The 60948-nt window shown below is 45.8% G+C and overlaps 1 protein-coding gene, 1 long non-coding RNA gene and 1 other non-coding gene across 8 annotated transcripts; 1 reads left to right on the plus strand and 2 right to left on the minus strand.

The window, feature by feature from the left end:
• Positions 1-14863: 14863 nt before the first annotated feature.
• On the minus strand, positions 14864-29121 carry LOC118669255. Its single transcript, XR_004971929.1, has 3 exons — positions 28550-29121; positions 17560-17677; positions 14864-15291 (listed from the first exon to the last, which is right to left on the minus strand). It is a non-coding gene; the product is annotated as an uncharacterized LOC118669255 (long non-coding RNA).
• A 1379-nt stretch (positions 29122-30500) lies between these two features.
• On the minus strand, positions 30501-58391 carry KCNS3 (potassium voltage-gated channel modifier subfamily S member 3). Of its 6 annotated transcripts, none has more exons than XM_036335281.1 (4): positions 57509-57659; positions 37408-37594; positions 32875-33119; positions 30501-32635 (listed from the first exon to the last, which is right to left on the minus strand). In XM_036335281.1, the coding sequence occupies exon 4, from the start codon at positions 32574-32576 to the stop codon at positions 31101-31103; it is 1476 nt and encodes a 491-aa protein (XP_036191174.1). In that variant the 5' UTR covers positions 32577-32635; positions 32875-33119; positions 37408-37594; positions 57509-57659; the 3' UTR covers positions 30501-31100. The 6 variants fall into 6 exon arrangements, with proteins under 6 accessions (XP_036191174.1, XP_036191173.1, XP_036191169.1 ...); XM_036335280.1 differs by having other exon boundaries at positions 32875-33146; XM_036335276.1 differs by lacking the exons at positions 32875-33119; positions 57509-57659 and adding an exon at positions 58192-58391 and having other exon boundaries at positions 30502-32635.
• On the plus strand, positions 54409-54515 carry LOC118669596. The gene has a single exon (XR_004972048.1). It is a non-coding gene; the product is annotated as a U6 spliceosomal RNA (small nuclear RNA).
• Positions 58392-60948: the final 2557 nt, after the last annotated feature.

Consider the following 60948-nt stretch of genomic DNA (forward strand, 5'->3'; position numbering starts at 1 on the left):
TTTTATCTCACAAGTCTATGCATCAACCTCAATCTGAAATTGTTAGAAACTGCCCAACACCACACAGATAGGAAATGACAGAGAGCTAAGAACCGAGTGAGACATAAAACAACAAGCAGAACTATCACAAGCTTTTCCTTTTCGGCGCCAACATTGAGCCTGGCTTCAGTCTTTGCTCATTTTGACTGCAGCCCATCCCAAGGGCAGTAGAGAGAGTAACAGACACGGTGCTTCCCTGTAATTTTCCAATTTTAGTATATGTGCTGCCGAAGCGAGCACCCCTGTAATTTTCTTAGAGCTCTTCCACTCACCTTCCACCCCGTTTTCCACACGCCCTTCAACAGGAAGAATGAACACTCTCTATCCATTATTCTGGCCACGGAAGCAGTTTCCTCAGCCTATTGCCATATCGAACTCTAACGAATGGAAGTCCTCCCACGTTGAAATCACCTATGCAGATTTTCATTTTTCACTTGCCTGATGGTACCTTGATGACAAATGGATGGGACCCTGGAGATCATGTGGTCCAGACTCAACCCCCACATTTAATGTACATAGAAACTAGAGCCCAGAGAAGGCAAGAAATTACCCGAGGCACTCACAGAACTAAACCGGATTGCCTTATCCAACGTTCTTTATTTTATCAGCATCTGTTTTGTGAAAGCTTTTTGCATCATCATTCAGATTCTAAAACAGTGACTGACACACAGTAGGTATTTAATAAGTATTTTCTGATTGAATGAAGTGCTCATCAATTAAGTCTACTCAGAACTCTCTAGCCAACTACATCATAACCATCCTCAACCCTTCCTCTTTCCCTAGCCTCCAGAGCTAAACTGGTCCCTCCTCCCTGCAGCTCACAGAGCAAATCATATTACAGGACTCCCCCGCTATCTGAAAGTAGAGCATTACTATGAAAGCTTTCATAAGCCAAAATGGGGTAAAAAAAATTTTCCATTAATTTGTATGGGGAAAAAAATTAGCTTTTCTGGACCCAAAAAATAGCCTATCAAATATTACCAAATATTACCAAATACACTTAGTTGTGTCCAGTTTTACACTCAGTGTAACAACCTATGAGCTTTCTCAGCTGTTTCTGACACTTTAGGGCACACATTGCTAACAGATGCACAACATAAATGGCAATAAAGCACGGATGCTCACAGACAGCTCGAAGCTGTGGAGGCTTGCAGCTGGGATGCTGAGTGTGTTCCAGGAAGGAGCTTGGCGGGGCCCCGTCACTGCTCAGGGTGAGCCTGCCTCTGTAGGGGCTCCCTGCAAAACAAACACCGAACACTATTTCTAATTTTTGCCTCTTTTTTTGGTAAAAACTAAAATCCTGCTTAGATTTCTTTTAGTTAACAAAAACCAGGTAGAGTACATCCCCAGTTAACGTCATCGCTAGGTTCTGTGACTTTAGGTGAAACAGTGTCTGATAAAACCAATGTTACCATAGCATAATTGATATAAACAAGAGTTAAGTTCCTACAGCATCTCATCAGAATGATAAGGAAACAACATGATTCAAGGCCCTCCCGTACTAATGTAGGTCTTTTGTAAAGAGGTGGCCTAGCCTAACTGGTTTGGCTCAGTGGATAGAGCGTCGGCCTGCGGACTGAAAGGTCCCAGGTTTGATTCTGGTGAAGGGCAGGTACCTTGGTTGCGGGCACATCCCCAGTAGCGGGTGTGCAGGAGGCAGCTGATCGATGTTTCTAACTCTCTATCCCTCTCCCTTCCTCTCTGTAAAAAATCAATAAAAAAAAAAAAATATATATATATATATATATTTTTTTTTTTTTTTTAAAGAGGTGGCCTAACATAGATTTTCAAAAAGAGGGGATAACCATACCTGCTCTTTAAATGATTTTACACTGAAGAATTTCATTCTTCAAATTAACAAAAACCTCATAAACGTATTTCTATATGGAAAAAAACTATCTCTACTTTGAATAACCACAGGAAATGTGCAAACATTTCTATATTTTTTTTGAAGACAAGCAATTTATTAATTACAAGTGCCTATAGCAAAATCTGACACGCTATGATACATTCATGCCCTGAGAGTGGGGATTGTACATTGAGAAATACACGCTACATTTATAAACTTGATTACTTGTAAATGGATGTTTCTAAAGGGCCTAAAAACTAAGCCCCCCTCGGGGAGACTGAGCATCTTTATTGGCAGCCGTTTAAACACTTGTTTACGCAACTACATTATTTGACCTCCCAACACTCCTCACGTTAACCCATTGACTGGAATGTTCAGAAAAACATTCTCATTCCTCCTATTTTCTGGGGACACTAACAAGTAAATCCTTCTCAGATTAGAAGTCTCTTCTACTCAAAAAGCCTGGACATGGGTTGGGAGGTTGCAGAGTGATTGGAATCTAAAAAGCAATTAGTTAAGTGACACTTTCTTGGATTCATGACCTGTGGGGACTCTGCATCCTCATTCTGAATACTCTTTCGCTTCTTCCTTCCTTGTTCCTTTATGTCAGCCACTCACACACTATTTCTGAGCAGCGACTATTTGCCAGGCCCTGGCTAGAGACTCATTTGCAGAAGCAGCCTGGGCTTCCTTCACCCCCGCAACCCACACGGGCATTACTTAGGTTCCCAATGGTGGGACTGTCAACATAGAACACACAGGAAGTCACCACCCTGACCTCAGTCTAAACCAAGCATGCAAACTCGTGGCCCACAGGCTGCCTGCAGCCCACAATGAATATTTTTGCAGCCCAGCCAATATAATGGTATGTAAGAAACATCTTAATAAAAATTTCATAACTTTTCAATATCCTGTTATACATACCGTAATTATTAATAACAAGCTACAACATTCACTAAGGACTGGTTACCATAATCGTGTTGCCTTCATTTCCCTTATGTGCTTTACGCATAGGCGCACCATTTCTCTCCACTAATACTAGCAGCGAATATTTTAGCAGCCGATTACCAAGTCATTAGTCTTGTATTGAATTGTTTGGTGTGCACAACAGGAAGTATTTTGCTTTCAGAGAACAAGAAAAATAGGTTTATGTGCATTACGCTTATTAATTTGTGCAGTTATTCAGTGTCTGGTAAGTTAATGTCCAAGAAAAAATATTATTTTCTATTAAAATGTTCTATTATTTTATGTTAACGATTACTCATTTATTTCAGCCCTTTGTATTCAGCATGTCTCTATCAAAAGAAACCTACTGTTTCTATGAAAATTGAAGCTTTTGTTTTTTTGTGGCCCACATAAACTTGAACCTTGTTTATTTGGCCCGTGTTAGCCTTTGAGTTTGAATGCTTGGTCTAAACTGAAACCAAAATCAAATCAAAAGGGTGGGATGTCCACTATTTGAAGAGTGGTCAGTTTAGATCAGCTCAGCACATAACAGGTATTTCCTGCGGGCCCAATATGGGCCAGACCCTGGGCTAAACCCCAAAGATAAAGAAGACTAAACTTGTCCTCAAGGGGTTTAGTGGGGAATGCAGATAAGTAAGTAAATGATTAACCCCAAGATTAATATGTGGTCACTAAGGAGAGGTGCCTAATCTAGACTGGAGAAGCGTGAAGGCTGCTGGTGTGGGAGGAGGTCAGAGAAGTCTTCCCAGCTGAAGTGGCAGGGAGAAGTCAGCAAGGTGAGAAGGGGTGAGGGAGGCACTTAGACAAAACAACCTGTAGGAACAAAGACCTGAACTCTATGCAGGGCATTCTACGTGGCCTTGAAAAGCGATGTTAAAGGCAGCAGTTGCAGTCAGGTAGCCATCTCAGGTATTCCCAACAAGGACTACCTCCCTCCATCATGGGCTTGTTCTGTGAGAGCAGGTGGGATGAGAGGCAACCTCACCAACAGTGCCAACAGTACTCAGACTATTTTTTGCTTCTTGAAAAGCGTACAGCTGCTACTACAGCAGGGGTTCATTTTTCATTTTATGGATGTTTGTTAATGCAGATTTTCTCACAGTGTAGTCTGAAGCCCACATTCATCATCATTACATGGGCTATCTTTTTAAAAATTCGGTTTCCACTGACCATCATGTATCCTTGCTGTGTGTAAGACTATGCATCTTTCAAAAGCGTCCAGATCAGCATTTGCACACAAGTTTAGGAATCCCTTGCAATAGGTAAGAGCAGAAATTCTCAATCTTGGGCGAACTCACCTTGGGAAACTATGAAAACAAAACAATGCCCAGGTCCTACTCTCATATTTTCTGACTCACGTGGCGTTGGGCAGAGTAAACATCGGCATTTTTCAGAACTCCGCAGGTGATTCTAATGTTTGGCTAGAGGCTCTCAGATGAATAGTTTGAGAGTAAAAATAGAGACACAACATAAAATTGTGGGATGTACTAAAAGCAGTGCTTTGAGTGAAATTTATGGCAGAAAAGGGGCCTCAGATCAGTAATCTAAACTTTTACCTGAAGAAACTAGAAAAGAAAGCAAAACAAATCCAAAACAACCAGAAGAAAGGAAATAAAAGTAGAACTTAGCGCCATTAAGAATAGATAAGTAGACAAAAACAATGAAACCAATAGCCTGTGGTTTGACAAACCAGGAAAATTGATAACCATTAGCCAGACTGGCCAAGAAAAAAAGAGAGAAGACAAAAATTACAAACTTTAGCCCTAGCTGTTTTGGCTTAGTAGATAAAGCGTCGGCCTGTGGACTGAAGGGTCCCGGGTTCGATTCCAGTCAGGGGCACATGCCAGGTTGTGGGCTCGATCCCCAGTAGGGGGTGTGCAGGAGGCAGCCAATCAATGATTCTCTCTCACCATTGATGTTTCTATTTCTCTCGCCCTTTCCCTTCCTCTCTGAAATCAATAAAAATATTTTTTTTAAAAATTACAAATTCTAGGAATAAAAGAGAAAGCATTATTACAGACTGTACAAACATTAGCAATCCTATATAATAAAAGCCTAATATGCTAAGTGTCCAACCATTCAACCACTCGACCAGTTGCTATGATGCGCACTGACCACCAGGGGGCAGATGCTCTGACAGGTAGGTTAGCTTGCTGCTGGGGTTCGGCAGATCAGGACTGGGGGAGACGAACCGGACACGCCCTAGAGCCCTTCTGCGGTCCCTCCCCAGACTCAATCGTGTACTGGTGGGGGCCTTTGGCCTGGCTTGCACCCTCTTACAATCCTGGACCCCTTGGGGGATGTCAGAGAGCCGGTTTTGGCCCAATCCCCACAGGCAAGGCCAAGGGAGCCCACTGGTGCATGAATCTGTGCAGCAGGCCTCTAGTAACAATATAAGAGAATAGTATAAATAACTCTTTGCCCATAATGTCAAAAATTTTGATGATGTAGACAAATTCCTTGAAATATTTGCCAAAGCTCACTCAAAGAAAAAGAGAGAGAGCAAGAGAAGCTAATTAGTATTATACTTCTTAAGGAAATTGAATTTATTTTTTTGAAGGAAAGAAGAAATATCTCCTGGCTCACATGGCTTCATTGTGAATTATACTAAATATTTAAGGAAAAAATAATACCAATATCTTTATTAACATCTTACACTAGTAAAGTAAATTTTTATAGTTAATGAATCAATGCTGATATAGTATTATCAATTAAAGTCCATAATTTATTCAGATTTCTTCAATTTTCTCCTAATGTCTTTTTCTGTTCCAGATCCCACTAAGGACACCCATTACCTATGGTCATCATGCCTCCTAATGCTCTTCTTGGATTTGACAGTTTCTCAGACTTGCCTTGTTTTTATGACCTTGACAGTTTTGAATGCAGGTCAAGTATTTTGCATGATGCCTCTCCATTGGAATTTGTCTGGTGTTCTCATAGGGTTATGTGTTTGGGCAAGGGAGGGACAATCACCGACATAAAGTGTCATTTTCATCACATTCCATTGAGAGTATACAATCCACATGATTTCTGACTATTGATGTTGACCCTGATTACCTGGTTGAGATAGTGTTTGTCAGGTTTCTCAACATAGAAGTTGCTCTTTTTTGCCTTCCCTTCCCCTTCCAAACAGTACACTTTGGAACAGCCATTTCTCCAAAGAGCCCTGCTTCCTTTTATTGGAGAATGGTATTAGAACTCAATATCTGGATGGTGGGTGGGTAGGGTTTTTTATAGAGCTAAATATTCACTTTCCATAGAATACAGCAATCCACTCTGAGGTATTCACTCAAGTGAAATGAAAACCTATGTTCATACAAAAACCTGCATGTGGATCCTTAGAGTGGCTTTTTTTGTAATCACCAAAATCTGATTGGATTTATACAAAACCCAAATATACCTCAACTAGGGAAATGATCTACCTCCTATATGATTCTCTTCATATAAAATTCTTGCAAAAGCAAAACTTTAGGAACAGACAACAGATCAGTGGTTGCCAGGATCTGGGAGTTGGACTGATTGATGACAAAGGGGCACAGGAAAAATTGGGGGGATGATGAAACTGTTCTATACCTTACTGCGGTTACATGATTCCATACATTCATCAAACTCACAAGAGCAATGAACTAAAGAAGTGAATATTACTGTATGTAAATTATACTTTAATATTTTTAATTGTAATGAAAGTAAAGTGACTATTAATGTGGGGAAATGCTTGTGTTTCAAAGGAGGTGACAGAGGACAACATATGCTATGTTCTCAAGTACTGAAAAGTACTCAGGCATAGATGAAGGAATGACAAATTTAATACAATCTTCAAAATTATCTGTGTGTAGAAAATATTATAATACATAAAATATTTTGTTTTATTGACATTTTATTATGTAAATTTATAATGATAGAACCAAATTAGCATAAAGGAAAACTCTAAAGTCATACATAAATGCGAGGGAGCTCTTTAAATGGTTGTCCGTGTTTCCTTGTGTCTCATTCACTGGTGTGCCCCACGGTGTCTGTGTGACATACAACATAAAGCAGGTGTGGATACAAGCAGTAGGAGCCTTTTGAATGCAGATAGTCTCACTCACAAATCCCTGTCAATTGAAAATTTCTTTAATGGGCTGAAAGCGATGCTGTTCCCTTTTATCGTGTTCCTGACCTTCAGCGATCTTCCCTCTGCTGACTGGGCACAGGCTAGTCTTCATTTTAACTGCTGATGAAGTCCAGCTGTCTCCTGGTTGTACCCATGAGCTCAGGGCAGCAGATGGAAGAGTGTGGTGTTCTCGTTCACAGCTCATTAAATCATGGAAACCTGGCCCAAGCTTAATATTTCACCGGCAGGCGTTAGTTGAGCATGAATTTGCATTTCTTCCTCTGGGATCAGTAGTTAATAGATTTTAATATGTAACCTGCAGGTGACCCACAGATATCTGTTAAGTGGAACTGAAAGAACACTTCATCTTCTCACCCCCAGCCAGGGCCAGGAGAGGAGGTCTGGGTCTTTCCCTGAAGCAACGCCCACCTGGAGCATCCTCCACTGTGCTCTGCTTCTGCATTATTCACCGCCAGCAAATATTAATTGGGCATCTACTATGGGAAGGAGTGGGGCTTGGTCCTAAAGAAGCTATAGGATGAACAAAAGAGGTGCATGCCTTAGGGAACTCACAGTCTAGTAAAGCTATAGACAGAGTCACACACACACACACACACACACACACACACACACACAGCACCAAAATATGACATACAGATGAGAACCAATGGACAAGTACTAGAGAAGGGCTGCAGGATCAACTCCTGAGTTGGGCACTCAGCATAAGAAACACAGTAAGGATAGCTCAGGGCATGGGAAAGTGGATTTTGAAGCGTCCTGATGCCAAGCTAAAAGTTCTGTCTTATCTTTTGGCTTTAGAAAGGCACTGAAGCTTTTCAGCAGACTCATGAGCAAAGTTGTACTTCAGGAATGTTATTCCAGCAGCCCAGGCTGGATGGAGTGGTTGGGCAGTAGAAATAAAAATTTCAGTAAAACAATTGGAAGATGAAGATGACAAGACCAGTTAGGATACTACTGAAATATTCTGGATGGGACACAGTGGAGCCTGAGCCATAGGCACAGGCAATCAGATATTGAGTATAACACAGGGGAGAGATATTCAGAAGACGTAATCATGAGGATATGATAACTGGTTAGATGTAGAGTTGAGATGTATTGGAGAGAAAGGGAATAATTTGCAGCTGGCCTTATCCCCTCTGTTTTCTATCAAGTGTAACTCAAGGTCTATGACATTATTTAAAAGTGAAAAACAAAGCCCACTTTCAATAGACAATCCTATACAAGAGCAGAAACTGGTAGGAAACATGAAGGCAGGTCACGATGTCCAACAAATCCCACCACAATGCCCAACTGGTTCTTGTTTTTCCTGGGGACTATAAGAATCTTTATATTCTCTCCACCAAATGCCTAGCAGAGCACTTACCCACTGAAGGCACAGAATATGTGATTCTAGAATGGTGCTTTAGCCACAAAGAGTGGTTAAAATGAAAGCACTCTTGTCCAGTAAAAGGAGACATCATTATACCCCAATCCAAGCTTTCCATATTTCCTTTCCTGGTAAAGCTGTGGGGCCCTTGCTGGTCTGCAAATGATTAATCTGCTTCAAATCCTGCCAAACTTTGGCCCTGCTTTATCCAGACACTAAACTATAAATGGCTGAAGGAATAACAGGAAAGGAGCAGAGTTGAAAGGCCACTGGGCAACTGTTTTTCTTTAGCTCTGTCTGAACTGAATAATCAGCCAACTGGGTTCGGCCCAGCCACGTCCACCCCACCTTTTATTACTCAGAGAGACAGCTCATGTGACCTCATCTCAGAGCAGTCACCGGGTCTGGCAAAGTTCTCAAGAGTCTAAAGCACCTCCGTATATATTTCCCAGACTGATACTACTGTTTATGTCTTGCTAAGCCACAAAGAAGAACATTCCACTCTGCAAAGTCAACTTATTATGTTTGGGCTTTTTTGCAAGAAAGGGGAAAAAATATATAAAAACTTCAGTGATGTCTCATTTACCTGATCCCATTCTGGTGGAGATCTTTATTGTTTACCAAAAGCTCTGTGCTTCCCTACATTCCCAATGCCTTGACAGCTAGAGAGGCCACGTGACTGGTTCTGGCCAACAGGCATTGAGCAGAAGCGAAGTGTGTCTTTTCCAAGCTTTGCATTTAAGAGCCAGTGCACAGCCCTCCAGCTCAGTCTTCCTCTGCCAGCTCACCCGGAAGCCATGTTTTCCACATGGTGTAGCTACAAGATGCAAGAAACTGAGATCTTTAAGTCACTGCTTGAAAGGGAACTGTCCCAGAGAGCTACCAGACTCATGAGTGAGAAATGAACCTTTATGTATTAAGCCACTGAGGTGTGGGGGGTTGTTTGTTACCGCTCTAAAGCCTGACTATCAGAAACACTAAGCAAAAAAACCACAACAGGGACTTAGGCCTGGTGTTGTCAAGAAATTGCTTCAATAGCTGATTCAAGATAGAGAAAGAACCCAGCAAGAATCCAAGCCAGGTCAGAGCAGGACTCAATCAGCTCGCGTGACTGCAGAGCTCCTGGGCTCCCCACCTTAATGCCACTTTGCGGCTGGGCTACTCCCATATCCTCGGATAGCTGTGAGCCAGGGATGGGACTGAGCAGCCTAGAGGCAGGTAACCTGGTGGAATTAGAACAGATGGGGTAACTGTCATCACACCAAATTTCATACTAAGCTTTCCCATGCTGCTAAGCTTCTTAAAACATAATAGCTTTCTCTATGACTGATGTTGCACAGCCAACATGCTCTGCAGGCCAGGCACTGCGCTGGGCCATAGGGAATTATAACTATATCGGTGGCGAAGATAGAGCCCCACTTTTCATTAAACTTACATTCCAGACCCAGTGCCCTGCATACCTGGGCTATAGTCTAGTTTTACCTTAAATGTGACCTTGGGCAAGAACCCTCCTCTATCTATATTTCATTTATTTGACTATAAGATGGAATATGTGGATTGGATAATATCTAAAACTCTCTATAACTTGGGCTACCTCTGAAAGAATTATTTGGAGGTCTACAAAAATATTGCAAGACTACCAGATGAGGGTGTCCACTCCAGAAAAGTACATAGAAAAGTCTGAATACCTAGAGCAGAGGGCTTCTGAACACCTTGGCTATACCTATTCACCAGGTTCTGGAAGGCCCAATAACACCATTGGTTCTTTAAAGATGTTATATTATAAAAATATTTTCTCCTTTTTTCTCTGGGTAGACGTAGACCATTCCCCCGATAAACTGGCTAACTTTGAAAATAATCATTCCTAAAACATACTCAAAGGAAGACACCTTGAGAAAGCATGAGCCCTTCTCTTCTTATATTAGATAACTAGCTTCAGATAACTGCTTATCTGCACTGAAGGAGAATTATGTCCTCAGGAGTCTCTATAACTCTCAACTACTAGGCTCATCTTCAGAGAGTTTGTAACTAAAATATGCATTGTCTCTGTAAATTGTTATGCTAGTACAGATTTTTTTTCTGACTATATAAAAGTTCCCAATTTCCATGGCACTTGCTGGTCAGCCTGGTCTTTTTTATATACCTATTATCAGACTAATTCAAAGCTCATGTTGAATTTTGTTTATGTCCCTCCAAAGGAACATGCTGCCTTTTATTAAAGTAAATACCTGTGAAACATAACCAGGATAGATTTTATAGATGATCTACCACCCAAATTCAATTTACATTCTTCCTGGTGCCTTATCTCCCCTAAAATCATTGTGTAGCACAGGATAGGGGAAAGGACATGGGTTTGTTGTTTGACAAATGTAGTTTTCAATTATCAGTCCAGAAAGTCATTGCCTGTATGACCCTCAGCATGACACGTATGCTCTCTCAGCCTCAAGAAAAGTGGCATGCCAATATCTTGCACACATTTTACAGAAATTACGTGTCCACCACACATGTGGTGTTCAAAACCGTATCTATTATGATAGAAGGTCAGAGCCAAAAGCATCTTAGAGCTCATCTAGCCTGGCTTCCAGCTTTCAGAGGTGGAAACAAGACCCAAGAGGAAAAGGGACTTGCCTGGTTCTCTTGATGGTTTGAGAGTCCCTTAAAAATCTGCTACGTGGTTGCATCTGCCCCACCACTTCCCTACCAAGACTCCACCAAAGATATCCTGATTGGCAGTTCCAGTGCAAACACTGTCAGCGACCTTTTACTGGCCCTCCCTGAAGCTTTTGTTGCCTCAGCACTTCTAAAACCTCTCTGCCCTCTCACTCTCCTGTAGCATCAGGTCCGTCTCATGAGATCTTCTTTGTCTCCCAGGGTTTCATCCCGGACCACTGGTTTTCGCATTCTGTAGAATTGCATTCCCATTTTCTATACCACCTATGATAATGACTCTCAGATTTGAACTTCCATCCCAGAGCTCTTTCCCCAGATCTAGGCAATTAGCTTCCACTGGCTGCTCATCATAGCTGCCTGGGTGTCTCTTGGCCACTTCACATTCAACAGCACTGAAAGTTGATTCTTTAAACTCCTCCCCTAAGTTCATGTACGGACTCTTCTTCGGTTGATGGCACCACCATCTACCCAGATACTTGATCTAAATGCTTAGAACTCTTTTAAAAAAAAATCTTTCTCTTTCTCACTGTTTATACCACACCTTGTTCCTATATACTGAATATTTCTGAAATCTATTCCATCTTGTACATCAGTGTCACCACTGCTCTTGTCTAAACAAGGCCTTCACCATCTTTCTCTAGAATTACTTCCCCATTTTTCCACCTGGTCTCCTTGTCCTGAATATACACCATTCAAACCCATGGTCCACAGCAAGCAGCATAATTTATCTAAGGCAGAGCCACTTAAAGTGCGGATTTCAGATGAGTGATCAGGTTTCTGGACATGATAAAATAAGGAAGTCGTGCCAGAATGTGAATCAACTACATCATTTGCTTGCTATTTAGTTCAGCTGACATTTTTTAATAGCAAGACATTCTCCACGAAAGAAGCATTATGATTTATATTCTGCCACAAGCTTCTTACATCATCACAGAACTTTGAATAGCACTGCTCTCAAAAAGTCCAGTCCCCACTGTGGCATGTAAGGGCATTCACCCAACCTGATTCACACACTAGAAAAACATCCACTGAGGATCATCCACATGACATCAGCAACAGCAGAGGGCTTTCAGTGGACACACTCTCCTAAAGGGAAGAGGACACCTGACCAGGAAACTGGGTTTAGGCCATTTCTCCTCTGTGATTCTGTCAAGAATCCTTTTGTCCTCTATCTCAATGGCACCAAGGACCTTTGCAAACATAAGTTTTTCTTTCAAGAAAAAGCCCTGCTCAGTCTTTACAAGAGAGAATTCCCAGGAGAAACAGAAGAGTGAGCAATGCCCCTACTGGATTCTCCTCAGAGGATTTACAAATAAATAACCCTCGTGGCTCCAATGGCCAGATGCAGCCCAGACCTACTACTCTAGCCTTTTACTCAACACTTAGAAGAGCTGGGGTTGTTTTAATAGGGAACAAAACGTACTACCTTCAAAAACTCACTTCGAGGTGTGTCAAATAGAGAACAGGCTGCTTTAAATATTTATTTATTTTTAATATATTTTTATTGATTTCAGAGAGGAAGGGAGAGGGAGAGAGAGAGAGAAAAACATCAATGAAGAGAATCACTGATTGGCTGCCTCCTCCACTCCCCCCCTTCACATTGGGGATCGAGCTCGCAACCTGGGCATGTGTCCCGACTGGGAATTGAACCATGACCTCCTGGTTCATAGTTCGACGTTCAAACACTGAGCCATACCAGCCAGGCTGCTTTAAATATTTAGAGCTGAGCTGGGACCCAATATTCATAAGACATTTGTCAAATGCATCGTCATTCGCTGGTGATGAGCAGCAGCCAACTCAGAACAGGAAGTAATTTTCAATTAACTGATCACACAACATGCCTGCGCCTTTTTAGCAATAATCACTCAAACATAAATACTCTTTTCCTTAATGAGCCAGATGTCTTTGGAGCCTATTTGGAACTAAAGTTAGTGTATATTCATGCAATTACATCCCCATTGGTGAAAGTGTCCCTGCTGCCAATGGCCTTGGGCACCTGGACCCTCAGCTGCTGATATCTGGGACCCATGACATCCTGGCTTGGAAGAGCAAGTTCTTGGGTAGCTCGCTAGCAGAGAGAGATGCTGGGGCAGAGAAAAGACAACATAAGGGGAAGGGGAAGTTGGGGAAAGAGGGTACATACTTTGATTCTAAGGAAGCCTCATTCCCCAAGCATCGCTCAGCAATGGATTAACAGAGGCAAAGGTGTGACAACAGGTTAGAAAGTCAAAGCCATACCTAGGGCACATACCTAGGTTGCAGGTCAATCCCCAGAGGCAACCAATCAATTTTCTCTCTCACATTGATGTCTCTCTCTCTCTCTCTCTCTCTCTCTCTCTCTCTCTCTCTCTTTCTCTCTCTCTCAAAAATCAATTGTTAAAAAAAAGAAGAAAGTCAGCCCCAAGTATAGCCAATTGTCAACACTGTACTCCCTCTGAGCTCCTCCTCTGTCTCAATTCCACAAGCAAAATAAAGTCTTCCAAACCACTGTCCACCGTTATCACTGTTTCATAAAGTATGTCAAACCAGGACCATCTTTAAAAAGAAAGATATATATACTAGAGGCCCAGTGAGCAAATTCGTGCACAGGTGGGGTCCCTTGGGCTGGCCAGTGATCGGGGCCAATGGGGGCTGTTTCGCCCAGTCCAGATCGGGGCCAAACGGGATCCACTGGTTGGGGACAGGGGCTGATCAGGGCTGGCCAGCCGGGGGGAGGGACCGCAGGAGGTTGGCCAGCCACAGGAAGTTGGCTGTGGGAGCACACTGACCACCAGGGGGCAGCTTCTGCATTGAGCATCTGCCCCCTGGTGTTCAGTACGCATCATAGCTACTGGCCGATTGGCCAGTCGTCTGGTCGTCCAGTCATATGGTCACTTTGGCTTTTATATATATAGATGCAAACTCCTTGGAGGGTGGTCATACCAAATAAACAACTCCGCCATGGGTATAGCCCATCACACCACTGCCAGTTTCCCATGGTGTGTCACGTTGAACCAAATACTGGTTTATGGACAGAACTAATCTGTGATTACTTTCATCTTCTTTGTTTAAATCTCATTTCTGATTTCTCCCTCTAGAATCAGGCCTGGCTCTTGCAAATAAGTGATACTATTGGAGCCTACCTACTAAGACTTTGTGAATTCCAATCCAGGCTCAGCCACCATCTCTCTGATCCTCAGTTTCCTCATCTATAAAATGGGATAATAATCTTGGTCATATCTATTCTTGAGGATTTTTTAGAGAATTACAGGAGATAACAAATATAAAAAATGCTTTGCAAGTTGTAAAGTGCTCCACACATTTGCATGTAGTTGTAACAAAAGGCAGAGCAAGGGATTGGGCAGGACACTCAGTTCAACCCCCCTTGGCCCTGACATGCTCCATCCCACCCTCCCCAGTACCACCAGTGGGTGGGCAGGGCTGGTGTTGCCCACTCCAGGATCTAGCTCAGCTGCAGGTCTCGGTGGGCTGGGATAACTCAGGGAGCAGCTGAAACATTTTCAAATGCACATCCAGCTCCAGATCCAATCTGAACCGGCCACCTAATTCTTGTTATCTTCCATTTGGAGCATGCTAGGAATGGCAATTATGAAATTTTAAAAGATTCACTGGCACCATTAGAATGAAATTCATCTTCAGAACAAAGAAGACTTGCTTGCTTTTGCATACAAATAAAACCCACACAAAAGCCTGGGATCCCTTCCATTTCCTCCTTGGCCCATTTTCTGTCCTCTAGAAATACAAGTAATTCTGAGAGGCAGCCTGCTTTGCAACTTCATTCTTCTGTGTTGATAATAGCCTGAGCGCTGTGGAGGGAAATAATGAGGGAAATGCTATATTGAGAATTAGTAGGGCTTGTCAAAATAATAACATTTATTCAATGCCTGCTACGTACAAGTGCTTTTTCTGTTATGTCATTAAATGTGGACAATAATTCTGTAGAAAGTAATGGCATCCCCACTTCACAGAAAATAAGACTGAGGTATGAAGAGGTGAGTTCATTTATCCAGGGAAACACAGTGCTGGGACAGAATGGACATGCTGGGAGACTGAGTCTGTGCTCTTTCCAAAACACAAATGGAACTTTCCCTCAAAAAAAAAAGAAAAAGAGGAGGGGAAGGAAGCCCTCCGCATTTCACAGCAGGTGTGTCAGGGGCATGAGTCCTAAAGGTCAGGGGGGTGAGGCCAAGTTTGTCCTGAGACCTCCTGCCAAGACCAATTGTCGCAGAACCGGCAAACCAGGGTTCCATCCACATGACTTCTGTGCACAGGAAAACATTATGGAGCCTGAGTGAGAACAACAGAGAGACACTGAATTTTAGAACAGAGATGAAGGGCCCACACTAACACAAAGGCACCCCATTATTTTTACGCATATGCTCCGGCACAGCCAGGCCGGCTCGGTGGCAGAGTTGTCCAAGTTGTCCCCTCTGCTGGATAGTGCGCTGAGTGAAAAAAGCTCTAGACTTGGGGTCAGACAGGCTGAAACCCCAGCTCCACTGTCTACTAGCGTTGTGACCTTCAGGAAAGTATTTAACCTCTATGAGCCTTAGCAGGGTTACTGGGGTGAGTAGATGACATTTTAGCTTCCACATGGTATCAGGCGCATACAGTTGCTCAAGGTAGGAAGCCCTGTGGAGGTGCACCCGGCACAGAAAGGAGGGACGCCATGATGGGCGGGGGCTGGGCCCTCCCTGCCTCTGGCAGCATCCTGAACACAAATTAGGCGACATTCCCCCCACACACATCAGTTTACTCCACCTCCACAGGAGTGAGGGTTTAATATTTTGATGGGGTATCACTGAAGCCCTAAGCCAAGCTCTGGCAACATAATTCAAAGCAGCAAATAAAAAGCAGCTAATCTCTATTTCACTATAAAGCATAAATTAGAAATGATTTTTAAAAAGATTAGGAGACACCCAAGTCATCTTAGGGATGCTGATTCATTTGTCACCTTTCCAATCTTTTAAAAGTAAAAGCGCTGCAATTTTGAGTAAGTCCTTCGGGAGAGAGAACTGAGTGCCCATCTTAAGCACTTCATAGCTTTTTTATTTGTAGCACTGAAAATGTCTCACAGGCAGAGGGTTGCATCTGCTCTTAATAGTTCCAGGTATTTGAATATACAATACAAATAACCCGATGCGGGGAAAGGACAGTAAGTCTCTCACACATATGAGAGGAGGCTTTAAAACAACGGAACTGTTCCCAAGAACATGCTCCACTCACTTAATTTGAACAGTAGACAGCAGCGGTCTGGGCAGGGGTGCTGTGCTCAGTTCTCCTTCCTCGGGACTGTAACTCTCCTCGCAGTCTCAGCGAGGATGTGACTGATGACAGTCTGCATCCCTCCACTCTCTTTTCTCGTGCGTGTGACCGGACCATCCACCTGTAAGATCATCTCCAGCCCCTTCTTCCAGGACCTGCGCAGGGGGCACGTGGACAGCTCCAGCCCCTCAGGGCTGGTCCAGCCCCAACCTCATGCCCCACAGAAGGTGCTGAGAAATTTGCTTCCTTGTTGTTGTTTTAACTTTTTATTTTGGTGCAATTTTAGACTTCACCCAGCTTGCCATACTGTTCACCTCTTATATAACCAGAGTAAAATTATAAAATGATCAACCCAGGAAATTAATATTGGTGCAATGCTAGTAGCTAAACCACAGACCTGTATTTTGCCATTGCAAACAATGCTGCTGTGCCTAGAATGCTGCGTGTGTGTTTGTGTTTTCATTTGGCTAAGATATGCCTTCAGGGTAGATTCCTGGAAGAGATTGTTGGATCAAAACCTACATGCACATGTGGTTCCATCAAGTGTTACCAGATTCCTCCCCAGGTGGGTTGTACCTATTTGCAGTCCCACCAGCAATGACAATAGTACCTCTTCTCCCACAGATTTGTCAACACGATGTGTTAAACTTTTTAATCTTTGCAAATCTGATGGAGAGATAGGGCACCTTGTGATCTTTTAATTTTGATCTCTCTCATTATGAGTCAGTTTGAGTGTCATTCATGTCTGAGGGTCATCTGCTTTGCTTCCATTACTATACCAAAAAAAAAAAAAAAGGCATGGAAGACTCACATGGTCAAAATATCCACCCACCCCAGCCAGGTGAGGACGGAGAGTAGAGGTCTCAGATTCTCTGGCCCAACGACTGTGAACATTGGCAGTCACTGTCCCTCTGCTGGCTCTTTGGCTCAGGATCCTGGGAATGTCCTGCTCAGCTAACAGATACCAGGAGCTGTCCTTTCTCCAAGAACTGAACCTATAGGACGAGCCTGGCTTGGGGTCAGTTGAGACTGGTACTACTTCCAAGATACATGTTTTGGGAAAATTATTTCATCTGTCTGGGTCTTGGTTTTCTCATCTTTAATATGGGAATAAATGAAATCTATCTATTTCATGTGGATGTCACAAATATTAAATGAGTCAAAGAATACAAGGCTTGTCCCCAATGGCCAACAAGTGAGGGACCTTTGGTAAATGCTAGTTGTCCTATAAATTGCTATGAATTATGACTAGTATTGCAGCAAAAGCTTTCATTTTGAATGAGCACTTACCTCAATAGCTATCTGGAGGTAGAGTGTTGAGAAGTTGAAGCATCTGCCACACAGAGACCCCCAAAATGAGAGCACCCAGTTTTTCCAAGCAGCTGTCCTTTGGCTACCATGGAAGCTGCTGGGTGAACCAGAAGATACAATGGTATGGGGTCAGGAAGAAAGTTTTGAATATGGTTTAAAATTGAATACTTACTTGATTTGGGGAAAATTCCTCTAATCTCCCTGTACCTGAGTTTGTTCCCTTCAGAGATAAAAAATTACCCTGTACTAAAGGGATTCTGTGAGATTTATTGTAACATATCTAGCACAATGCCTGGCACAGAAGCGTTCAAAAATTGAACATGATATTATTGTTATTGTTGCTCATGCTATTGATGTCACTGTTGTTTTGCAGCCAAGAAGCACGGCCTCTTGTGTCTAAATATTTTATTTAGCAGAAATCTGAGAATGCTTTCCCTGAGTATGTTTGCACAGCATCCTATTAGCAAATTGACAAGTCAGCCAGTGACTTACGGAAACCACCAGCTGTGCTTAAAGAAATTCAAGGCCTGAAACACAGTTAGGAGAAGCAGAAGGCCCCGAGGTCAGGCTCCACCCTGAAGGCAGCCAAGTGGGTGACACAGACGCTTAAGCAAATGAAACAACCAGACAAGGTAGTCAATCAATGTGGATGGGGGCCCCACAGTTAGTGTAGTATGTCCATTTCTCCCAGACAGCACCTGTTCACATGGGGATTTGGATTCCCACAAACCCAAGATGGGGCAGCCAGGAGCAAAGTACTCAAGGGGTCCTGAGCCAAAGTCCTGTGAGATGCTTTGCTAAAGTCAAGCTGGAGGGACAGGGTTCGGTGCATATGCCTTGGGCAGAAACAGAGCTGCAAAGAGAAACCACTATGCAGAGTCAGGGCAGGCGCAGAAGAGGATCTGAGTAGAAGCAAAGCAGGGGAAGACAGAAGATTCCCGAAAGCCAGGCTCAAGGTCTCAAGTTTGCCCTTGTTGGCATTCATGCATGTGAGATGGAGTGCTGACAAATTCCGGGGCTACTCAATGGGCACAGAACCACACATTTCACATCTCAACTCTATTCAATTTCCCTCCTGCTAACTCATTTTTGTTCCTTATTATTCTTATTAACTTTATGGCATTTGTTTGTTTTAAATTTATCAGTTAAAGTCCTTTGGGGATGCAGTTAGAGCATGAATGCAAATATTGCCATTAATTTTAATTCTGTCGTGTTGGGTAGATTTATCTTTGTAAACTCTAACACTGATCCAAGCTATACTAAAAATATATATTTTTAAGTGTATAGCTATGTATATTTTCCAATTTATTTTACATTTGCCACCGTTTTCTCATCTAATTATTCTTATCTTCCTATTTCTCTTATCTCTCATTCACAAAGTCCTGATCAAAGTTGTTAGCTGGGCTTGGAACATGTTGGTGAAATAATCCCTTTGAACTCTCGGTAAGCTACCCCAATTTTGGGGTGTGGATTAGGTGGCATGCTAGTAAGTTAATAAACAATTAAATAAATGCAGCCTATTTCTATAGTAACAATATAGTATGATTTACTGAGTAGCTGCTATTTGCTAAGTTCTGTGTCAAATGGTCTTCATATTTGTTTAATGTAACCCTCATGATAACCAAAACGGGTGGATTTTGTCATCCCCACTTCACGGTACTGATGGGGAAACTGAAGATGGAGGTAGTTGCACAGGTCACTCAGCTAGTATAAGATCTGAATCCGAGATAACCAAACCCCCCAATTCTGGTCTTTTCTGTAACATACGAACACATACACACAAATGTGCACATGGGCATACATAGACACCTCCCTAAGAACAGAAATAGTGCAAAGGGCTGGAATATGCAACAAGTTATCCTGACTTCTTCAGGGAAGTCCCCAAGGTCAGAGTCTCTCTCCTAGAACTCAGACACAGAGAAATAGCTTTCTGCTCCTCTGTCATCTATCTCAAGGTCATTCCCAACTCAGACCCACCAATTCACTGAATTGCATGTCTCTTGAGAATTCACAGACATGAGTGAGAAATGCCCATAGGGCCTTCATGTGCACTGCATACCTGAGAAAGGGGTGGTGGTCACACCTCACGTTCTCCCTGTCTTCAGATTTGTCAAAACTGGGCCCCAGAGTGCAACTAAGAATGAATTTGTCAATAGCCTTCCCTGATGAGACTTGTTTCCTCAAAATTGGTGCTAGGCTTACATGTATGGATTCTTTTCCTTCATTGGAGCCCTAAAAAGCTAGATGGCAATAAGAGACAGCAGAGTGCCACTTTCATTCCTGTGACCAGACCAGAAGGTGGGTGGAGCTACAATGTGAAGACACTATGTTCTTCTCTGGCCCACTGCCTGGAATTTAGCCTTCAGGATTCTTTCAGGGGAGGAAGTCTAAAGGCTCTTGGTTCTTTATGAGGCCTCTGGCGGGGGGCGGGGGTGGGAGGGGATGCTCTTAGATAAAGGGACATTTATATTCAATGAGGATTAGTTCCCCGAACTCCTTCTAATCCTGGTTTTTAGCTTTGACTAAGCCCCTATGAGAAACAGATAAGTGATCAGGATGGGAGGAGTAAGGGATGAGAAGTTAAGGAAGAGCTGGAGAAGATAGGTTGTGCCTGGAACCAGCCCTGCCTTTCACCTTCCTATTCAAGTCTCTCTCTCTTACTATAAAAGCTATAAGGTCATGATTAACTGAACTCACCATGAAGGAGTGGACTTAGAGGTCTGTTTGTTGGTTCCAAAGCATTTATTCATTTGTTCACAAAATCATTCAATTGTTTTCATTTACTTGTTGGAAAAATATCCACTGAGGACCTATTGGTCACTCTTTAAAATCCCACAATCTAAGAGACAGGTATACAAACTTTACAGTGGGAGTAAATACAGCAAAATATAGAAAAGTAACAGATGATACATGGATGGATGAATGGGTGGATGGATAAGAAGGAGAGAAATAAAGAGGGAGGGAGAGAGAAAAGGAGGGAGAGAGGAAAAGAAATTAATATAGGATAATTATAGTTTTTTTTATTTTTAAGGGAGGATGAGATAATTCTAGAGCTGATTCATAAATATTGAATAGGAATGAATTAATGAGAAGTAGGTAAGATAGCTATCCAGAGAGAGGGAGCAGTCTGAGCAAAAGCATGAAAAATCAGGGGGCAGGGGGGGAGAGAGGGGAGGTGGTGTGTAAAACAACAGTACTTTCGGTATGGCTGGTTAGTAGGGTTTAAGGGGCAGATCTTGGCCAGGTCCGAGAGGCCATGTGAACAGTGTTATAGAGTCAGAACTGCACCCTTGGACAACAGATACAATTGATGGATTGAGAGCAATGGTGATATGATCAGAGAGAGAAAAGTCAGTGTGGGCTAGGGTAAGCAAAGAAAACTTCCTGAAGAAGGAATATTATGCACCTGTGTTTGATGGTAAAGATAGAAGGAATAAAAAATTATTCAAAGAATCTAGGTAAGTTGTCACCATATCACCAACTTTTCTCAATACAAAGAAAATCCAACTAATTTTCTCAACTCTCCATCAATGATGTAGACAAGCAAATGTGTTGCCATTCTTCACTATGATATTCATGAAAATTCTGATCACTAAATCTGCAGCTAATAAATATTCATACCCTGTAGAAAAAGGAAATAAACCATTTAATAAACAACCAGAAGTTTCAAAGAGGTTGCCAGGGCATATAAGTAATAAACAACTGAACCACAATTGAAACCCAGGTCTGACCCCAAGTCCAATGTTCTGTATGATTAAGTACCTGGCCTCAGCTGTGACACAACATACAATGTTCTTTTTATTCACTCTCCAGTTTATTCTGACTTAGTAAATTCTCTCCTCATCTAAGAAAATGTCTATACCCACCCTAGCTCGCAATGATGCGTCCCTCAAGAGATCCTTTATATTTCAGTCTAAATGATGCAATCCCCATAAATTAGTATGATAGTGTCTCATATCTGTTCTTCCTATCCACACACTCAATCTCTAGATTCTTGGGAGTACAGGGACCTCATGGGAGACAATTCATACTCTCAAGATGAGAAGAAATATAAGAGACCCTTAAACTGCCTTCCTTCTGATCTACTTTTTCAAGGATGTTTTTGGAATAAACAGCTTCAGAAGATCGAGTGTCTCCAGATAGTGTCTTCCAAAACAAAGGCAGCTTTGCTTACAGTCCAGTATAGTAATGTCCCCCTCCAGGGCAAAGGACAGACACACTACCTCCCATTATGCAAGACTTGGGTTCCCTTAGCTCAGATGTGCTCTTCAAGTGCATTTTGCACCACCCTCTGGAAATGAGCTCAGGAAACAAGTGTAAATGCTGATACTCTAGTTACTGCCGTTGCTATGATTAATGAACTTTCCTTTGCCTCTGACCCAGGAATTGTGTGTCCTCTGCCAGCATCCATGAATCTATGGCAAACTAAGTTGTTACCATGCAAGTACAGTAAAATTTAAGATGCTTCTTAGTTCTCAATGGGGTAATATCTATCAATCCTCCAGTCTTCTCTACCCAAGAAAGTCCCTGTCTCAACAATTACAGCAGTGTCAAGAAATAAAGAGCAACCAATTCTCAGCGTTCAAATTTGGAAGCCCTGCTATTGGTAAATGCTAAAAACTCAGGCTCTTAAGACAGTCAACATATTTTCAATTAAATTTCTAAATAACCACTAGTCATATGACTTAAATTAGTATTAAAGCAGTATATTCATAATAGGCAAGAGCATGAATTCTGAAGTCAAACCAGGTACCTGGGTTCAAATCTTAGCTCGCTAATTACTGCTGTGTGACTTTGGGAAAGTTTTACAACGCCTCTGTTCTTTAGTTTTGTCAATGATAAAATGAGAATGATAGCAGTACTTCACTTCATGGGGCCATTCTAAGGATTGAGTGGATTTATATAAAGCACTAAAACCAATGCCAAGCACTGGTGTAATATTATTATTGTATAGCTGCCACTCCAAATACAGCAGCACATTTCAAAGGCATCAAAACTACTTTTAAAAATCCACATTTACTAGAAATGCTAATTGTAGACAATTTCCTGAAATGAACTGAAATATCTAACCATCGGGAATGAAGGATTCTTGTCCCAGGTGAATCCACGCAGCCCCATTGTAGAAGTCTGGTGCTCAGGGAGGGATAGAAACCCTTGCCAACATTTTTATGGACCGTGGTGATGATTGTCAGCACCCATGTACCATGTTTGTGAGGCAGTTATTTTGGGCCCATGTTGTTTTGAGAATTCTTCATTGTTTGATGAGGCAATATTGGATTCACAAACATCAGCAAGTCTGTAGCTACTCAAGGAAGCTCCCAAGGTACAGACAGGGGTCTCCTGCCTCACGATGCATATCATCATCAGGGGAAGAGGCAGAGGTCTGTGTCCACAATCAGTCAAGGGTAGAGGAGGCTGCTCTTGACCTCAGAGCAACACTGGCATTTAATATCATGCAGATGAACCAACATGAGTTTATCAGGCAAAGGATGATGCAAACAGTAAGAAGATTATAAGTTTGAATCATCTTGTTTACTGTCCACACTATACAGATTCATTAAACAGATGTCAGAAATACACATGAGAAGATGGTCATCTAAAATCCAACTATGAGCCATGCCATAGCTTAGGTTTGACTCCAGGCTCCTAATGTTACTTGATAACTCTTGCTATGAAATCTGGAGGAGTGATGTCTGATCAGGCCTATATCAGCCAGCTGAGGTCATGGACTCCAACAGCCTGACACGTCCAGGTCCTCCCTGCAAGGCTGACAGCAGGTGGGGCTGAACCCCAGCTGGTTAGTGCTTTCCTAAGAGGTTGGAATAGGCTCACATTGAAAATGGTGTGAAATGAGAAGACACATTGACTAAAGGTATGAGGGCACACTGTAGTGAGGGAAAGAGAAATCATTTGCCAAGACCCCAGGGCAGTTGGTGAACAAAAGTCAAAGCTGAGGGTCAGGAGCCAGATCACATCCAGATCTATCAGAATCTGGAAGAGACCAATGAGGGGGGTCTATCGCTGCAGGCTTCCAGCTCACTTCCATGGGCTGGATGGGCAGGCAGGCTCAGCCAGAGGCAAAGGTCATAGCAAACATGTCCCACCCCCCCCTCCTGCCCAACAAGCCAACCAACTCCCTGAGAGCCAGGAAAGGTTATGCAGAACCCTCTGCAGGTGGAGTGAGATGTCTCTCAGTGGCACTCAAGGTTTTCTCTCGCTAGGCAGTGGGAGAGATGAAGATGAGGACTGGGCGCGTGTGACCTTCCATGAGTCATCTTCCCTAGGACACCATGCACTGTACACCGGGACTCTTCCCTTGCTTCTGGAATCTGTTGGAGTGGGCCCAGGGAAGGAAGGGCCCAGTGCCTGACCCCAGGCCTTACAGTCCTCTATTCAGTCCATGATTAGAACTGCTCGGGCTAGAGTCATCATCATCCAGGGAGAGAATCCCTTGCAGCCACAGATTTGCTGACAAAATTTATGAATTCATCATTAGCTCTGCAGAGACAATGAGGCTATTCTTGCTGGCACTCGGGGATGGATGCATGTGCTGTGCATGCTGACAAACATCCTTTACAGTTTATAAATATCACAGCACGTGCTCCCTCCTCCAGTGGAATAAATCCGGTTCGCCTGCTGCAGACACGGCGCAATTTCATCAGATAATTGCTACTGGAAAAAGAGCTCTGTGTGTGCTCATACATCTGGCCGTCACCACCGTGGAACTTTTCCATAAAATGTATACTCACACTGGAGGCTGGCAGATTCACTTGGCTAGAAAGCTGAGTTCAAATAAAGCTACACAATGCTGCAGGGACCAAATGTTCTGTTCATTGATTTTTTTTTAATGCAATAAAGTCCCTCTGTACACACACACACACACACATGCAGTTACTTCTTCTCTTTGTCTTCCTTATCAAGAAAGGAAGACCTCATGAAGTGTTTGTAGAATATACTTGAAGCCTTTTTATATCCTCACAACCATGACCTTATTGTTTCCTCCTTTTTCAACCTCAGGACGCTGAGGCTGAGAGAGGTGAAGTGGCTTCCCCAAGTGCATTCAGAGAGAAACAACAGGTCTGGGATGCAAACAGAAGGTATTCTGACTCCAGGTCCACTACCTTTTCCCATCTTCACATCCATTGCATCTCAGTGATGTTTTCTGTTTTCGCAAAACATTTATAATACACTTAAAAGTTGTTCCAACATTAAATGTGATTCGTCTATTCTAGATTTGTATATTTTGTCACATGATGGTATCTCATCAATTACCTTTCTACTGACACCTTTAAATGTCTTGACGGTCAAATTGTTTTTTATTTTATGCATATAGGACAATCAGACAGAAAAATACCTGGTCCTGCATGCTTACCACTGAGATAAGCCAAAAGGAAGTCTTGCATTGTAACACATGGAAGACCATCTGTGGAGTGCACACTATATTCCAGGCTCTGCACCAGATATGTAATATAGATTAGCCAATGTAATCCTTACACTATCCCTATATGAAGGTCAGTATCAACTCATATACACATAAGAAGACTGAGGCTTAGAGAGTTTAAATGCAGACTTTATCCCAACCAATAAGATGCATTTATATTAACACACTGTTAAAATGAAGATTTCTTAGTAGCTGTGTAACTTTGGTGTAGTAGGCTGAATATCAAGCCCCAATTCCTAGAACCTGGGAGTGTTACCTTTTATGACAAAAGGGACTTTGCAGACGTAACCAAATTGGGGATCTTGATATGGGAAGATCACCCTGGGTTATCCAAGTGGCTCCTAAATATAATCACAAGTGTCCTTATAAGAGTGAGGAAGAGAGAAGTGTGACACAGAAGAGGAGAAGGCGCATTGGAATGATGCACCCACAAGCTAAGGAATGCAGACAGCCATCAGAACTGAAAGAGGCACCCAATGGATTTTCCCCTTTCCCATCCCACTAGCCTCTTAAAGGAACTAGCCCTGGAACATCTTATTTTTAGCCCCCCGAGACTCCATTCAAACTTCTATCCTCCAGAGCTGTGAGGGGATAAATTTCTGTTATTTTAAGCCACCATGTTTTGGATAACTTGTCACAACAGCCCTAGGAAACTAATACTTGTAGGAAGGAACCCACCATCTCATGTAGTGAGAATGAAAATTGACCAGAAGATCCTGAGATGGCAGCGTAGGTAAATGTCTATACTTGCCACCTCCCACAACCACATCAAAATTACAACTAAAATACAGAATAACCATCATCCAGCACTGCTAAAAAGCTGACTGAATGGAAGCCCTATCACTAGAGAAGTAAAGAAGAAAGCGCACAGAGACTGGTAGGAGGTGCAGAGGCGCAGCAGAGGAGGCTGGTCCAGCACCCACATGTGCTGCCTTTTTAATTGAGAGGGAGATCATCTCTGCAAAGGCCACCCAGAGGAGCAAGGGGTCCCAGCCTCACACCAGACCCCCCAGCCCAGGGTCCCAGAGCTGGTAAAAGATGTCCCTACAGGCAGTAAGAACGATGGGCTGTAAAAGCCAGTGCAAATTGGGGCTCAGTGACATGCAGGCTGCTGGAGACCCAGCTATTCCTCTTAAAAGGCCAGCACCACAAACTGAACTTACAAACCCCGCTTCCTCTGAGCACCAGCACCGGGGTGAGACTCTGGGGAAAACAGACACATATAAGGAGGAACTGGATTATCTGGCAGCAGGGCAGGAACTCGGGGGCAGAAGACGGAAGTGCTTACAGAAATCATTGTTCCTATGCTGGGACCTCCCCAGTCAGTTGCAGGGCTGACTGTCAATCATGTCTGTTTGCTGTGCCCCATTGATTCCCTAAGACCCCACCTCATCCAATTTACAACCCCACCCAAGCTGTGTGCAGCAACTTTTGCATATGAATGTCCTGTCCTTGCTCAGGCTGCAGCTGGGTCAGGGAGCCCCAAACCTATCCATAAAAGGCTCAAGACCTGGCACCAGCACCAACCTGCTTTGCTTCATAGTTGGGCCTCATCTGGGCACTTCCAAACCTGATACAAAGAAGAGGAATCTGCAGATCTCTCTGTAGCTCCTACTGGGTAGCCCAGGCAGTGGCTGACTTTGCACCTCCCTGGAGACCCAAGAGCCAGTGTACCCAGTGATCAATGTCACACCATACCAGATTACAACTCTACACATCCATAAGCAACACACAGACTCAGTGAGCACCAAAGTCCCACTTAAGCAAGTCCTGCTCCATAGAGGTGTCTCCTGCACAGCAGCTCTCCCATTGTAGTCACAGCTCATCCTCACAGTCAATTGGCCTGGAGGTCAATTCCTCCTAGTGATAGCAACAGCAATCAAGTCTCAACTACAACAAGACTATGCTCAGAGACCACAAAGGGGTGCACCTAGAATGCCCAGCTCAGGTGACTGGGGAGGCTGAGCCTCTGGGCCATATAGAACACCAAGTACACAAGGCCACTCTACCAACCAAGGAGACATAGCAGCTCTACCCAATACATAGAAACAAACTCAGCCAAAATGCAGACAAAGAAACATGTCACAAATGAAAGAAACAGAAGAAAGCAAACTACTGGATATAGAGTTCAAAACCATGGTTATAAGGTTACTTAAGAATCTTCTTAGAAACCTCCAAAAAAAATTGAAAAGGACCAGTAAGAAATTAAGCATACACTGACTGAAATAAAGAATAACATACAGGGATTCAACAGTAGAGTAGAGGATTCTGATAATCAAATCAATGATTTGAAATATGAGGAAGCAAAAAAACACCCAACCAGAAGAGCAAACAGAAAAAAAAATATAAAGATAGCATAAGGAGCCTCTGGGACAGCTTGGAGCATACCAACATTCACATTATGGGGGTGCCAGAAGAAGAGAGAGAGCAAGATATCGAAAACCTATTTGAAGAAATAATGACAGAAAACTTCTCCTACCTGTTGAAAGAAATAGACTTACAAGTCCAGGAAGCACAGAGAGTCCCAAGCAAAAGGAACCCGAAGAGGATCACACCAAGACACAGCATCATTAAAATGCCAATGGGCTAAAGATAAAGAGAGAATATTAAAAGCAGCAAGAGGAAAACAATTAGTTGCCTACAAGGAAATGCCCATATGACTGTCAGCTGATTTCTCAACAGAAACTATGCAGGCCAGAAGGGAGTGGCCAGAAATATTCAAAGTGATGAATAGCAAGGACCTACAACCAAGATTATTCTACCCAGCAAAGCTATCATTTAGAATTGAAGGTCAGATAAAGAGCTTCACAGACAAGAAAAAGCTAAAGGAGTTCATCACCATCAAACCTGTATTATATGAAATGTTGAAGGGTATTCTTTAAGAAGAGGAAGAAGAAGAAAAAGATCAAAAATATGAACAACAAAATGACAACAAATACATACCTATCAATAACTGAATCTAAAAATAAATAAGAAATATAATGAACAGAATAAACTGGTGAATAAAATAGAATCAGTGGAAATGGAACAGACTGAGGATTCTCAGAGGGAGGGAGGTGGAGAGCAGGAAAAGATTAACCAAAGATCTTATATGCATTACCTATGGACACAGACAATAGGGTGGCGAAGGCCTGGGGCAGGAAGGGAACTGGGTGGAGGGGGGCAATGGGGGGAAAAAAGAGGGGCATCTGTAATAATCTTAACAATAAATATTTCTTAAAAAGAAAGAAAATAGGTGAGCTGCATGGATTGCAGGAAAGTAAGAGTGGCATAACACAAGACACTGCAGTTCTTTGTCCCTAGAGCCCTGATGACACTTCTGAGTCTCTGACGGGAGATCACGGTGGGAACTGAGGTGAGAAAGTTCTAGGGAGTGATTGCCAGGTGGCCAAACCCAGAAGGAAGACACTAATCCACACACTGCTGAGTGCTCTGGCAAGCCACCGCCAGGAATCAATACCTGATAACACCACTATATGCTCCAACCACAACCGCCCACAGTAGAAGGGTCTAGGTTTGGAAGCTCACCTTCAGAACCCACAAGATTCCTAGATTCTTATAGAACCACAGCTCTCCCACTGCATCTGCCGCTGGGCCAAGGAAGGGTCAGAGCCTGTTCCAGTTGTCAAGAACATCCTAGAAAACACTGCTCTAAACAAACAAGTCTGTGCTGTGGATCAGGAGAGCAAAGGTACCTAAGTCAGCATTTTCCCCTTTTGACTCGCGTACTGGAAAAGTCAAAGTCTGACAGAGTTTGTTGCACTTGTCTTCAGATGATGTCTGTCCTGAAATGGCCTTAAACCCACTCCGAGCACAGCAGAGCTGGAGGCAGTGCCATGCTGTGGTCAAGGCCTGGGCTCTGGAATCGCTCCAGGTCTCAGCCCAATTCCATCCATCACTGTGTGACCATAAGCAAGCCCCTCTTCCTGTGACCCTCGGTTTCCTCATCTTAAAATGGAGACAGTAATAAACCCTTGGTCCTGGGAATAGTGTAAGGAATAAATAAATGAGATTATATAGGTAAAGCTCTTACATAGTAGCTCACTGTTATTGCTGTTGCTGTTATTACTACTTTATTATTTTTTATATTTTTTTATTGATTTCAGAGAAGATGGGAGAGGCAGCGAGAGATAGAAACATCAATGATGAGAAAGAATCATTGTTTGGCTGCCTCCTGCACATCCCCTACTGGGGATCAAGCCCACATTCTGGGCATGTGCCCTTGACCAGAATCGAACCCGGGACCCTTCAGTTGCAGGCCGATGCTCTATCCACTGAGCCAAACCAGCTAGGGCACTACTTTATTTATTACTACCATTACTGTTATTATTACTACATAAGCAGTCTTAGTTACTTCACTAGTAACTGAAGTCTTTAATAAAAACAGATCCCAATTCTATTGCTTTGCTTCAAAACGATATTTCTGCCAACATCGAAGGCATTCGTGGGGAAAGAAATGCTTCTTTTAATGGGCAAAGGGATGACACTCATACAAGTAATAAGCCTCCAGATTCAAAAGTGACAATAAACCCTGTTCAGTTATTTCCACCTCAGAAGTCCCGGAAACATTAAGAGGAGTGATGAGTCGGGTACCTTCATCAGATAACCTACAGACAACGTCCTTTCAATGAGATCCATCTGCAAACATAAAAAGGTGGATAAGAAATCCATGTGGCTCTTCCGTCCTAAAGATCTCAGGCAAAGAACCCAGCCTGACAGGGTCACCGGACAGCTCCGAAATGGAGGCTTCAGCTGAATTCTCTCCGCATGGGATGGAATTGCTATCACTGCCCTGGAAATGAGTCTGTATGTCGTCTTCTGTTATGAGGAGTTTCTACATAAGATGCAGACATTACTGTCTCTAGAGCTATTTTTAAATGTTGGCTCATTCTGTAGGTACTGGCATAGCCTTTTCCAGTGACTTAAGCTTCACTCCTCTGGGCGTAGTGAATCACATGTGTGTGTTTGTACATTTCTTTCTTCCAGTAACTGAATGCATCTCTGCCTGTGAGTGTGGAGGTTTACTCTGCTCTGCACAATTTTCAGGTGACGAGATTTTATCTTAGCAGTCGAATATACTGGAAACATATCTGTAGGGGCCCATGTTTCATTCACAGAGGCTAACTTGACTATGTCCTAAACATGGTCGTGTTTAGCCAGTTTACACTGGACAGTGTGCTTTATCATGGACACTGTCTTCTACCTGCTGACCACCATCAAGCAGAGCCTCTTGAACCAAAACATAACTAGCCCGCCTAACTGGCATGACTCAGTGGTTGAGCGTCGACCTATGAACCAGGAGGTCCAGGTTTGATTCCTGGTCAGGGCACATGCCTGGGTTGTGGAATCGATCCCCAGTGTAGGGTATACAGGAGGCAGCCGATCAATGATTCTCTCTCATCATTGATGTTTCTATCTCTCTCTCTCTCCCTCCCTCTCTGAAATAAAATTAAAAAAAAAAAAACTGGCCCATTGTTGATGTATATCCAAAACTCAAAAACAAACAGAAAGGACTCTCGGGCCTCCAAACAGAGCATTTCCCTCCAAGCCAGTTTTGAGCATATTGAAATGTACTCATTTGACATATAAACATACAACCAAGACATTCTCCGTACTGAATTAGGCAGTTTATTAGGCTCCTAATTTCCATGTCTAGAATGTGAACATGGATTTACATGCATTGTCTCATGTTGTGGATCTTACATGCATGTAGCCTTCAGTCAGCTGGGCCTCTGATTCTACTTGTCAGTAATTGATAGCTCAATGTGAGTAGATGACAAACACAGCATGATACATAAGCCGTAGCAACAAATCCCACCCAATCCCACGTATCTTCTTTTTTTTTCCAAAAGCATATCACAACTCCTTCTTGTAAAAATAAATTTCGGAACAAGGCATTTAATTCACTTCACTGAGAAAAATAAAGACGATTCTATCATTTCGGAGCAATGAATGTCCAACTATGGCTGAAAGGTACGCCCTGAGAAGTAAATGATTTTAACGAACCCATTGAGGTTTATAAAGCTGTGTTAACCTATCGTCGCGAAGGGACACAAGATACAGGCACAAACGTCCCTGCTCATTTGGCTGTGCAATTCTCCAAGGACACCATGTTATAAACGTCCTCCTCATCTTCAATGCTTGAGGCATCTGTGGAGTCAGGATCGCCCACCACAATTCCCACAGGAGAGAGACTGCTAATGAAGGCGTGCATCCGCTGGGCGTACATGTCCCTAATGTTGAAGTAAGGGAGCTCATGACCCTTCTCTGCCGGGTCCTCACTGCACGGGTCCACGTCAATGTCCTTTTGCTTCTGGTAGTACTTGGAGAATTTGTTGAAGATAATGGTGATGGGCAGGGCCACCACCAAGATGCCGCAGATGATGCACGTGCTGGCGATAAGCTTCCCAGGCACGGTGACGGGGTGGGTGTCTCCATAGCCCACAGTCGTCATGCTGATGGTGGCCCACCACCAGCAGATGGGGATGCTGGTGAGGCTGGACGTGTCGTCATCTTTCTCCACTGAGTAGATGAGCACAGAAAAGATGGAAATGCCCACTGAGAGGAAGAGGAGCAGCAGCCCGACTTCATGGTAGCTGTGCCTCAGCGTGGCACCTAGAGACCGAAGCCCTACTGAGTGCCGGGCAAGCTTGAGAATTCGGAAAATCCTCATCAGCCTGAGGATCTGGACCACCTTGCCCATGTTCTCGATGTCCTCGCTCTCTTCCTCCTTGGTGTCTACAGCCAACGTGGCATAGAAGGGAATGATGGACACAAAGTCGATTATGTTCAGAGGGTGTTTCCAGAATTTCTTTTGACAGGGAGCAGCCATGAGCCGGATGGCAAGCTCGCTGGTGAACCAAGCGATGCACGCGATCTCCACCCCTTCCAGCACCGGGTCATCCACGTCGCCATCCTCGTTCTGGAACTCGGACATGCTGTGGATACACATGGCCACAATGGAGGCCAGCACCACGCTCAGGGAAGAGATGGCAATGAGCTTGGCAGACAGGCAGGAGGCTGGGTTTTCCATGCGAATCCAGATCTTCTTGCGGAGCTGGCCAAATCGCAGCTTGTCAAACTTCTCCAGCTCCTTCTCGAACAGAGACGACTCTTCGAAGGAGGAGTCGGTACTCACATCGTTGCTTTTCTGGTCCCAGTCCTTCTCGTGGGTCTCCTCCTTGCGCTCCTGGTAGCGGTTGCTGCAGCAGGAGTCGATGAAGAGCTCGTTGATGCCCCAGTACTCGATCTCCTGGCAGAAGGAGAACACGCACAGCTCCTCCATGACGTGCAGCTTCCCCGTGTAATAAAAATTCAACACATATTGGAACAAGGAGGGGTTCCGATCGAAATAGTACTCTTTGTCGGCCACGCTGTAGTCATCACACAGCTCCAGGATGGCCTCTTCCGAGTGGCAGGTGAGCAGCTTTCCAAGTCTGGTGTGTGGAAAGCGCAGGAGGGTGCTCTGGTCCACGGACTGCTTAAAGCCCCCCACGTTCAAGTTGACAAGTTCCTCGTCTGGTCCAGGGCGATGGAAGAACTCACCAAAAACCATGGTGGATACAGGAGGCAGAGAGCTGGCTGGGCAGGGAGACGAGGCAGGTCACGCTGCACCTGGAAGGAGCACAAGACGGCATTAGTGCTGCTCCTCAGGCCTGGCCACGCCTATTTATAACCTGCCCTTTCTAGGATGAGCCACATTAAAGGCCCAAAGACTATGGTTCATAAATCCATATTTTAGGAAAAAGAAAAGATGGCCATATCCTTTTTATGAACACCAATTCTTATTTCTCTACTAAAAAAGTGTACCTTCCACCCTCCCCCATAAAAGCAATGCATTTTGGATCACTTACACGATACAAGCATATCCAGTCTCAACCAGGAGGCGCCGCGTTTGGGAATGCTCAGTGCTGATGGGATAGGCTAGTGCCGTCCAGCTTGTAGCTCATCGCTCCTGGTCCCCGGGGCTCTGTCACGCACCCTCAGAAACAGCTCCCTCCTCCGCTCGGCACCTTGCCCCCAACCCACACCTCACTGGGGGCTCAGCTCAGCTCTCAGCAAAGAAGTAGGCTTCCCCTTCTGTTCCAATGGCTCACTCCTTGAAGAGAAAGCCCTGTTCTCTATGCTTGGAGTGGACAATCAAGAGGATATCATTATCTCCCTGTCCTTAAGTACCCTATATCTTAAAGGTATCGTTACACTGCATGGGATGGTGTTTCAGGTGTACCCACCCGGGAAGAAACCTTTTTAAGTTAATTGCACTATCAATTTCCTGACACAAACACTCTCCTACCTCCTCTGTCCCCTCATAGACCATCTCCCACACACTCCCAGTCTATGGCACCCAAGTCTGTACTGGCCCAGTACATACAGCCTGTTTTTAGTCCTGACACTATCCAAGATGGACCGGACCCATTTCTCAGAGAGAAAATAATAGATTTTGAGCATCATCCAATACAATGATGCTTCCTCAGAACAGATGATGCAGACAAAACAGAGACAGGAGATTGTCATATGAGCTGAGCAACAGGGGAAAAGGGAATTCTTGACACCAGGCACCAAAGTGTATGCAAAAGCCACTTTGTACATAGGTAAGTCCTCACTTAATGTTGTTGACAGGTTCTGTAACATTAAGTGAAATAACATATAACAAAACCAATTTTACCACAGGCTAAATTGATAGAAGTGAGAGTTAAGTTCCCACGGCACCTGATCAAAGCAGTAACAAAATGACATTGAACGAAATGATGCTGTACAACCATCTAAAGATCTGTAGGCAAGACCACCAAACAATCTTAATCAGTGAGTGGACATGCTTGTATTTGTGACTGTGACGTAGAAAGACCCCGCTGTCTCAGGGTGGAAGATTGCGGGAGACAGGCTGGGGCCAAGGAACCAGGACTGTAAGAGAACAGGAATGAGGTGAGAGGACCCAAACTCAGACAGCAGTGGTGTGTAAAAGAGGAAGTGACAAATTAAAGTGAAGTTTATAGAACTGACAGTTCTTGGTGATTGACTGGAAAGAAGGGACAAGGAAGCTGAAAGGCTAAAGGAGGGTGTGCTTTCTACACGACATAAGTGAGTGGATGGTGACACCATCAGAGGAGGAAACTGTTACAAAGGAATTTCTTTTCTTTAAATAATTTTTTATTGATTTCAGAGAGGAAGGGTGAGGGAGAGAGAGATAGAAACATCAATGATGAGAATCATCGATCGGCTGCCTCCTGCACGCCCCACACTGAGGATCGAGCCCAAAATCTGGGCAGATGGCCTGACTGGGAATCGAACCGTGACCTCCTGGTCTGTAGGTCGATGCTCAACCACTGAGCGATGATAGCCGGCCCAGAAAAGAATTTGTTTACCCCCTATGTTTGCAGAAAGCCAAGGCTGTTGGAGAGACAAGTGATTTCCCCTCAGAAAAGTACACACCAGAGGACACGGCCTTCTGTCCTCCACTCCCGCAGGAAGCCTACGGTCATCAGGAAGACACGAGCATTTTCTCCTGGGACACCATCTATGTGCTCCCCTGAAACCAGAGACCACAGCATGGCCTGACACACCGTTGACTAGATTTGCTGACCTCTTCAAAAGACATGATATTTTCCCCACCGCTGTTTTCTATTTTTAGTTAGATATCTTCTTTGAAGAACCTAAATCAGAGCTCATGGCTTGGTCCAGATATTTATGGAACTTCATCTCTCTGAAAGCAGGCTTAAGCGCATGGCAAGTATAGGAGTGACGCCCCAAGGAGCTAGCTTTCGCTAAGCCGGCACTAAGACTTTAATGGATGTTATCTTCTGGTGGATTGCTTTTCATCTCCTTGGCTCCCCTGAAAAGCCCCAGCGATAGAAAGCCAGAGTCTGCCTTCATGGTACTATCTGCATAAGTCCGTCTCATAATCCTTGGGTATGCAACCCATCTTCCAATCGTCCTGCTCCTCTAAAGAACACTGTTATCACCCGTAAAATCTCTTCGTGCCTGTCCTCCTTGCTTTTTATTCACTCCAGGCCAGTGTAGAAGCTCATTAGGAGGTCCCTTCATTCCACAAACTCTAATCATAAGAGCCACACACATCCTAACAGCAAAGGTTTCTTTTTGTGGGGCTTGCCACAGTCAGAAAAAGGAATGCCTCTCTGGGTCAGATCAAACGCTTCAGCTCAGAGGGAAGCTGAGCCTCTCCAAGTCACAGCGGCCGGAGTGCAGTGTGGGTTTCCTTGGCTGTGTGTCCCACAGCACCCACAGCAGGTGACAGGGTGAGGAAGGAGTTCCCACTTTTCCACACTGTAGGAAGGTTCCCTTACATGCCCACAGCCCCTCACAAAGGCAAACATTCCTGTAATCATTTGCTCCTCACAACTACCCTAGAATTTTAAAGAGATGAGTAGGCATCATGCAGCTACTAAGGGTTAGAGCAGAAGCTTCAAGCCAGAGATGCTTTTGCCCACCCTCATGCTCTGGACAGCACGCTGGCTCACATGTTCAAAGTGTCATCAAGAAAAGCAGATGCTGAACATCATGATTTCCAAGATTCCTATATTCCGGCCAGCATTTATTTAACAGCCAATCATTTACTTCTACTTAGAAAACATTTTCTAGCCCTAGCTGGTTTGGCTTGGTGGGTAGAGTATCAGCCTGCGGACTGAAGGGCCCCAGGTTCGATTCCAGTCAAGGGCATGTACCTGGGTTGCAGGCACATCCCCAGTAGGGGGTGTGCAGGAGGCAGCTGATCAATGTTTCTCTCTCATCGATGTTTCTAACTCTCTCTCTCTCCCTTCCTCTCTGTAAAAAATCAATAAAATATATTTTTTTAAAAAAAGAAAACATTTTCTAGCTCAAAGATAATCTATAGCTGTTTATGTATTATTTATGTATTTTATATATTTGTATAGATATTATTTATATATTATTATATATATATATAAAAAGTAACTATAGGATTATATAGGAAGGTAAATACACAAAGATATATACACGTGTGTGTATACAGTAAACTATACACATACTAAGTAAAAATAAGTCAATTCTCTGTAAGTGTATAAAGCCGTCCTAATTTTGACTCAAAATATAGAAAAAAAATAACAAAATAAATAAAACTTATTACATAATAGTAAAAAATTGTATGGAAAAACATACAAATGTTGCCATGAGCAACATTAAAAAGATAATATGGAGGAAAAATATTTGTCACTTACAGCACAGACAAGAGGTTAGCATACCTTTATAAAAAACATAATGACAGAGGGAGAGAGAGAAACATCAATGTAGAGAGAGAATCATTGATCAGCTGCCTCCTGCACACCCCACACTGGGGATCGAGCCTACAACCCAGGAATGTGGCCTTGACCAGAATGGAACCTGGGACCCTTCAGTCCGAAGGCTGACACTCTATCCACTGACCCAAACCAGCTAGGGCAGGTGCACTTTTATTTTAGTACCCCCACAAGATACTAGAATGTGTTTTACTGTTCTTCTTACCACCACCACCCCCCACAAGTCTGCTCATTGCTGTCACTAGACTCTAAGCTCTTCCATGGAAGGAATTATGTTATGTCATCTCCACAGCCACAGCCCCTGGTGCTAATTGCTGCCCCTAGTCTAGTGAAAGATACTCCCTTTTATCTGGAATAATTGAAAAAGGCTATGTTTTTGTCAGTGAGTTAACAGAATGATCAAACCAAGCATGGTGAAATGAAAAGCCTCCGGCGGCCAAACAAGTCAGTTAAACAAATGAAATGGGTCAGTTAGCGAGTGCGGTGAGCTGTCCACACTCTTTGAAGAGGCAGAGGCTACCCAGCGCCTGAGCTCTTTGTGGGAGGAGAGGGCCAGTGCAGGTGTCTCTCTGGTGTTCCGGGAGAACCTGGAGGTCCTGTTTTCCCTGTGGGATAGCTCAAGTCTAATTAGAACTGATCCACCATGTTTGCAACATTACGGGGCTCAAACGAAAATGTGTCCCTAGGCTGGGGACTTCCTATAGGTCCCCAACCTGTGACCTGTGCCAGACTCTTACCCACCCCAGCTCCCCAGCACCCATGTTAAGGTAGACCGACTCAAATGGACACAAACGGGATCTTGTCACAAAAACAGTAGTGTTACTCCCTTAAGTCTGAACTACAAATGTCAAAAGTAGGGGGGAGAGGGGCAATGTGAACATGGAATCTTCCCGGGTTGGCCTACGCATCCCCCAATACAACTTCAACCTAATCCTTCCTGGCTGGTGCTCTCCCTTCCTCCTTAGTCACCTGCCCCACTGCCCAGTGACTTCATAATCTAAATGGTCCGCCTGGTGTGCAACCTCCATTTGTGTCATGTACTGTAAGGTTCGTTCTCCCCTTCCTTTGACAAATAACGGTGCCAGAGAAAATACCATTCCAGAGAGGAACTCTTACCTTTGTGGTGTTGATGTCACACACTCTGCCCTCATCCTGGCCAATGGGATGTCCATCGTCATCCAAGAAGCTCCTCCCTTCTTCCCCCACTGGAAGGTGTGGTGCACAGAGGCATTGAGTGGCCACAAAGAAGAGAAGAATCCTGCTCTCCGGGTGTGCAAAGCAGCCGCCAGGAAACCACTCTCACCTGCAGAAGAAACCATCCATCAAGTTGTAACTCCAAGGAGGAAACACAGTCAAGACAAGACATTCTGGCTCACACTCAGCACAAGGGTGGCTAGCGCACATCTCAGACCCCACTTAACTCTCAGAAGGGGCAGTAGTTTCCCTCCGTGGAACCATCACTCCCACTGGACTCATGGATCACGAGGCATCAGCTCAAGCCTCAGGATTGACAACCACTCTCAGGCTGAAGGACTCTCGGATCTTGATGACAGTGGACACTTGGGGCACCTCCAGGGACCCCAAGGCCAACAAAATAAGGCACTGGACTTAGGACTGCAATCGCTCATCTCCCACACAGTTTCTTCGAGGAGTGCTGTTTTCCTAGCTGATTCATCAACGATATCCTTGCAAATCTCTAATGAATACATTTTAATTCATTTCCAAGACCGAGTTCTGAGTGTGACTGCCCTAACAGAATTAACACTCCTGCTCTAATTTAAAATCAATAGGCTTCGGAGCCTGGCCAAATTCGATTTTGCTTTACTTTTTCACTTAGACTTCACAGATTAGAAATGACTGTACGTGCCGGGTCAGAGTCCTCTGGTTAATGCGCGGGTGTGTGCATACGGGTCTGCATGCTTGTGTGTGTGTCTGTGCATGTGGGGAGTGTATATGGAGGGAGAATTAAGTTTGTATCAAAACAAATAAAAGCACAAATTTCCATTCTCTCTCTGAAAAAGAAATAAGCAAGCTAAAAAATTGCAGTTCCCAAAAAGGTAAGCCTTGCCTCATGTGGACGCATTCCCATAGCTTCATATTAGTATCTAAGCATCCAGCCATTGATTTCCATGTTTTCCAATCAATGCCAGGTCCAAAGGTGTGGGTTTGGGGAGGAAGAAGGAAAGATTGATTCTGGGCTTCAGAAAGAGACTGAAAGAAGCGCCTCTGGCAATGTCTGTCATTGAGCGAGCATTCCTTATCATTTGAGATCTGCAGGGCACCCCGCCAGGCACTGGGATTACAAACAAGATTCAGAGCCCGCCCTCTCCACCCCCAGGAGCCCACAGGCCCCAAACCACACATTAAACAATAAAGGTGTCCTGACAACATCACGGAGGCAACGGAGAGGAAGCAGAGCAGAACGGTTTCCAGGTTGGTCCCAACAAACAATGGGCAGGCAACCCTTCAGTGATTCCCACCTCTAAGAGAGCTGCTCAGGGAGACATCCCAGAAAAATGCAGCTCCTCCCAACTGAACTTCTGACATAGGGTTCTTGACAGCAGAGGGAGAGAAATCTCAGCGGGGATAAATAAAATCGACTCAGGGGCTAAAATAATCCTCCTCCTCCTCTTTTTGCTTCTCCCGCTCTTCCTCCTCCTCCTCCTCCTCCTCCTCCTCCTCCTCCTCCTCCTCCTCCTCCTCCTCCTCCTCCTCCTCCTCCTCCTCCTCCTCCTCGGCCTCCCAGCAGCTTGTCATTGAGTCAGCCTCAGCTACTTGCATTCACATAAAATGAAGACATGCTTTTGTGCCTTCTAAGACAGTCACCCTGCCCCTATCAGACTTCTTTCCAAATGCAGCACATGTTAAGGGAAAGTGAAATTAACTGAAATAAAGAATTAACAAAGTGCTTAGGCTGTTGAGCGCTTCTAAGAAACCCCAAGCACTGCTGGGCACCAGCTCATCACAGAGGGACAGGGCTGGCCCAGGGACAGACAGACTGTGAGGTTAGCCAAGTTTATCTTTTCTACAGAAATGGGTACCTAGTGGACCCTCTGTCAATGCCTGGTGAATAAGTGGCATCCCAGGCTGTCCCTTTCTCTCCCCCTCCTCCCAAAACTCAGAACCCTTTCTTGTTGTTAATCCTCACCTGAGGATATTTTTTCCACTGCTTTTCAGAGAGATAGTGGAAGGGAGGGAAGGAGGAAGGGGGGGGGGGGAGAAAAAGAGAGAGAGAGAGAGAAACATCAATGTGAGAGAGACACATCGATTGATTGCATGCGCCCCAACGCGGTGCGGGGAGTGAACCCACAACTGAGGTAACTGCCCTTGACCAGGAATTGAACCCACGGCCCTTCGGTGCATAAGCCAATGCTCCAACCAGTGAACCAGGCAAAACTCAGAATTCTTATGCCTTGCCTCACTTTCCATCACTATGATTCCTGTTAAAAAAAAAAAAAAATAACAACAAAAAACACCTGGATTTTGGGGGAAAGTGTACCTTTAGTGTGAATGTATGTCATTCACACCCCTCTTAGGGCATTCACATTCTAAGTGCAGCCTCCTCACAGGAAATGATAACCAGCATTTTCTGAGTCCCCACAGCATGCCAGGAACCTTCCCAGGGGTTTCACACAGGTCACCTCTGTCCTCAGCCACTGCAATTGGTAAATGCTGTTATTCCCAATGTGATAGGTGGGACATGAAGGCTCAGAGAAGCTGTTCGCCCAGAGCCCACACCTAATGAGGGCCAGAGCCAGGATGCAGGCAGGTAGGTCTGCCTGGTTTCAATTAGTGTAGAAAATCCAGACCCACATTTAGCTGTTGGGGCGGGTTCAGGAAGGATTGGGGTTCAGGAAGGACTGAGAGGAGTGGGCAGAACAAGCCCCCAAACAGCAGGCTCTGGGGCAGAAAAATGTGCACATCCAATCCATTCTCCCCTTCTGCTTAACAAGCCGCCACGGGTTCCCATCCCTCTGTGTCCCGCCCATGCCTCTCCGTGTGCAGCTGATCAAGAGAAGAGAGTATCTCTTGTGACCGAGCACATAAGCAGGTGTTGACTTTGCTGAGCGATTCAGCAGGATCCTTGCAAATCTCATCAGCTTCACGCAGTGTTGCTAGTCTCCCCAGAATCCCCCTCTGCACCCTGTGAGGGGGAACTCTGCCTCCTCTGTGCACAGCCCTCCAGCGCGGCTCTATCTCCTGGTGGGCTGATGGCAGCATTCAAAATGGACCAAACGACCGCCTCGGTTATTGAGAGGGGAGAGGTGAAGAGAAGCCGGCCTGCAGCACTCTTTCATCACCCAGAGACCTGACATCCGATCTTGGAACAGAACGAGGAACATCAAGCGGACAAGCAGACAGGACACAGGAGGGTAATGACCCCCGAGAGGTCTCAGAATCACAGCAATAAGGTTGCCCGTCAAAGCTTCAACTAACATCAGTGCCTGAGAGATGAAGGCAGACACTGCAAGTGACGTGACATGTGTCCTCTGAACCTGCACAGAATCCTGAGTGGCCCTGTCACTGCCCTGCTCACATTCTTCTAAAATGTTGCCACCTCGGTGCCACCCAATAGGCTGAGAAAGCCTCCAGTTAGGGACCGTGTCCTAATATCGATCTTCATATGAATGATCCCTAGTACACCATGGTGCCTGACATGTTTTTATTGAACCGATTCCTCTCCCCCAAGCTGGCCAGACTAGAGTAGATTAATTAAAAGAATCAATATGGACCCTGGCCAGTTTGGCTCAGTGGATAGAGTGTCGGCCTGTGGACTGAAGGGTCCCGGGTTCAATTCCAGTCAAGGGCACATGCCCCAGTTGCAGGTTCGTTCCCCAGAAGGCAGCATGCAGGCGGCAGTTGATCAATGATTCTCTGTCATCATTGCTGTTTCTCTCTCTCTCTCCCTCTCCCTTCCTCTCTGAAATCAATAAAAATATATATTTTTTTAAAAAAGAATCAATATGAGTCAGGAAAGGCAGCTGGTTAGAATGGAAGCAAAGGAGGAAAGTGCCAGAGAGGAAAGCTGATTGCCAACGCCCATCCTGGCACTTTCTAAAGAAGAGTGTTATCAAGACAAGTTCATCTTGAGTGAAATTTTAAGTTTCCAGACCTCGGGGTTTCAGGGATGATTAGAAAGCCTCCAAATCTCCCTCATCTGATTCCAGGATCCCGGAGACACATCCTGACAATTTCAGTTCCCTGGCACTTGTCACCAGGGAGTGTGTGAGCTATGCAGCCAACACAAGTGTTCACTCTGTCCACTAGTTCTGTTGACCAGTGGAACCTCATAAGGTGGGGAAAGTTTTAGTGCTCAGTTTCCTGTGGGTTTCTATGCAAGTTCATTTCTGAGAGTCCGATGGCTCTGGGACACTGGTCAGTGAGTTTCCAGAGTTGCAAGGCTGAGAGAGAGCCCAACCCTGACCTGTGCCAAGTTTCCAAGTAAATGGCACCTTGGAGCCCCCTCCTGGCAGCCAGCCGGCTTCCCTGGAGACGTCCTGGTCTGGCACACGTCCACAGTGAGGTTTCTCCACCTCGGCACTGTGGGCATTTTGAAGGCAGGTGATTCTTTCTTGGAGGGGCTGCCCCATGCCCTATAGGATGGTTAGCAGCTTCCCTGGTCTCTACACAAGGTACCACATCTCCTCCCCATCCCCAAGGGTTGTGACATTGTCCAAGGTCCCCCTGAAGGACAAAATCATCCCCCATTTCGAACCACTGCTCTAGAGTAAGAAGTCCGCAGACACGTGTTTGGAAGCTGTAAGTTCAGAAAGCTCTGAACCACAGGTTGTCCTAATATTTTGGCTGCTGACAGGAGCTGGGTATCTCCCTCCCCCACCCCCGACATGCTTGTCCTTTCAGAGTTCAGTTGTGGCATGTCTGGTGTCAGACAAGCAGAAGTTGGCAAACGAGGAAAGATAAAAACAAGGTTAACCTTTTGTTGCAACTCAAAGCATGCTCCATGTGATCTGAGTCTAGAGCAGTGATGGCGAACCTAAGACACACATGTCAGAGGTGGCACGCGAACTCATTTTTTGGTTGATTTTTCTTTGTTAAATGGCATTTAAATATACAAAATAAATATCAAAAATATAAATCTTTTTTATACTATGGTTGCAAATATCAAAAAATTTCTATATGTGACACGGCACCAGAGTTAAGTTAGGGCTTTTCAAAATGCTGGCACACCGAGCTCAAAAGGTTCGCCATCACTGGTCTAGAGTAAAGGTTAGCGGTTTTCTCTGAGAGTCTGTCTTGTATTTGCTAACAGTGTCTTTGCCAGGAAGACACACTCACACTAAGATAGTTTCAAAGGCGTGGCCAGCCCCGGCTGCCTGCAGAGGGTCGGCTCTGGCTGAGCACACTGCTCCCCAAAGCTTGGGGACACTCACTGAGGTCCCAGGAAAAATGCAAACACGTGTCTGTTTTGTAGTCTTGCCACTATTCTTCCACCACAGACCAATTCCCAATAAATCGGAAATGAAATAATAGCCATAAGAATGAAGGGGAATTTCAACCCTACCTGTATCTTGCTTAACTAATGAGAATTGTGGGAATTGTGATCCAGGGTTTTGCTTAAATAAAAGGAAAATATCACGTGCAGGCCACCATAAGTGGAATTAGTGTGCCAGAAAAATTACACTTATATTTATCTGTTTATTTTGTTAATCCTACGTGAGGATATTTTTTCCATTGCTTTCAGAGAGAGCGGGAGGGATGGAGGGGAAGAAAGAGAGAGAGAGAAAGAAAGAGAGAAAAACATCCACTGGTTGCCTCCCACACACACTCCGACTGGGGTCAGGGAGTGAACCCGCAACTGAGGAACATGCCCTTGATCGGGAATTGAACTCGAGACCCTTCAGTCCAAGGGCTGACACTCTAACCACTGAGCAACCAGCCAGGGCAAATTGTACTTATATTGAAATCCTATAACGCAAGGCAATCAGAATAATACACCTTCAGGGTGATTCAGACAGATTACTCAGAATATCCCCGCACTGCTTACTATTTCCAAACTATCAAATTTTAAGGAGTAGATTAAAATATGAGAAATCCTTGAATTTGTAATAATTTTTTTTAAATTTTTGATCTGTCATAAGAAAATAAAAACTCCTTGGGTCTAATATATTCAAGGATTAAAGATGAATTTCTAAAAGTTCCAGTCTTCAGAGAGAAAACCCAGAGAATGCTTTCCCACACAAAGCCTCTAAGTCACATGCAAAAGGTTAATATCCATTCTATTGCTCTCGGCCACCCAGAACAAGTGAATTCCAGAACTCCCTCAGGCTGGAGGCCTGGGCATCACCACAGCCCTTTCCTCTCCTCCAGTCTGTGTTCCTAGACAACCTCCGGGGGTGGGGGGGGTGGGGGGGTGGGGGGGGCAGAGGGAGCCAGCCAGCAGGCTGCTGCTGAGTCACTGCTCAGCTCCAAAGACAAGCTACAGAAGGAAAGTCCTGTGCAAGGGCGAGCACCTCCCAGGAGAAGCCAAACCACACAGCCTCTGACCCAGCCTGGGCACCCCCACGTGTCCATAGGGCTCCGGGCCACTCTGAGTGGCCCAGGTGACTGCCGCCATTCCACTGGCCCCGGGAAGGAATGCCTGGCCCTGGCTCCCTCCACTCCGGGGGAGTCCCCAGCAGCAGGGCTGGCCAGAGGCAGGGGCTCTGGCCTCAGCCAGGAAACTGTCAGCAAAGCAGCCCCCCTGAGGGCTGCGGACCCTGTGCTCAGCCTCATCTGTTTTCAGTGGCTGATGCATCGAATGTCTGCACGACCCTGATAAAAAGAGGAGCGGAAAGCAAGCCGCCGGAAGGGGACAGGGGAAAACATATCATGCCAGGATAATGGGGGTGTAAACCGGTTAAGGAAAGCCTTCCGAGAACACTGTGTAGCAGTGTGAATCACAAAGTCCCACGGTTCACACTGGGAGTGTATCCTGGGGAAATAAATCAGACCGTGTGCAAGGATGTGTGACAAGGATGTTTACTGCATCATTAATTATTCATAAGCGCAAAAGCCAAAGGCTGCCGAAATGTCCATCGGTACGGGAATGATTACACGGCCTAGGAGGTGGCCACGCAATAGAAGGCTGTGGCCTTGAAAACAGTGAAATAATAATACAAGCGCTCCTGTATACGGAGCCAGCCCTGTCCAAGTGTCTGCGTGTCTGAGCCCACTTAATCCTCAGAATCCTCCTACAAGTAGTGTTTTATTGCATTCCTTTTACATGAGGAGAGACTGGTAAATAGAGATGTTAACTAGCTCTCCGGGGCCAACAGCTAGTCGGTGACAGCTTCATGGTTTGAATTCAAAGAACAATGCTCTAAAGCCGTTCTCTCAACCACTGAGCTCCCTGCTTGCACGTGCATGAAAAGATGTCACGACATGCTAAGTAAACAAAGAGAGGAATTAATACAATGTATGGCAGGATGTGATCCTTATAAAATAGGTCTGATTTTTATACAATGAAAAAAAATCGATGAGAATATACACCAAAATGGTAGCTGCATTCTGTCTGGTAATGGAATTGGGGTGACTGTGGCTTTCTCTGTACCTCCCAGCATTGTGTGAAAATGTTTACAAGTATTGCAAAACACTTAAGAAAACAGTTATTGTCCGGCCATCGTGGATCAGTGGTTGAACGTCGACCAATGAACCAGGAGGTCACCATTCGATTCCCGGCCAGGGCACATGCCCGGGTTGTGGGCTTAATCCCCAGCAGGGGACATGCAGGAGGCAGCCGATCAATGATTCTCTCTCATCATTGATGTTTCTGTCTCTCTTTCCCTCTCCCTTCCTCTCCAAAATCAATAAAAATATATTATTTAAAAAAGAAAGAAAACAGTTATTTCTACTTGGGAAAAGAAAAGGTGCTAAGCAGCCTTGGTCAGGATTTGGGGAGGGGGCGTGGTCTAGACATTGAGGGAACTTACAGCTGTGGGTGCTTTTCAGCCCATGTGCTCCTGTGTCGTCTGCAGGAATCACAGGCGTTGCTGTTCATTCACACCTGCTTAATGGCAGGCACTGATCCGAGACGACGGAGAACAAGAGGCAGTGTGGGCAGGAGTCTGCAGGAACTCAGAAGAGCTCATAGGAAGGTAAGCAGGTAAATAGATGACAGCACTCACAAGGCTGAATACGTCGGGTACCATGAAGAAAGGTACCCAGAGGTGCTGCAGAAGTCCAGAGGAGGCAAAGGGTCCCTCCAGGACAGGGACGTAAGGACAACCACATGAGCAGGTGACATTTGAGCTGAGCCCTGAGGGTCCGGTCAGATATGAACAAGTAAAGGAGACAGGTAAGAGTCAGAGGCCCTTCTCCAAGGAGTGAAAGGACCATGTGCAGATGGAGGGTGGGAGGGTCAATTGGGGGGGTGGGGGGGATACAGGGAGGCATCTGTAATACTGTCAACAATAAAGACTTCTTTAAATGATCATGTGCAGAGACATGGGGACTAGAAAGCTTGGGGGATGGCCAGGGTGGAGCCCTGAGATATTTATACAGATCATTTCTTCCTAGAATGTCAAGAATTCTGTCCGTCCCATCCACACCTTGTCAACCAGCAATAACCGAGGTGACCAAGGTCCCAAGAAACATGTGAATCTGCTGAAACTCCTATCCCCCTTCCTCACTTTATTTTCTCCCCTTCGCGTTTATCAATTCCTAAAATACACTTAGCGACATATACTTGATTTCTTTCTCTTGGGTACAGCGTGTTTCCCCACTCAGCTATGAGCTCCATGTAGGCAGGAATGTTTGTTCATCTGACGCAATACCATATCCTCAATGCCTGGCACCTTATCTGACACATAGTATGTTCTGAAAATTATTTGGTGACTTTATTAATGAATTGATTAGTTGGCTGACAATATTTAGGATTAGGGTTAGGGACAGCTACTGGCTGCTTCCAGTTCATGTTGAATTTTAATCTCTCTCTTGTCCACTGTTTTACTGGGAGAGAAAAAAATCATAGCAAATGTGCTTGTGAAATTGCAGTCACCACAGAAGAACAGTAGCTTCTTTATCAGCCACTGCAGAAGGGCGATACAGATTTCCCTTCCTAAAAACAGCCTGCATCAAAGACAAGATAGATATGTTCTAACGCACGCACAAATGCGCGCGCGCACACACAGACACACACACACACACACACACACATGCACATTCACACATAGTAAGTTATTGGATCAAGCTATATCATAAAACAAATACAAAAAATAAATGGAAAAATTGGCATGTGGCATAAAGCTAATAAAAGCACTAACCCAGACTGCAATAGAGCCGATGCTGGCTGATACGCTCACCCACAGATCCCACCTGGCCAGTGATAAAAGGCAATGGACAGTATCCAAATGCATGAGGAAATGCGGATAACAAATCCCCATGGGCTCTGCTCAACTTATCCTGCTCTGTAAGAAAGGTAGAGTTATCCACCCGAAGGCACTGCTGCTTGCATATTAAAATAGCAAACATGCACTGAACACAGGTAAGATCTGTAGTTGGCCCCTCACTCTGTTCTATACCCTGGCGGTGCTCTGTTTTAATAAGAACAGCCAAGGCTAAGACTGGACTCCTTGGAGTTATAAACTGTCAGTCAAGGGCAACGAGAGAAAGTGCTACTTTCTGTCACATGCATCCTTATAGAGATATGCTCAAGTCAGTCACAGATTTAAAATTAGCAAAATCAGCCCTGGCCAGGCTGCTCAGGGGTTAGAGGGTCGCCCACAGACCAAAGGGTCACAGGTTCGATTCCAGGTCAAGGGGCATGTACCTCGGTGGCAGGTTCCCTAGTCCCAGTCCCAGTAGGGGAGCGTGCAAGAGGCAATCAATCAATGTGTCTCCCTCACGTTGCTCTCTCTCTCTCTCTCTCTCTCTCTCTCTCTCTCTCTCTCTCTCCTCTCACCCTCCCTTCCACTCTCTCTAGAAATCAAAGGGAAAAATATCAAGTGAAGATTTTAAAAAAATCAAAGATCCCCAAATTCCTCTTTGCAGCACAGCTTCTTGAAATCACTTTTTACACTCATTCTTCCTTCTCCGCCTACAATTCTTGCCCTAATACCCCACTAAGTGTCTGAGCTAAGGTGGTGCTCTCCACTTGTTCACCTCCAGGTGACCCAACCTAAAGGACACTCCTCATGTGCACGGGACTCCCCTGTCCCACACACTCTCACTGCCCACCTTCCGGCCCCTGCGCTTCACTGAGGTCTCTTGTCTCATGACCCAGCCTTTGGTTTCCTGTGAAAATCGGCTTCCTCTTCCCAAACCTCAAAACTGTCCATAAAATAAAATGCTCGCAGGGGCCAGGCAGGGGCCCAAAATGAAAAGGAGGACACCTGGCCACTGAGGCACGTGGAGCGCACCAGCCCGGCTAAGGGGGCTGCTGGCCCTTCCTGTGGGCTCCGGCGGTCGGGTCTCCCAATTTGTAAAACCGTTCACACTTCTTCGTTTTATGGGAACTTGCCCTATGTTTTTACATGTTGTCAACCATTGCTTTTAATGTTTTGACCAGGGGTCCTCAAACTTTTTAAACAGGGGGCCAGTTCACTGTCCCTCAGACCGTTGGAGGGCCAGACCATAGTTTAAAAAAAAAACTATGAACAAATTCCTATGCACACTGCACATATCTTATTTTGAAGTAAAAAAACAAAACAATATTTGTATTTGCATGTGGCCCGCGGGCCGTAGTTTGAGGACCCCTGGTTTTGACACTGAAAGCCGAATCAAACCCGTCTGCAGCCTGAATACAATCTGCTGGCTGCAAATGTGTGTGCTCTCCCCAGCCAAACAGATGTGTGGCCAAAACGTGCCTGCAACTTTCCCAGAGCGTTCATTGTTGACCTTAAAATATAATCTAGAGAATGTGGAAGATGAAGGAGTTTCAGGAATCAAGGAACAGACCTAAATAACTACCTGAGTAAGAGATACCTCTCTCTCCAGGGCCTCCAAGCCACATTAGTGGCCAAGCCAGTGACGTCATTTGCCCCACTTCTCACTAACACCCTTGTGTCAATACTCTGCATAACCCTTCAGTGGCTCCCTCGTGTCTGAACTCCTCAGATTTCAAGCGAGAACTTCCCTGCCTGCCTCTCGGGCCTCAGTGCCCACCAGCCAACTTCAGACCCCTCTGCCTCAGCCCCATCCAATTGTTTCTCACCCCTAACCCTATGGTGCCCTCTCATTTCCAAACCTCATCAGAGCTGTTCCCTCGGTTCCCTTTGTTTTTATTTAATTCCAGTTTTGTCCTCCAACAAATCAGCTCCAGTTCACCTCGTCCTTTGATGTGCCACAGGCTCGTGCACACACATCTAATGCTAACAGGCACCCCTGCTTTGTGCTGCAGAACCCGGATGCTCAGCAATGTCACTGCTCCACAGTGATCTCAGTGTCTGGTCCCCAGCAGACAGGAGGGAGATGTGTGGTGGAAATAGGACTAAATGAACGTTCTGCTTACGTGTGAAAGACTAGGATTTTCCTGCTCAAAATAGAGGGGCGAAGGCTGCTTGGGGGTGTCTTCTCGTCATCCAGCCTTTCCTGGGGGCTCCAGGACACTGGGGTGCGATTGCGGGACCACACTATTGGTCTCTGCACCCAGGCTGAGCACCTGACACGTTATGCACCTCCAAAGGATTGGAGGAAAGCGTTTCTTGCTGCTGGAAGACAGAGTGTTGTTGCCAAACCATAAATCCTCAGCATATTTCCAACAAAACTCTCAGAGAGCCAAGTGCCTTTTGCTCTAGTAAGTTGCCACAGTTTCTTGGGGTAAAAAAAAAAGGGGGGGTTCTACTAAACTTTTAAAAAGCTATAAAAAATAAATATGATGGTTTATATGGCTTCTGATCCATTATTTGGAAAGTAGAAAATAATGTTAGGCTTCACAAACATCCCCTCCTGCTCAAGGAGGTCACGCTAGAAGGAATTTTTTAATGCTCTGCCCAGAACTACCCACTATGACTAATTCCACACGTCAACATGAAAAAATTATAAAAGAATGAGATCCCCAGGCAATGCAAATGAAAACGATTTCAGTTTGACTTATGGGAATTAATTCTCGCACCTCTGCTTTCTCCAGTCCATTTTCTAAGTGCACCCACCTTTCCCTAACTCTCCAAGTTCTCCATACAGGGAAGATGGAGGTGGGGCAGAGCTGGAAGGAAGTGAGGACACCTTCCTTCGGAAGAGCAGTCCCGTCCAGCAGCGAGCACAGCAGTGACAGCTGACAGCTCAGGACGGAGCTCAGGAGACAGCTTTAGGCACGGTTCCTGGACCGGTCAGCCTCCCCCCACCCTAGACACTGGAAGTCCTCACTCCACAGGAAATAGGAGTGCATGCTGCGGGGAGGGGGGGGGGGAGGTAAACTTTGCATAGCCTGGGGGGAAACATGGTTTTCTTTCCCTGATTTTCACAAAGTTTCCATGTCTGTGAGTGTCCCATTCAAGTCAGCTGAGTAGGAAAATTCAAAATAGTTCCACACCTAACTATTTCGGTAGCTTCTGAAGATGTTCCCAATAGAATGGTGCAGAATTTGGGGGAGATGGCTGTTGTTTGTCTGTTATATAAACTTAGGAAAAAATATGGTACTTTTTTCTGAAGGGGTCATCTTGTTCTTCAATGTGAAATCATAGAAGTTATACAGTGAATTGCTAAAGTTCAAACTCGGATGATATTAGATGAACAGAAGCTAAAACATACAACATAACAAAAAATTAACTTGGCTGTGGATTTATTCTAGACCAGTGGTTCTCAAAATGTGGTCGAGGGGACCCCTGGGGTTCCCAGGACTCTTTAAATGGTCCATGACTATTTTGATCAAAATTTTTTATAATAAACTAAGATTTTATTTTCTTGTTTCATTCTCATTCTCTCACAAGTATCCAAAGGAGTTTTCCAGACGGTATATGCTGTGTGAGAATGCAGACTAAATGGAGCAGCAAATTTAAGAATCTCACTGTCTTATATTAAAACAGACAATAAATACATTTATAAAAATGTAAAATAATGCTACTCTTACATTACTTTTGCTTTGAAAAAATATAATTATTTTTATAGAACTGTGCTAGTTATATTAACATTTAATGATATTATTTATTAAATGAATAATTATTTTAAAATGTATCTATTTTCTTTTTTTAATCTTTATTGTTGAAAGTATTACATATGTCCCCCTTACTTCCCCATTGTCCTTTTCTTAAAATGTATCTATTTTAATTTCTACTATAAATATTGACAGATAGAAACCACATTAACAAAAGCTTTTAGGACATTCTCAATAATTTTTAAGCATATAAAGGTCCTGAAACCAAAACATTTGAGAATGTTATTTCATAGCATTGGAATATAAATTTTTTTCAATTTTTTAAATTGTGGTGAAATACACATGACATAAAATGGACCATCTTAACCATTTTTTAAATATTTTTATTGATTTCAGAGAGGAAGGGAGATGGAGAGAGAGATAGAAACATTAATGATGAGAGAGAATCATTGATTGGCTGCCTCCTGCACGCCCCCCACTGGGGATCAAGGTAGCAACATAGATCCACACTCAACCACTGAGCCACATCAGCGGGGCCATCTTAACAGTTTTTTAGAGTCCAGTCAGTGGTATTAAATGCGTTTATAATGCTGTGCAACCATCGCTGCCATCCATCTCCAGGACGCTTTTCATTTTGTAAAACTGAAACGCTACACTCAATATGGTACTTCTGTGTGGTTTGTCTACTTCTGTCCGATCAGCTAAGCAGCCCACACTAATGAACACTCTGCCTGCCCCCGAGTGTGTATCTGTGCAGATGCGCATGTGGTGTGGGGCCCTGGTCCTGGGAGAGAGAACTCCATATCCTGCACAATCCTGGCGTTCGACTTATTCCAAACCATCTCACCTCCCGCTCCTTAGGACTTAACTACATTTGTGGCGTAGTCGGAAACCGAACCCCCATACCTAACCATGCTTACATGGGAGTATTTCCAAGTTGCTGAGACTCACTTACAAATGAAGGTTGTAAAACAGGGCTTGCTAGAGTGCTCATAACTGTTGATGTGGGTGATGGAAGTGACCGGTAAAAAGAAACAGCAAACCCATTAGAGTTTAGGGCCACGTCACGTAGCTGTGGCCCCTGTAATCCACTTCAAAGCCCTTGTCAAAGAGAGTAGATGTGCAGCTTCCACATGTTAAGCTTGGAGCAGCTGAGAGACAAAAGCTCAGTCCTTATCACCAGAGAGGTGCACCATGCCGACATTCCATTTCTAATTAGATCAAGAAGTTTGGGGAAACTGCTTAAAAGGTAACGTTTTCAAGGCATCTTATAAGCTTTCATGAGATCCTTTTCTGGCATATTCAGAGAGCCTACATGGTAAGATTTGTGATTTAAGGAAATGATGAGAAGGTATGGGGATAGTGATACCTTTTTTCACTTTGGCAAAGATAGATAGATGATGATGATAGATAGATAGATAGATAGATAGATAGATAGATAGATAGATAGATGGATGATAGATAGATGATAGATAGATAGATGCAGATAGGGCACTGCTACATAATGGCATTTTAATTTATACTTTCAGCAGAGAGGAGGCAAGCTTCCCAAGAAGGCTCAACCGTGAAACACCGTGTGGCTAAATCTTGGCCAGGCAATGCCTTATCACCAAGGGGAGGAAGGCAGGTGGCAGTCTTATGACAGTGGCTTCATGAGGGCACAATAGTTAGAAAGCTGGGATCTTAAAAAAAAAAATTTTAAACTTAAAAAAAAATACACAAGACAAACACTACTCTGAAGGTATGATTTATTGAGCTCAAAGACAAAAATGCTGAAATAACTCTGTCAGAACCCACACCTCAATCCACACCTATAAACCACAGTCTTTAACCATGGAGTTCTCCCATCTCTTTGATCAACTGAATTCTTTACCTTAAGTAAATCACAGGAAATGCTTTCAGGTTTCCCTACGCATGCCAATCAGGGAGTAAGAAAGCCATCCCAGTCAGTGGAAGAATGAGCGTAAAAAATGTAAGCATGTTCAAGTCCAAAATTTCAGTCTTCTGGCATTCCTTTACCTCAACACACAAATTATTTGCCAGGATATAAGTCAGCATTCCTGGAAGAAGTCTTCAAGAGGCAGCAAATGTCTTAGCTGATCTTTGGAGTAACTTTCCATTCTGTGCTCCTATGTAAACTCTCATTCCCTAAGCGTAAATTGATCATTGGGTATCCTATTGCTTCTTCAACGCCTCATCAGACTATCTGTTATGTTCACGATTGATCTTTAGGCCAGCAAATTCTTCTAAACATGAGTTCCCAGAGGACATAACAAATGCACTTCTTTTGCATCTTTTTACTAGTATAAGATATCCATGGGTACAACGGAGGTGTCTCATGTAATGAGGAAGACCAGGTAAGGAAGTGTTCCCCTGAGAGACGGAAGTTGGCTTCTAGCCAAGGCCAAGGCTCTCCACCTGGCCTCATCTCACATATCTTGGAGAGGCTTAGCATCTCCTCACCACCAGCCTTTTCACTGGTGTCTCTCTATTTAAGTCAGTTTGAAAGCAGCTTATTGGTGATCATCAAAGAGCAAATGATTAGAATCTCACCACAAATGTTCCCACACATCCACTCAAAGTTCTCCTAATTCAATTTATGAAAAGGATCCAAATTACCACAAATAAATGAATGACTCCATTGAAGAAGAATATTTGTAGAAAGGTAACTATTTTTCTTATCATAAAATCACCAAGCTGCGTGGTGGGGGGGTGGGGGAGAGGGAGGAAACAGAACAAGGAAGGACAAATGATAAGCTCAAATTTACCCAGCAATTGGAGACAAAGCCAGAGCTAGGTTTCAAATTTCTAATCTTCTAGCAGTGCTAGCACCATTTAACTCACACACAGAGATGTGTATCTGCTGATTTATTAAGGAGCTGGACTCAACTCCCTAACCTCAGCCAAGGCCACCTTCCACAAAGACACAGGCATATACACAAACTCTGGCTCTCTGTTCCCTTTCATAACCAACCTCCCATTCTTTTTCACTCAGTCCCACCTGGCTGTAGGTCCCATCTCTCTACCACACCTCTTAATAAGAGAGCCGATTGCCATTCTTGAATCTCTCTCATCTATTCCTCACAGCTTTCACTGACGATCTAAAAATACAAATTGGCTCCTGAACCTCCATTAATTCCCTCCTGGAGCCCTCAGAATAAACTCTTAAGATCCTGAACTTGGCCTAAAGAGCCCAGGAGGATCTGGCCCATCCTTCTCTCTGACCTCCTCCCAGCCACCCAGCCGCCCAGTTCTCTTGGAGCTCCCTCAACAATGCTTAATGCTCTCCTTGCCTTAGAGTCCTCATACTCTGGCTCAGCCTGGAAATCTCTTCCTCAGAAAGGTCTTCCCAGCTTCCCATCTGAACTAGCCCTCCCTACCCTTGCTATCCTCCCCCAGGAAGTTCTTTAGAAAACTTGCCACTACTAAAATGTTTGCACTGATTTGTTTACTATCTCACTCCTTACCCATCTCGCAACCATCCCCCATGTCTGTTTCCTTTAACACTGCATACATACCCAGCCCCTAGCATAATACATAACACTGGGTAAGTCCTCAAACACGAGTTGAATGAATGAGCATACATATTTGCATATGCAAAGTGTGTGTGTGTGTATATATATATATATATATATATATATATATATATGGCTACACAAGTCAATCATGAAGTCAAAGTTGGTAAGAATTTGCTGGGTGCTCAGTTGAGGATGAGCTGCAGGAGGCTTCATTCATTGGGGATTTCAGCAAGCACACTAAAGCCACTGCTGTCAACATTAACTGCTTCTCTGTAACATGATTGGCCAAAAGCAGATCTTGGGCTTTTATCACTCAACATGTGTGCAATTAAAGACAGTTTTATATAGTATCTACTCCAAGCAAACCATGGTGCAAGGCTCTGCAGGATCCAAAGAGAGTGAGAGACCTGTTGCCCACAAAGAAAAATACTACAACCTAGTCCAGTAACTATAGCTCAACAACAAGACTTCCTTTTCATAGGGAAAGGGCAGGTGTGGGTGTGCTGCAAAGTTGCAAAAGGTGACCTAGAGAAAGGATAAAGGATGAAAATTCTTCTAAATCAGCTCCTAGTGCTTGCTGCAGCCGCACATAAACTAAAATTGAAACGATACAGAGAAGATTAGCATAGCCCCTGCACAAGGATGGCACACAAATTCGTAAAGTGTTGCATATTTTTTAAAAAATCAGCTTCTAGCCGAAACCGGTTTGGCTCAGTGGATAGAGAGTCAGCCTGCAGACTGAGAGGTCCCGGGTTCAATTCCGGTCAAGGGCATGTACCTGGGTTGCGGGCACATCCCCGGTGGGGGATGTGCAAGAGGCAGCTGATCGATGTTTCTCTCTCATCGATGTTTCTAACTCTCTATCTCTCTCCCTTCCTCTCTGTAAAAAATCAATAAAATATATTTTTTAAAAAATCAGCTTCTATATTTTATTGCACATTCAGAGGCCAATAAAGGTCAATTGTTAACCATATGCCACCTCTACCTATCCCCATCCTACAGGGCACAGTGTTAAGGCTGTAGGGATATGCAAGGAAGAAGGAATCTCACATTGGTTCTGCAGCCAGGTGGCCAGGGGTTCGAATCCTGGCTTCACACTGTCCTAGGTGTGTGGCTTTGCACAAGCTACTCGGTGTGCCTCTTTTTGCTCATCTCCAATGGGGTCAGAATAGAGCACACCTCCTAGGTTGTCATCCAGATGAAATGAGGTAATACATGGAGAGCTTTTAGTTTAGTGCCTAGAACAGGGCAACAACAAATGTGAGACACTTCCTCATGGGGTTGTTCTGAGGATTACGTGAGATAATGCCTGGAAAAGTGCTGAGCAGAGTAGCTGCCATATGTTACGCAGTCAGTAAATGGTACCCACTAAAAACAGGAGGAGGAGCCCTGACCAATTTGGCTCAGTGGAAGGAGAGTCGGCCTGCGACTGAAGGGTCCCAGGCTCTATACCGGTCAAGGGCATGTACCTTGGTTGTGAGCACATCCCCAGTAGGAGGTGTGCAGGAGGCAGCTGATGGATGTTTCTCTCTCATCAATGTTTCTAACTCTCTATCCCTCTCCCTTCCTCTCTGTAAAAAATCAATAAAGTATATTTTTTAAAAATAAAAATAAATTGTAAAAAGGAGGAGGAAAGCCCTGTGGTTCCTGCTCTCTCAAAGCCGGCACACGTTCCAAGCCTACCAGTAAATGCCACCCCCAGAGCACACCGAGGGCTCTGGTAGGACAGGGGGAAGCAGAGTCCGAGGAGGATGGCAGCGAGGGAGAAAATCACTGCAGACAGGGAGGTGTCTGATCTGGAGGCCCCACTCTTCCCCTCCTTCCTTAAAATAGTAATATTAATGATGATGATGAAGGAGGAGGAGGAGGGGCGAGGAGAGGGGGAGGAGGAGGAGGAGGGGAAGAGAAGGAGAAGAAATACTTAGCTGGTGCTTTGCTGGCACACCCAAGCTTCAGAGCACTGGGTGTTTAATATTTTAGTATTTCTAAACAGAACGACAATTGCTTCCAACTTCCCAGTTTACTCTCATACACTTGACTAGCAAAAGTTTAGCGTTGCTGCCCTCGTGAATGGGTTTATTCAGGCCAATTTTCCAGAAAATCATGGCTCAGACATAGGACTGGATTAAAACAGATTCTACCACCGTCCCCTTAATATTCAAGGCATGCTGTGGATTCAGAGTTCTTAAGCACTTTGCTATGACTCTCTACCCCCTACCCCAATATTGATCATTCCTAGTTCTAAAAAGACAAACTTAATATTAGAACAGGAGAAGGAAGACGTCTGGTGAAAACTAAAAATAAGCACACACACACACACACACACACACAGGACTGGACTGAGAGCAGAAACTTCATCTGACAAGGGCGCATCCCCAGAGCAGAGCCCAGAGCCTGGCCCGGGGTGTGCCGCATTCAATGAATCGACGTCCTCAAGAAGTTTACCACCCAGGTAAGGAACGAGACCTACACAAAACTCCAAGTTCAACCACCGAACCAATGCCACCCTCCAGCCTGAAACAAACGGGGGAGGAGAAGCAGCAGGCATCTGCCTGCGGCAAGGGGCAGGTGCTCAGGAAAATGCTTGCTTCCTGTTTACCTGGACAGGTATTTGCAAGTGGTATGAAAGGGGGGCCACTAGAGGTAGCTTAACAGTTCTAAGCCCATGGTTATGCAAACCACTTAAGCAAATGTGTGGGAGGGCCTGAGCAGGCGGGGGGGGGGGGGGGGGGGGGGGGTGTAGGAAGGGAAGGAGTGTCCTTGAGGTTCTGGACTGCCTGAGTTAGAATACCGGCCCGGTCTCCCCAGCCAAGGTGAGGGAGAAACCGAGGGTGCAAAAGGTGCTCCTTTCCCAACAGACCAGAAAGGACAACGGAGGTGGGGTCCGGGGGCGCGGGGGGGCTGTACACTGAAGAGCCCTGCAGTGCGAAAGGCGCCAGCCTGGCTCACCAGAAGGTCTGGCTCACTCGCCTGCCCATTCACCTCAAGAGGCCGGGCAGCCACCCGACCCACCCCGAGCACCCACTCCCATCACAGCCACTCAGCCCAGCGCCAAGCCTGTGGGCCACTCCACGCGGGTCCTGCGAGCCCCAAGCGGCTCCCGCCCCGGCGCACCGGCCGCCCCAGGGCGCGCAGCGCTGCACCAGGACGCGGCCCGCTCCCCCGCAGCTGTGGCCTGTGGCGGGCGCCCGGCACCTCTGCGGGGCCAGCGGAGGGGGCGAAAGACCGGGCGCAGGCGGAGCGGCGGCCGGGGTGCACTTTCTTGCGCCGGGAAAGCCCCTCCTCTCGGAGAAGAGACTACAGGACGTCGGGGGCTGCTCTAAGCCAGCCCAGCGCCGCCTCTCCCCGGCTCAGGGACTCTCCGCCTCCCGTCCCCCCTCCTCCCCACGCCACCCACCCCACCCCACCCGCTGCCCCAGCGCCGATCCTAGAGACCCTCCCCGCCGCTCGCGGAGGGACCCGGCACCACCCGGCGGCCGCCGCTCGCGCAACAGGCGGCTCGGAGGGGAGCGCCCAGCTGCAGGCAAAGTCCCCTGAGGACGTAGACCTCCCGGGTCCTGCACGGGCGACCGGGGCCACCTGGGGGGGGGGGGGGTGCTGGGGCAGCCAAAGTTGCGGGGTCGCAGAGACGAGTCTCCGGGGCGCACGGGGAGGGGGCCCGCGTAGGTACCTCCGGGAGTCGGTGCCTCTGACTGCAGCGCCGCCCGCCGTGCTGCGCCGCAGGGATCAGGCCTCGCCGCGCGGCCCCACGGCCGCTGCCGCAGCGGCGAGGAGAGCGGGTGGCCCGCCACTGTCCGTCTGTCCTTCCCGCCCGCAGGACCGGGCGCTGGAGCCACGGGCGGGGCGGGGCGGAGCGGGCGGGGCTGGCCGGCTGCCCCGGCCCCGTGGGTCTCAGCCCCGCCCACCCCTGGCCGCGGCCGGGGCCGGGATCGGGCTGCCGGCTGCGGGGTCTGGCGGTGCCGCCAGGTGGCTGGGCTGAGAGAGGCGGCCCTGCGGCCGGAGCGCGTCCCCGCCGGACCCAAATGCACAGTCACCCCCGGGGCGACGTGCCTGTCCTGGAAGGAGCAGGAGCGCGCGCACCCCACCCGCCGGCGCGCCCTCCAGGTCGGGGAGCATCGCGACCCCGCGGGAGGCAGCCGCCCGCCACCCCGTGGCCCCAGTCCCGGCGCGGGCGGGCGGCACTGCAGACCTGCCGGGCTTTCCCCGGGAAGTCACGAGGCCCCAACTTGTTTCAAAACAAAGTGCGAGGCAGGAGACGGCCCCGCGTCCTGCCCTCTTCCCACCGGCCCGCTGCCTGGAGCCCCAGCACAGGGCAGATCCAGGCTGTTCTCCACGCCCCGTTCCTCCACTTACCCGGTCGGAAGCGGGGCTGGACCGACGCTCCGAGCGGAAGGGGTTCGAGCTGGGTCCGCTTCCCACCAATGGAAGAGGGGCCGGTCCGAGGGCGATCGGTGCCCGAGGCCGAGGTGGAGGCGCTCACCCGGACCTCGGCCAGGGCGGCGTGTGGTCCAGAGGCATTGCTGGCCCCGCTGCAGTGAGCAGGGAGGCTCCGCGAACCGCCCGCCCGAGGAGGAGAAATGGGACGCTCGGGACCCACCCCCGCGCTCCCCCCTCCCGCCCCCAAACTGCCAAACTGCAGCTTTTTAAGTTGTGCAGACTTGCAATAACTCCTCGGAGCCAGCTGCTCCGCGCTGGAGGCGCCCAGCGTCCCCTGGGCGCCCGCCCCGCATCACGAAATGGACCAGCTGCCCCGAGCCAGCAGCCGATGACCGCTAGCCTCAGGCCAGCACCTGGCCAGCCGCAGGCCCTTCAGTTCCAGGCCCGCAGCCAGGCTCACGGGAGGGGGTGGGGCAAAAGGATGGATGAAGAAGGTGCAAGTCACTTTCTCTGACCTCGTGGAAGTACCCGGTGGGGTCTGTGTTTTCTCCTTGTTTTGGTTTGTTCAAAAGTGGGAGTCAGAGAGTGATGTTTACAGAACCTGGGGGGTTTCTAAAAGGAGGCAAAGCCTGCTCCCTGCACGGAGGTTTGGCGGGAGGCGAGAGGGTGGTGGCAAGCAGGAATGGGCCGGGAGAAGTGAAAGCCCCAGACCTGGTCCCTCAGACTCCAGCGTTTTCTTTTGCCTCATGGAAGTCAAGGTCCCCGGCAGGTGGCTGAGGAGCAGGCGTGTGGGGGCCCTCTGTCCCTACGCCCAGGGTTCTGTGGCTCCCCCAAGCCGGACTCTCTCTCTTGGTGGAAGAGGATCCAAAGCACTTGTCTACCCTGCTGTTTGCAAGCAGCTGAAGAAGGTAATTTTCATACCCAATTCATCATTTTTAGCACAAGCTTATTCTAAAAATACGTTTATGTTTTATCAGCACCTGAGACGAATGCTCTCCTCTCTCTCCCAGAAGTTAGCTATTTAATCATTTACAATCGCTGAGGTCCAGCCTTGTTTACGTGAGGATGAAATATGTTGGGAGTCGCTGAGCACTGCAGAGAGGTATCTGCAGTGCGGAGCCCGCAAGGCTGAGTGAGGTCCTGCTCCCGGGGTCTGGGCGGCGCACGGGACCTGGAGGGCAGGCACACACACTGGGGGCCACGAAGGGCCCTCACGTGGCGCCTGTGAAAGCTGGGGACAGAAAGGGCCTGTCTCCACTGCGGGCGTGTAGAAAGGGCACAGATTTGAGAGTCAGGCTGGGGTTCTCATCCTGCTGGACCCTGCAGGGAGCCCTGTGAAGTCACTTCACCTTTCCGTCCTGGTTTCTTCATCTATAAGGAAAGTTCTCTTCTCACAGAGTGATCATGCAAAGCAAAAGCAGTGACAAACAGGAAAGCATTGTATGGACCCTAAAAAGCATATCTGTTCCCCAAAAGTTCACCCCTAAAAACTTACCAAAGTTGATGCAAAGTGGTGAATGCATTACACACACACACACACACACACACACACACACACACCCCACGCTCTCAACCTCTGTTCTCCAGTCTTTCCTCCAACTTCAGTCTCCATCACCACAGGACCTGCTCCAATCTGTCTCCCTCATTCCTCCCCCATGCCCAGGAGGTCACAGTTTGATTCCCAGTCAGGGCACATGCCCAGGTTTTGGGCTTGATCCCCAGTGTGGGGGGGCAGGGGGGTGCAGAAGGCAGCCTATCAATGATTCTCTCTCATCATTGATGTTTCTATCTCTCCCTACCTCTCCCTTCCTCTCTGAAATCCAAATATATTTTTTTAAAGGACGATGAGTGGAGTGCACTCGAGGGAGGGACCGCCATTGCTGCCAGGGGAGAGCAGGACACTTTCCACCTTGCTCCTCTGGAAAGCTCTGGCGGCTTCTCACCACCATATCTTTGTATGATAGAATCTCCTCCTTGTCATTACAGAAAGAAGTTGTGATTTTTTTTCCCCAAAATAAATTTTAATAGAAAGTTTCTTCTGTTCCAGAGATTGAACAGGCCATTTCCACCGACAATCCATTGGAAGTCACTCCGTCATATGCTCTCTCCTAGCAGCAGTGTCCCTAGTGGGGTGGCCAACTGTCCTGGTTTCCTCTGGACGGAGGAGGTTCCTGGGACACTGACCTTCAGTTTTGAAACTGAGACAATACCAGGAAAACCAGGAAGAGTTGGTTATCCCATAACAATGCTGAGGAAGCAGGAGAAAAAATGATCATGGGATTGTGCCTCGTGGTCTCTGCCATGAGGATACCTTTCATTCTTCTCAATGGAAATAAAGGCTGGACCCCCAGTTTCACCACACAAATGAAGGATTATTCAAATAGACACAGAATGCCCTGACCACGCACAGCTGGTCTTTGGCGCCTCTGAGTTTGCCTTTTTGCACATTCCCTGCAGTCTGAAGGCCTTAGTTTATCCACCTATTACCCACTTGTCCATCCATCCATCCACCCATCCATCCATCCATCGTTTGTCCATTCATCCACTTTTTTATTATTAAACTAGAGACCCAGTGCACGAATTCATGCATGGGTGGAGTCCCTCGGAGTGGCCTGCATAGATCAGGCCCCAGCTCCCGTCCCCAGCCTCGCAGCCCAACAGCCCTGCCTGGCACCCTGCCTTGGCCTAGCGCCACCCCCTCACCTGCTCCACCATCCCGTCTGCGGGGCGATT

The sequence above is a fragment of the Myotis myotis genome, unplaced genomic scaffold, assembly GCF_014108235.1.
Source record: "Myotis myotis isolate mMyoMyo1 unplaced genomic scaffold, mMyoMyo1.p scaffold_m19_p_14, whole genome shotgun sequence".
In the NCBI taxonomy this organism is placed as follows: domain Eukaryota; kingdom Metazoa; phylum Chordata; class Mammalia; order Chiroptera; family Vespertilionidae; genus Myotis; species Myotis myotis.

What these genes read in the sequence shown, in the direction of transcription:
- KCNS3 (XM_036335281.1), bottom strand. Translation starts at nt 32,576, where the DNA reads ATGGTTTTTGGTGAGTTCTTCCATCGCCCTGGACCAGACGAGGAACTT.